The 72089-nt window shown below is 43.6% G+C and overlaps 2 protein-coding genes across 2 annotated transcripts in view; both read right to left on the reverse strand.

Moving 5' to 3' along the window:
- The window catches only part of TCAF2 (TRPM8 channel associated factor 2), a 12800-nt gene extending 11599 nt beyond the window's left edge, over positions 1-1201 (reverse strand). Inside the window, exon 1 of the mRNA XM_052638947.1 lies at positions 579-1201. Within this exon, the coding sequence (XP_052494907.1) occupies positions 579-1201 (623 nt within the window). The remainder of the gene's footprint in view (positions 1-578) is intronic.
- Positions 1202-24073: 22872 nt separating this feature from the next.
- TCAF1 (TRPM8 channel associated factor 1) lies at positions 24074-60310 on the reverse strand. The gene is given in 10 exon segments (XM_052638468.1): positions 24074-27190; positions 29585-29835; positions 31598-31935; positions 33423-33662; positions 33974-34187; positions 35421-35518; positions 35788-36782; positions 47399-48032; positions 59997-60169; positions 60171-60310. Coding segments are annotated over 10 exon segments (3066 nt in total). The 5' UTR covers positions 60284-60310; the 3' UTR covers positions 24074-27180.
- Between the last annotated feature and the right edge of the window lie 11779 nt (positions 60311-72089).

The raw sequence follows: 72089 nt of genomic DNA on the forward strand, positions 1-72089 counted from the left end.
GACCTCCTCTAATCTTTCCTTTCCTAGCCCTGTACAGCTCCCTAAGGGCAACACCCGTCCTTAAAAGTATTTGATCACGGGAATCTCGACTCCTGTCTTCTCTCCTCACTCCAGTTCAGCCCACCAGCCAAGCCTGGAGGCAGGAAGGAGCCAAGGTACTTGTCTCTCTCGAGGTGTGTCTCCGGCCATCGCTGTGTCTTCTCTTGGGCTCCAGTTCCCATCAGACATCCCTCCACCAGGACTCCCGGCTCTCCTGCTGAACAGGCCTAGCATAGCTCCAGCCTCTACCACTGAGACACCCACGAAGCCCCCACCCCGCCTAACCCAGGCATCAGACAGACTGATGAGTAAGACAAGCTCTTCTAACAGATTAATTGTTGCTCTGGCCACAGACGGCAGGAAAAGTGAGAACTCAACCCTTCCTGGGCCTTAGTGCATTACTGTTGTCTTTTCCTTTCTATGTGGAGGTTCTGAGAAGCAGTAGAAAATCATGTGTATTAAAGTGGAAGCTCACTGATGAGGAGGATCAGATTTATTGTGGACACGCATCAGACTCCCGGTAGGGAAACACCACTCACCTGACCTGGAGAGGGATCTTGGGCACCTTCTTGGGGACCTTGAAGCAGCCTTTGTCCCCATAGGTGTCAGTGAAGTACACTCCGGCCACACAGGTCACCTGGTTCCCTGGGAACTTGGACAGCACCTTGTCACTACCGTGCTGACTGGCCCAGTACCAGGCCTGGCCCCCAATGAGCAAGCCCCCACCACGTTTCACAAACTGGATCAGCTCCGCAGTCACGGTGTCATCGTAGGCACTGAGGCAGTAAACCTCCAGGGGTTCTGCTGGTTCTGGGTGAACCTGTGCCTCCGCCCCGGAGCCCTCCAGGATGTGTGCTAGTGATGCCAGGGATGGGTGCACACCAACAGGCGCCCCAGGAGAGGGAGAGAGCCAGCGCACCGCATTGAGAAGAAACGGGGCCAGGCCGGCATCCAGCAGATAGCCCTCGTGGGACACCACCACCAGACGGCCTCGGCCATAGAAGGAGGCCGCAATGAGGACCTGGCCTTTGTCGTTCACCATCACTGGGAAGGCGGCCTCTCCAATAAGAAGGAGTTCACTGGGAACAGGGTCTTCGGGTACCTCCCAGCTTATCACTCCATCCATGAGGGCCTCAAAGGCAGCCGCAGGAGTTGTCGCCATGGTTCAATGAGCTGCAGGAGGTGAAAGCAAAGACTCAGCTTGGTCAGAACAAAGGAAGAAATGTGCGGGGCAAAAAAAAAGAAAAAGGAAGAAAACTAAATGCATTCAGGGACTGCCTTGGTATTCCAGTGGTTAAGAATCTGCCTTGCAATCCAAGGGACACAGGTTTGATCCCTGGTCCGGGAACTAAGATCCCACATGCAGCAGGGCCATAAGCCACCCTTGAGCCCCAACAGTGAGCTGGTAGAGAGGATCCCACAAGCCACTGCTAAGATCTTATGCAGCCATAAATAAATCCATAAATAATGCATTCAGATGAAAACCACTTGTTATGTACCTCGAGTGGTGGAAGGCCCAGGGGTTCAGCAAGGAACACAGCAGACAAGGTCCCTGCTTTCACGAATCTAATATTTGAAAAGGGGAAGGACAATAATTAGGTAGACAAGCAGATAAAATGCAGCCATTAATAATCGTTAGATGAAAATAAAACACAGTGGTGTGATATCCAGCAACCAGAAAATTACTTTAGATGGGGTTATAGTAAAGGCCCACATGACAGAGTGACATTGAAGCTAAGACCTGAGATTTAAGTTGAGACCTGAAATGCTGTAAGCGAGCACTTTTTTTTTAACTTTTTATTTTACATTGTATTGTGGTAGAGTCGGTTAACAGGGTCCTGCTAAGTTGCAGGTAAACAGTGATGGTAATGCAACTCAAGCATACAAATACATGTATCCATTCTCTCCCAAACTCCCCACCCCTCCAGGCTGCCACACAACACTGAGCAGAGTTCTCTGTGTCATACAGTAGTTGTTTATCCATTTTAAATATGCAGTGTGGACACATCCATTCAGAACTTCCGAATTATCCCTTCCCCGCAGCCTTCCCTCTGGGAGCTTTTGAACAGAGAGAAGCCCCATGGGGGCTGCAGGAGCAGAACCTGAGTGGTGTGAGGGTGCGGCTGGATTCCACAGGAGCAAGAAGATCAAAGTGACAGTTAACCTGAGATGACTTGGGACATTATTTCTCTGGACAAAAAGGTCAGTTGACCTTGCAGAAACAAAAGTTGTTCTGGTAGCTCTGACTAAATGATTGGGAAACACCTCCCAGTTTACTGGGTCTGCCCTCACTAGGGAGTTCCCCACCCCTACTTTGGGGAACATTCTGAGGTTTACCAGGACTTTGAAAATTTGGTGTGCCTAAAACTGAGTTCATTTTTCCCTTCAGAGCAGCTCCTCCTGGATAAACTATTTATACGCCGGTCTTTCCATTTGTATAAAGAGAATAGTACACACATCCTTTGGAGGATAGTTTTGGAAGGTGAAGAGAATGCAGATAAAAATGTCCAGTGTCAGGTATGCAAGGAGAACAGAAATCATGAGTGTCTGTCCCTTTGCTGTGCTTTCTGGCCTCTCCAAGAGACAAGAGCCAAGTAGCAGGTGTGCTGTGTGCCCCAGACCTCATCTAGCAACAGCCCTGGAGGACTCTCCTGGGCACTGGGAGACCTTCTCACCTGGGCAAGGGTCCAGGGGCAGCCCTGAAGTGGCAGTGAGCTGATATGGGGCAAGCTTCCCCTGGGGTAGAGCCATCCTAGGTGCACTCTGGAGCCCCTCAGGGGTTACCACAGGAATCGGGCTCCAGCTGCCCACAGCAGTAAACAGCTCAGCGAGAGGTCCCTCCTTACTGGACCAGGGTCCTTCCCGGTTTCCTCCTCTCCACGTCCTCACTGTGCAGTTCTGGGCTCACTTCCCAAGTAAACTACCTGTGCTCAGGTCCTTCTATCAGGCTTGGCTTTGGGGAACCACCGAAACTGACAAACACCAAGCCCTTCCCTTCCAAGGCATCTTCTCCCTCCTGTTTCCATACACTGTCAGCCACCTCCATTTTGCCCTTGTTTTTCCCACTTATCAAATACCACTCCCTTCAATATACATTCCTATCCAGAGGAGACCAAGCTGGTTTCTGTCCTTAAGATGCATTCTGTAGTCTCATCTACAATCTTCCTCAAGCCTACTCACAGCTCGTCCTCATCAGTTTCATCCACTTCCCCAGGTAAACCTGAGTGCCTTCCCCTGGATTTTAAGCCTGCAGAATCTGGGCTTTCCACAGTTTTCTAGACTTATTTTCCTTTCACTTCCTCCACCAATTCTCTAGAAGGCTTGGCTCCTTAAGTATGCCCGGTATTCCTCTTAAAACTCCAGCTCCTTTCTTTCTTTCTGTTTTTTAACGATCCTTCCCATCTGAGGGGCTTCTCTGTTGGCTCAGATTGTAACGATCCTGCCTGCAATGTGGGAGACCTGGGTTGGAGCCCTGATCCAGGGATCCCCTTGGAGAAGGGAATGGCAACTCACTCCAGTATTCTTGCCTGGGAAATCCCATGGACAGAGAAGCCTGGTGGGCTACAGTCCATGGGGCTGCAAAAAGTCGGACACACTAAACAACAACAACCCATCTATCGCCTTATTCTGAATACTGCCGGCAGGAAAGTGAATTCACAAAAAACTACCAGTCCCCAGCTGGAGTAGGAAGCCAGAGGGTGAATGATTTCAGTCTGTGGGTTTGGGATGGAAAAGCGCAGCGAGAGATCAGGAAGTCTGAGGTCAAGCCTCTGACAAAACAAGTGAGCTCTTTCATGAATCCAAGCCTCCCTAGTTTTACAGGAAAAGCAACAAAAACAAAACAAAACAAGACACAGGAGATGAGAAAAAAGACGTTCTCAGAACTCTGACTACAACTGTCACTGCGTTCGCGTGCATGCACACGCACCCACAAACACACCCCCATACAACCACACATCTTCTGTCAAATTCTTGACCCAGAAATGCGAAGAGGCAGGAGGAAAGCGTTTCGAGACAAACGAAAATAGGGAAAGGAAGGGCGAGAGGAAACCAGAACGTGAACCTAAGGAGACCAGAGACACCGCGACTGCCCACCGCCTGGAACGTTCTCCGGCCTGCATCTGGCACCTGGCGGCGCACCGGTCTCCCCAGGTCCTCGTTCCCCGCCGGAAGCCACCCACCCCACGCAACTGACGCGCTTGGACCCGCGAACTCACGTACGGCGGGGCGGGTGCGGGGAGCGGACCAGGGCGCAGGCACGGCTCAGGAGGCGCTTCCTGCGCGCAGAGACTTGTAGCCCCGGGGAGGGGGGTGGGCCGGGGAGGGGCGGGTCCCTCCCGGAGCCTCCGCCCCGCGGCCCCGCCCCGCCCGCCGCTCCCGGGCAGGTGCTCTGGGGATGGGCAGCCCTGACCATGGACACGCCTGGGGGTCAGAACCCCCGCTTCCCCAGACCCTACGAGGGATCCTGCTGTGTACGAGGGAGCTGCTGTCACGTTTGATGAGGAAAGCACCCTCCAAGTCTCCAATAAGCCAGATTCGGGGCGGGCAAGCCAACAACACCGTGACCCACGACCCGGGGTCGGCTTTGGCCCCGCGTGGATCGGGGCCCCTTCCCCTCCAGTCCCCGGTGCGGCGCCCGAGAACCGAGGCTTCCGCGTCGTCCCCAGCGGGTTGCTCCTCCGTTGAGGGCCTGTCCCCTGGTGGTCAGTCTCCGGCCGTGCACCGCGGGCCGGGAGGGATTCGCGGGGGTCCATGGAGCTCCATCAGAACCGTCTGGGGCTGTAGACAGGAATGTTGCCCAGAGATGTGCTTGCTGGCAAGGAAACGTGCCTGTTAACACCACCAGACACGTCCACTCCAGCTGGAGTGATAGAGGGGTTGCGGCTTGAATTTCTACCCAAGAGGAGTGGGAAGGTCAAAATCAAGGTTAAAGAGGCCCAGATTTGCTGGGAATCTGATTTTGCAGTTTTGCGCAGTCGATACACTATTTTTACTTTTAAGGATTTTTTGTTGTTTGTTTGTTTTGTTTTGTTTGTAGAAGGAGAGAGTGACGGTAGGGGTGGGGCAACGCGGGCGCAGTTGAGGGTGATTATAAAGACGTGGACTTTAGATCCCTATCTTATAACCTGTCTCTCTTTCGGGGCTAACATTGGTTATACATGTAAATCATTGCTCTGTTTATGGAGTTACCGGATGCGTCTATTTCTCTTAAAGGATCATGACTGTCTGTTTACAAAAATTACTTAAAAGCATCCATTAATGTCATATCCTCATTGAATTTTCACATGTACTCGACACTTCACTCATATTCTCTTTTGTCTCAGATCTCGAATCATTGTAAAACAGGTGGTACCTCCTCCAGTATCTTCCTATCCAGTTCCATTTTTTGTATTTTCATTTTCAAAATTTATCTCTAACTTCTTCTTTGGTAAAGATACACTTGGGTAAACTCCATTTCTTAAAATTTTTTGTTTGTTTGTTTTCTTTTAGGGTATAGCCTATTAACAGACAATGTTGTGATAGCTTAAGGTGCACAGGCAAGGGACTCAGCCATTAGGTATGCATGTATCCATTCTCCCCCAAACTCCCCTCCCATCCAGGCTGCCACATAACATTGAGCAGAGTTCCATGTGCTATACAGTAGGCCCTTGTTGGTTATCCATTTTAAACATAGCAGTGTGTACGTGCCCATCCCAAACTCCCTATCCCCCCACCATCCTTCCCCCATCCTTCCCCTCCCCTGCAACGGTAAGTTTGTTCTCTAAGTGTGTGAGTCTCTTTCTGTCTTATAAGCAAGTTCATTTGTATCATTCATTTTAGAGTCAATAAAAAAGAGATGTCATAAGATACTTCTCCTTCTCTGTCTTACTTCACTCATGACACTCTCTAGGTCCATTCATGTTGTCGCAAATGGCATTATTTCATTCTTTTTAATGGCTGAGTAATATTCCATGGTGTATGTGTACCACATCTGCTGTAGCCATTCCTCTTAAACTCCATTTCTTGCCTCTCTGTATAGAACATGCCATTTCTTCACTGCAGGTCACCCTCTCCTTTGCCAAAAGTGAAAGTGAAGTCGCTCAGTCATGTTCGACTCTTCGCGACCCTGTGGACTGTAGCGCATCAGGCTCCTCTGTCCATGGGATTCTCCAGGGAAGAATACTGGAGTGGGTTGCCATTTCCTTCTCCAGGGGATCTTCCCGACCCAGGGATCAAACCCAGGTCTCCCGCATTGCAGGCAGAAGCTTTAACCTCTGAGGAGGTTCAAACTTCAAAATCCAGCTTCTGATTCTACCATTTCGTTTCTTTCCCAAGGTCACTGGTGGACCCCTTTCCAAATCTCATCTCCACCCTGCCTCCTGGCCTTCAGTACACATCGGGTAAGTAAGTGCTGACTAACTTCATTTTCACTCTTTGTTCTTTAACATCGAGGGAGGAAACAGACAGAACAGGCTCCATCTTGAAAGCAGGACTCCATTTTGGGCCGGACTGTGGACTTTGAGCTATATGCCCAGTATCTATGGAAATGACATACAAACTGGAAAAACAGGCCCCCTGGATGGAAGAGCCCCAGGGCTCATACCTAGACTCTCTGTTGCCTAAAATAATACCCTAATTATCTGTGTAACTGAATAGAATCATAAATTCTATTATGCTTATTGGGGTATGACCACAGGCCTATTGATAAGTGTCCACTGTTAACTACCTAGGCTTAAGGCATATGAATCACGGGTTAACTTTGATTCTATCTTTCTTTTCCTTTGCTCAGACTAGTTTCAGGGAATTTGGGGAGGTGGGTTTGGACACGTACACTTAGGGTATATGAGGTTTTCAGAAAAACTGGTCGGGGACCTTGGCTAAGAAGAGACTCTGCCTTGGGCCCTCCGGTGTAATAAACTGCACTCCACTATCTGCACTGTCCCTCTGAGTGAGTTTGCTTCCCGGAACGCGTGGCTGCAACATTTGGTGCATTGGCCAGGAAACTCCTCACTTTAAGGAGACAAGTCCCATTTGGGACTACTCCGAGGCCTTGCGACTTGAATATTCTAGAGGGGGGAGGTACCTCGGCCTTCTGGAAGGATTCTGCTTCTCAATGCCTGGACCTTTCGTGTTAGCAGGTAGTGGATGGCAGCAGGGGAACTGAGCACTCAGGTGAGGAGGAACTCACCCAGCAGGGTGGAAGAAGGGGCCTGATCACCCCCCTGGGAGGGACTAAAAGGGGCACGGACCCACAGGAGCCTGGAATAGGCAGATGGCAGTGATCGCTTGGTACACAGGTTGATGAGTGTGTTAAGGCTTAGGAAGGAAATTTGTGAATGTCATTTAGGAGGTGGTGTCCACGCTGTCTTGGGGAAAATTATTACCAAGCAATCGCCAGTGGCTTGTTAGAAGAAACTTGGTCTTTGTGTGCTTGTATTCTGCCCTCCCCGAGGAGGTGTCCCATCTGCTGTGAAATTCTTGACCCTCTCGGAATTGTCAGGCTAGAAGGAGGGGAATACATTAATGAGTTAGAATTGGCTTTTCCGGAGACGGCCTGGGACGTGGGATATTTAACCCATTTGTCTTTTCATCCACACCTGATCAAGCCCACCAAGCCAGATCAGACTTTAAAAGTTAAGGGAGAAACAGTCTTGGACCATGTGGTGTTCTGGTTTGACCATGCCAACCAGCAGGTGAAGACACACTGATCCCCCTTCTCCCTCTGGGATCTAGCAGGTAAGGCTCTTCTCACCCCATTTAGGAAGGAAACGGAATGGCAATATAAGTGTTTCATTGAGGGGGAATATCAGAAGTACATAGGGTACCGAGAACTTCATAGACAGAACAAGAAGGAAAAGTAGAAGAAGGTCCGAGAAGGTAAGCAAGATGGAGGGAAATGAATCTAAGGAAACTGTATTGGAGTGCCTGATTAAAAATTTAAAGAAGGGATTTAGAGGAGACTATGGGGTAAAGATGACACCTAACTGCCTCCACATATTCTATGAGGTTGAATGACCCCCTATGGGAGTAGGATGGCCACCAGAGAACACCATGAACTTAAAAATAGTGGAAATAGTCTATACAGTAGTCACAGGAGAGTCAGGACACCCAGATCAATATCCATATATTGACTTGCGGCTAGGGTTAACTCAAGACCCTCCTACTTGGACAAGGTTCTGTATCCAGAAGGGAAAGGGGAAAATATTAATGGCACAAAAGTTGACTGATGATAAAAAAGAAATTCTACAGGATTTGGACGGGGATGACCTGCCCCCTCCCCCATACTGGATGATGACATGCCCGCTTCCCAGTGAGTGCACCACCAGGACCAGAGGCCACCTTAATGCCCGATCCAGGGCCAGGTGAAGTTCCTGCAGCAGCTGCTGCTCGTCCACCAGCTCTCGCGGAGATCGTAGAGCCACAGTTGCAGCAGGCTCTGATCCCAGCGATGGAGACCTCTGGCCAGCGCCCCCAGGATTCCACCCCAGCTGGATCTCCTAGATTGTATCCACCTCTCCCTGTGAGTACTGATGGGAAGGGGGAGGAAAACACAGGAATTAGAGGCTGCGCTCCACCAAGGAACAGGGGGAAAGAACCCCACTACAGGTGCCCCTCAGAGAGCTACAACAGCCTCCGGTTCAGGACGCATGAGGGCACTACCATCAGCCCCCTGTAGCCTATTATTACCAGCCATTTTCCTGTACAGATATATTAAACTGGCAGAGACACACTCCACTGTACTCGGGGGAGCCACAAGCCATGATTAGCCTAATGGAGACTATTTTTCAAGCCCACCACCCTACATGGGATGACATAATCCAACTACTAGTCTCCCTTTTCAGCACTGAGGAAAGATACAGGCTCCTAACAGAGGCCAGAAAATGGTTAAGAGAAATGGCACTTGAGGGTACTGCACACCCGCAGCCGTGGGCAGAACCAGCCACCCCTGATGAGAGGCCCGGTGGGGACTGTAACACAGAGGAAGGAAGGGGCCACCTGGAGAGGTATCAGGTGGCTATTTTACAAGGCCTCAAGAGCGGGGCCTGAAAACCTATGAGTGTGGCAAAACCCTCTGAAGTGATTCAAAGGGAAAGTGAATCACCCTCTGAGTTCTACAAAAGACTGTAAGACCGATAGACTTTATAGATCCAGAGGCTGCTGGGTTTCAGATGGTGATAAATGCAGCCTTTGTGTCTCTAACCTACCCCGAAAATGTCAGATGGGGGGACACCAAGGGATTCATGAATTTTTATACATCCCTAAATGCCCAGTACCTTTGTTGGGAAGAGACTTGTTGTCTAAATTGGGGCCACAATGACCTTTCCTCCCCACAAAAGACCCACTCTTCATGTGGACTCAACCACCTATTTACTCTTCCTCTTAGGAACCCCTCAAGATGAATGGAGGTTGCACAATCTCCTGGAATGGAAACTGGATGGGCTAAACAGTCGAGAGAGAGAGTTGACTCAACAATTCCCTGAGGTCTGGGCGGAAGAAAACCCCCCTAGGCTTGCAAAGCAAGTCCCACTGGTAATAGACCTCAATCCCGGTACAATGACATCCGCACCCACCTTGGGCCTGCCAGACCTTGCTAAGCCATTTACTCTCCACATGACTGAAAAGGACAAGGTGGCTATGGGAGTGTTGTCCCAGACTATGGGGACACGGGACAGACGCGTGGCTTATCTCTTGAAACTGCCAGATAGTGTTGCCACTGGGTGGCCGGGACGCTTATGGACAGTTGCTGTGGTTGCCTTACTGGTCCGGAAGGCAACCAAGCTGACTCTGGGCCAAGATTTGATCGTAAAAGTCCTGCATGAGGTCAACACTCTCCTCTGAGGTTCAGTTCAGTGGCTCAGTTGTGTCTGACTCTTAGCGACCACATGAATCCCAACACGCCAGGCCTCCCTGTCCATCACCAACTCCTGGAGTTCACTCAGACTCACGTCCATCGAGTCTGTGATGCCATCCAGCCATCTCATCCTCTGTCATCCCCTTCTCCTCCTGCCCCCAATCCCTCCCAGCATCAAAGTCTTTTCCAATGAGTCAACTCTTCGCATGAGGTGGCCAAAGTACTGGAGTTTCAGCTTTAGCGTCATTCCTTCCAAAGAAATCCCAGGGCTGATCTTCAGAATGGACTGGTTGGGTCTTCTTGCAGTCCAAGGGACTCTCAAGAGTCTTCTCCAACACCACACTTCTAACGCATCAGTTCTTCGGCGATCAGCCTTCTTCACAGTCCAACTCTCACATCCATACATGACCACAGGAAAAACCATAGCCTTGACTAGACGGACCTTAGTCGGCAAAGTAATGTCTCTGCTTTTGAATGTGCTATCTAGGTTGGTCATAACTTTTCTTTCAAGGAGTAAGCGTCTTTTAATTTCATGGCTGCAGTCACCATCTGCAGTGATTTTGGAGCCCAGAAAAATAAAGTCTGACACTGTTTCCACTGTTTCCCCATCTATTTCCCATGGAGTGATGGGACCGGATGCCATGATCTTCGTTTTCTGAATGTTGAGCTTTAAGCCAACTTTTTCACTCTCCTCTTTCACTTTCATCAAGAGGCTTTTTAGTTCCTCTTCACTTTGTGCCATAAGGGTGGTGTCATCTGCATATCTGAGGTTATTGATATTTCTCCCGGCAATCTTGATTCCAGCTTGTGTTTCTTCCGGTTCAGCATTTCTCATGTTGTACTCTGCATAGAAGTTAAATAAGCAGGGTGACAATATACAGCCTTGACGTCCTCCTTTTCCTATTTGGAACCAGTCTGTTGTTCCATGTCCAGTTCTAACTGTTGCTTCCTGACCTGCATACAGATTTCTCAAGAGGCAGGTCAGGTGGTCTGGTATTCCCATCTCTCTCAGAATTCTCCACAGTTTCTTGTGATCTACACAGTCAAAGGCTTTGGCATAGTCAATAAAGCAGAAATAGATGTTTTTCTGGAACTCTCTTGCTTTTTGCATGATCCAGCGGATGTTGGCAATTTGATCTCTGGTTCCTCTGCCTTTTCTAAAACCAGCTGGAACATCTGGAAGTTCACGGTTCACGTATTGCTGAAGCCTGGCTTGGAGAATTTTGAGCATTACTTTACTAGCATGTGAGATGAGTGCAATTGTGCGGTAGTTTGAGCATTCTTTGGCATTGCCTTTCTTTGGGATTGGAATGAAAACGGACCTTTTCCAGTCCTGTGGCCACTGCGGAGTTTTCCAAACTTGCTGGCATATTGAGTGCAGCACTTTCATAGTATCATCTTTCAGGATTTGAAATAGCTCAACTGGAATTCCATCACCTCCACTAGCTTTGTTCGTAGCGACGCTTTCCAAGGCCCACTTGACTTCACATTCCAGAATGTCTGGCTCTAGGTGAGTGATCATGATTATCTGGGTTGTGAAGATCTTTTTTGTACAGTTCTTTTGTGTATTCTTGCCACCTCCTGTGAGGGGACCCCCATAAATGACTGTCAATATCCTGGAATACTCAATACCAGGAATTGTTATGTGAGAATCCCCATGTTACTACTGAGCCTTGTCAGGCCCTGAATTCAGCCATGCTCCTTCCTGTGGGAGAAGGTGGGCCCTCACACGATTGCAAGGAAATCCTAGAAGAAGTTTTTGCCAGCAGACCTGACTTGAGAGACCAGCCAATCCCAGACCCAGAGTGGGGCCTGTACACAAAGGCACCAGCCTGGCGAAACAAGGACAACGACTGTCGGGATGCGCAGTCGTCACGGAAGAAGCCATCGCTGAGGCCAGCTCTCTGCCCTCACACTGATCTGCTCAACGGGCCGAACTATGTGCTCTCATCCGGGCCCTCCAGCTCTCAAAAGGCAAGAAGACAAACATTTACACAGACTCCAGGTATGCTTTTGCTACTTTACATGTACACTGGGCTTTATATAAAGAGCGAGGTCTTCTGACAGCCAACAGAAAGGATATTAGAAACAAAGAAGAAATCTCCACTCTATTAGATGCTGTATGGGAACCTGAAAAGGTAGCAGTAATGCATTTTTGGGGTCACCAATAGGAAGACACCCCACAAACAGGGGGAAACCAACTAGCAGATAAAGCCTCAAAACAAGTGGCTAAGAAATGTGGGCCTGCTGGTGGGGGATCTATCAGAACCTGTGTACTCTCAAAAATGCCTGAGTTAACTTTAACTCTCCCACAGTATACCCTGGCCCAAGACCAGCTGGCTGAAGCAGAAAGGGCCACCAAAAATGAAAAAGGGCAATGCTGCCCCGGGACATGAACAAAAACCTCCAGGAATACAGTTAAAAGGCAGTCTAAGTGGACTTTAAACCTGCTGACACTCATGGTATGTACCTTCTCAGGATGGGTGGAGGCCTTCCCCACCCCAACTGAAGAGCAAATGAAGTGGCTCGCTGTCTGCTTCGAGAAATAATCCCCAGCTTGGGTTTCCAACCAGTACAGGATCAGACAATGGCCCTGCCTCTGTACCCGACTTAATTCAACCGGTGTGTAAAGCTCTAAATATCAAGTGGAAATTACATACGGCATATAGGCCTCAGAGTTCTGGGATGGTGGAATGAACCAACTGGACACTTAAAAGAGACCCTCTCCAAGTGGATCATAGAGACTGACTGCTCCCGGGTGGACCTGCTTCCAAAGGCTCTGCTCAGACTCAGGATGACCCCACGGTCACATGGCTATTCTCCATACAAAGTTGTGTATGGGAGGCCCCCTCCCATTGTAAAACAGGTGTCAACAAATTTGCCTCAGGTAAGGGAAGATGAGATTTCACAGCAGATGGAACAACTGGGTAAGGTAATAAGTCAGGTAACGAAGTTTGTACAAGAAAGGATGCCGTTCCCCCTTGGGGAACAGATTCATGAATTTGTGCCCGGGGATCAGGTGTGGTCAAGGGCTGGAAACACGACTCCTTGGCCCCACATTGGAAGGGTCCATATACTGTTGTTCTAACCAGCCCTACTGCAGTTAAAGTTGCAGGTGTCACTCTGTGAATCCACCACATGTGGCTGAAGATAGCATACCACGCAGACCCAGAGGACACCGAGTGGACTACACAAAAGGACCCCACTGATCCCCATGAAACCAAGATCATCTTAAAGAAGAAACAGAAATGAAGGTCTACAAGCAACTGCTGCTACAAGGACTTGCTGGTATCATCTTGAGACTGACCATAGCGTCAGCACAAGGAGGGACCTGTGCTATAATTAAAGTTGAATGTTGTGTATATATTCCTGATTTATCTGGCAATGGTAAATAGACGACGTGAAAGGTCAGGTAAAAGTTATGTCTGATGATAATCTTCCTTTTTGGACTTCAGTGCTATCTTGGGTGAAAGGTGATTGGTGGAAAACTATATTTACCATTATTATAGTTGCCTTGATAGTTCTACTTTGTGGACCCTTTATTTTACAATGTATTATGAACTTTGTAACTCAGAGGTTGATGTCGTTCTCCCAAATTGGCGGTCAGAGAGTCAGGGTGCAATATATCCCTGTGAATGATGTTCATACTGTGAGTTAAGAGCATCAAGAGGCGGGGAATGAAGGAGGAAACAGAACAGGCTCTATCTTGAAAGCAGGACTCCATCTTGGGCTGGACTGTGGACTTTGAGCTATATGCCCAGTATCTATGGAAATGACATACCAACTGGAAAAACAGACCCCCTGGATGGAAGAGCCCCGGGGCTCATACCTAGACTCTCTGCTGCCTAAAAGAAAACCCTAATTATCTGTGTAACTGAATAGAATCCTAAGTTCTATTATGCTTATTGGGGTATGACCACAGGCCTATTGATAAGGGTCCACTGTTAACTACCTAGGCTTAAGGCATATGAATCACAGGTTAACTTTGATTCTATCTTTCTTTTTCTTTGTTCAGACTAGTTTCAGGGAATCTGGGGAGATGGGTTTGGGCACGAACACTTAGGGTATATAAGGTTTTCAGAAAAACTGGTCGGGGTCCTTGGCTAAGAGGAGACTCTGCCTTGGGCCCGCCAGTGTAATCAACTGCCCTCCACTATCTGCATTGTCCTTCTGAGTGAGTTTGTTTCCCAGAATGCATGGCTACAACAACATAATGCTGTATTATTTGTCTATTTCCCTTTGGATCTCTACCAAAATATACTTTCAGAATTCTAAAGCAGTTTAAAAAAAAAAATTCTTTGAGAGTGGGGGCAAGCAGGAATGAAGGGCTGATACTTTAGTATGTTGTGAAATCCTTCTCGTTTTGGGTGGGATTGTGTCTCCCCAAAATTCCATGTTGAAATCTCAAGTCTCTGTACCTCAGAGTGTAACCATATTTGGAGGGAAGGTCTTTAAAGAGGTGACTGAATTAAAATGAGGCCAGTGAGGTGGATCCCTAATCCAGTATGACCGGTGTCCCTGTGAGAAGAGGATGAGACATTGGGAATGCTCTCACAGGGAGGACAAACCATGTGAGATCAGGGCGAGAAAGTGAGGGCCCTAAGCTGTAGATAGAGTCCTCAGGGAAACCGAACCCTGCCAGGACCTTGATCTTGGACTTCTACTCTCCAGAACCACGAGAAGTAAATTCCTGTTCTTTAAGCAAAAGGCAACTCAGAATTACCTAATCAGTAAGTTCTAACTGTCAGTAAGTTAGTGGTTAAATTAGTCTATATCTTACAATGTATTGACTAAGAAAAGATGTACACCTTGAGAGTTTTCACTTGAGTTTTTATTTGGAGCAATATGAGAACTGCAGCCCGGGAGACAGCATCTCAGATAGCTCTGAGAAACTGTTCCAAAGTAGAGGGGAAGGACAGAGTATATGTGATTCTGGCAAAGGGCAAGTACATGCAGTCAAGCACATATTTTTTGTAGAGAGCTTCTGCTGGTCTCGTGAAGCTTCTGCTAGTCACGAGAAACAAGCATCATCACAAAGGATTTTAGTGCTTTTCTAGAGATGAGGAGATACAAGAGTTGGGCTCATAAAATCAGCTCCTGAAAATATCTCACTATCTAAAGACTTGTCCTGCCGGTTTTCCAGGAGCACAGAATGCCTCATTTCTGCTCTCCACCCTGAACTCCTTCAGGGGGTGTTGAAAATCAGCAGCTATAGCAGCACATGATTTAATCCTTGAAGAGGTAGATGGCAAGAGCTGATGGCAAGTGCCAATCTGTAAATGACAAGCAGAACCCTTTCCTACTGTTAAAAGAAATAGACTAAATCTGCAAGTACTAGTATGAAAATGTTGAAAAGCTTAATGTTTAAAATGTTTCGGTTATGGGACTTGTCTGGCAATCCAGTGGTTCAGACTCCACTTTCCAATGTGGTGAGTGGGAGTTCCACCCCCTTAGGTCTTGGGGAACTAAGACCTCTCATGACTCACAGTCTAAAAACCCAAAACATATGACAGAAGTAACAAATTCAATAAAAGACTTTAAAAATGGTCCTGATAAAAGAATCTTAAAAAATAAAATGTGTTGGTTAGTGTGTGTAGTATTATCTTGTTAATGTTATTAGAAAAAAGCTTTTATATAGATACGCAGCTGTTGCTGCTGAGGGGTGTGAGTGTGTGTGTGTGTGTGTGTGTGTGTGAAGAACTTGATAACCATGATTATCTCTAGGCTGTTTGGGAATGGAGAATATTTTTTATCTACTGTAGTTCTTTTTTTAAATATAGTTTTTATTTTTCTTTCGGTTTTATTGATATATAACTGATGTACAGTGCTATGTAAGTTTAGGGTGTGCAACATAATGATTTGATTTATATACGTCATGAAATGATTATCACAGTAAATTTAGTGAACATCCATCATCTCATAAAAATGCAAAATTAAAGAAATAGAAAACTTTTTTTTCTGTATGATAACAGGATTTACTCTCTGAACAACCTTGATACATAAGGTATAGCATGTTTATCATCTTCATCATACTGTACATTATATCTTATTTGTGTTATAACTGGGAGTTTGTGCCTTGTGACTGCCTTCATCCAATTTGCCCTCTTCCCATACCTGGCCTCTGGTAACCACAAATCTGATCTCTTTCTCTATGAGTTTGTTTGCTTTTGAAGTATAAGTGATCTACAACATCATGGTAGTTTTTATATAACATAGTGATTTAAGAAGAGTTACAGTATTTAGTGGGGAAACTTGCCACCTGGCTTCCCAGGTGGTGCTAGCAGTAAAGAACCCACCTGCCAATGCAGGAGACATAAGAGACGTGGGTTTGATCCCTGGGTCAGGAAGAGCATCTGGGGGAGGGCATGGTAACCCACTCCAGTACTCTTGCATGGAGAATTCCATGGACAGAGGAGCTGGGTGGGATACAGTCCACAGGGTTGCAAAGAGTTGGACACGACTGAAGCCACTTATCACGTACACATGCCTACATTTAAAATAACCACCGTGGGTGATGACCCAGAGAGATGTTATGGGGAGGGAGGTGGGAGGGGGGTTCATGTTTGGGAATGCATGTACACCCGTGGTGGATTCATGTCAATGTATGGCAAAACCAATACAGTATTGTAAAGTAAAATAAAGTAAAAATAAAAATTTTTAAAAACACACACACACACACAAAAATCACCGTGATAAATCTAGTTGTCATCTGTTACTGTACAAAGATATTAAATATTTGTCTTTCTTGTCTAATTTAGTTTGGTTAGTTTAATACCCTCTAGGTCCATCCATGTTGTTGAAAATGACAAGATTTCATTCCATTTTGTGGCTGAGTAAGGGAATGGCAACCCACTCCAATATTCTTGCCTGGAGAATTTCATGGACAGAAGAGCCTTGCGGGCTACAGTCCAAGGGTCACAAAGAGTTGGGCACTACTGAGTGCCCACTCCTTCCACTGAAAATGAGTGATTGAACTGAGTTGCAAAACTCAATGCAATCTCCTTCCATAGAAAATGACTCATTTTCTTATCTTAGTTCGATCATCACTTCCCTAGAAAAGACTTTCCTAATCTCCAGGCTATACTAAATCCTACTCCTGGTACGCCTACACTAAATATGTGTGCTTCTTAGATCTTACCCAGGCAGTAATTTTACATTCATTTGTATAATCATTTGATTAACATTATTCTTTCTCATCGGCTTGTATAATCTGAGTGTAAAGTCTGTCTTTTTTGGCCCACTATTGAGTCTGTTTCATTTCTGGCATGTAGTATTTTAATGAACACATAAGTGTATGTTGAGTAAACATGTATATAGTGAATGTTCAAGAAATATCTGTTGAATTAGTGAGTAAATAAGTCTTTTGTCACTAGTAGAAACCTGTCTGGCAGAGAACCAAATGCAATCAGGTTTCAGAAAGAAAGAACATGCAGAAGCCTATACAAGGAAGACGATCAGATAAGACAGATGGGAATTCTGAACACTTCAGAGTGGAAACCAGATGTAAAGGCAGGGTTAGTTGAGCTCTTGATCTCATACCAGGATACAACTGAGCTTTGGGAAGCAAAGTGGCAAAAGGATACTGAGGGTGGTCAGGCAAGTTTCATGTCAGTGCTGAGTTCAAGGTCTCTTTTGTGAGTTTGTTCTCTTAAGTTTTAACTAGTTTCTACTTACAGCAGCCTCAGTCTTTATGGTGAAGTACTATATTTACTAATATTTTCACCATATTGTTCTCTGGAACTCTGCATTCAGAGGCTTATATCTTTCCTTTTCTCTTTGGCTTTTCGCTTCTCTTCTTTTCACAGCTATTTGTAAGGCTTCCCCAGACAGCCATTTTGCTTTTTTCCATTTCTTTTCCATGGGGATGGTCTTGATCTCTGTCTCCTGTACAATGTCACGAACCTCATTCCATAGTTCATCAGGCATTCTATCTACCAGATCTATGCCCTTAAATCTATTTCTCACTTCCACTGTATAATCATAAGGGATTTGATTTAGGTCATACCTGAATGGTCTAGCGAATTTCTCTGTTTTCTTCAATTTCAGTCTGAATTTGGTAATAAGGAGTTCATGATCTGAGCCACAGTCAGCTCCCGGTCTTGTTTTGTTGACTGTATAGAGCTTCTCCATCTTTTGCTGCAGAGAATATAATCAATCTGATTTCGGTGTTGACCATCTGGTGATGTCCATGTGTAGAGTCTTCTCTTGTGTTGTTGGAAGAGGGTGTTTGCTATGACCAGTGCATTTTCTTGGCAAAACTCTGTTAGTCTTTGCCCTGCTTCATTCTGTATTCCAAGGCCAAATTTGCCTGTTCCTCCAGGTGTTTCTTGACTTCCTACTTTTGCATTCCAGTCCCCTACAATGAAAAGGACATCTTTTTTGGATGTTAGTTCTAAAAGGTCTTGTAGGTCTTCATAGAACCGTTCAACTTCAGCTTCTTCAGTGTTACTGGTTGGGGCATAGACTTGGATTACTGTGATATTGAATGGTTTGCCTTGGAAACAAACAGAGATCATTCTGTCATTTTTGAGATTGCCTCCAAGTACTGCATTTCAGACTCTTCTGTTGACCATGATGGCTACTCCATTTCTTCTGAGGGATTCCTGCCCGCAGTAATAGATATAATGGTCATCTGAGTTAAATTCACCCATTCCAGTCCATTTTAGTTCACTGATTCCTAGAATGTTGACGTTCACTCTTGCCATCTCCTGTTTGACCACTTCCAATAGCAAGAAGAGATAAGAAAGACTTCTGCAGCAATGAATGCAAAGAAATAGAGGAAAAGAACAGAATGGGAAAGACTAGAGATCTCTTCAAGAAAATTAGAGATACCAAGGGAACATTTCATGCAAAGATGGTCTCGATAAAGGACAGAAATGGTATGGACCTAACAGAAACAGAAGATATTAAGAAGAGATGGCAAGAATACACAGAAGAACTGTACAAAAAGGATCTTCACAACCAAGATAATCATGATGGTGTGATCACTAATCTAGAGCCAGACATCCTGGAATGTGAAGTCAAGTGGGCTTTAGAAGGCATCACTATGAACAAAGCTAGTGGAGGTGATGGAATTCCAGTAGAGCTATTTCAAATCCTGGAAGATGATGCTGTGAAAGTATCATATTGATGCTGCATTCAATATGCCAGCAAATTTGGAAAACTCAGCAGTGGCCACAGGACTGGAAAAGGTCAGTTTTCATTCCAATTCCAAAGAAAGGCAATGCCAAAGAATGCTCAAACTACTGCACAATTGCACTCATCTCACATGGTAGTAAAGTAATGTTCAAAATTCTCCAAGCCAGGCTTCAGCAATATGTGAACTGTGAACTTCCTGATATTCAAGCTGGTTTTAGAAAAGGCAGAGGAACCAGAGATCAAATTGCCAACATCCGCTGGATCATGCAAAAAGCAAGAGAGTTCCAGAAAAACATCTATTTCTGCTTTATTGACTATACCAAAGCCTTTGAGTGTGTGGATCACAATAAAATGTCGAAAATTCTAAAGGAGATGGGAATACCAGACCACCTAACTTGCCTCTTGAGAAATCTGTATGCAGGTTAGGAAGCAACAGTTAGAATTGGACATGGAACAATAGACTGGTTCCAAATAGGAAAAGGAGTACGTCAAGGCTGTATATTGTCACCCTGCTTAACTTATATGCAGAGTACATCATGAGAAATGCTGGACTGGAAGAAACACAAGCTGGAATCAAGATTGCCAGGAGAAATATCAATAACCTCAGATATGCAGATGACACCACCCTTATGGGAGAAAGTGAAGAGGAACTCAAAAGCCTCTTGATGAAAGTGAAAGAGGAGAGTGAAAAAGTTGGCCTAAAGCTCAACATTCAGAAAACGAAGATCATGGCATCCACTCCCATTACTTCATGGGAAATAGATGGGGAAACAGTGGAAACAGTGTCAGACTTTATTTTGGGGGGCTCCAAAATCACTGCAGATGGTAACTGCAGCCATGAAATTAAAAGACGCTTACTCCTTGGGAGAAAAGTTATGACCAACCTAGATAGCATATTCAAAAGCAGAGACATTACTTTGCCGACTAAGGTCCGTCTAGTCAAGGCTATGGTTTTTCCTGTGGTCATGTATGGATGTGAGAGTTGGACTGTGAAGAAGGCTGATCGCCGAAGAATTGATGCATTTGAAGTGTGGTGTTGGAGAAGACTCTTGAGAGTCCCTTGGACTGCAAGGAGATCCAACCAGTCCATTCTGAAGGGGATCAACCCTGGGATTTCTTTGGAAGGAATGACGCTCAAGCTGAAACTCCAGTACTTTGGCCACTTCATGTGAAGAGTTGACTCATTGGAAAAGACTCTGATGGTGGGAGGGATTGGGGGCAGGAGGAGAAGGGGATGACCGAGGATGAGATGGCTGGATGGCATCACGGACTCGATGGACGTGAGTCTGAGTGAACTCCAGGAGTTGGTGATGGACAGGGAGGCCTGGCGTGCTGCGATTCATGGGGTCTCAAAGAGTTGGACACGACTGAGTGACTGAACTGAACTGATCTAATAGAATAAAGGGTTTCAAACAAAGGTGGTTTTCCAGGGTCAGAGAGCAGAAGCAGGCCCACCATCTACCATTTGGGAGCAAGGTTGCCTGAAGAATGGAAACGAAGTGACACAAGGAAGAACAAAGGGGCCATTTAAAAACCTGGGAAATGAAAGATGGTGACCAGCATGGGTCCAACTAAGTCATGTGAAGGTGAGGACCCTCAGGCCTTTCCTCCCACCCAGAACACAGAAAGTCAGCATATTCTCACTGGGCACATATTCTGTGACACGCTCTAGAAGACGGAGAGGATACAGTGGTCAGTAATTCTAGGGAGGTGAGAAGACAGGAAACTACTGTATCACATGGATTTATCTAGGTGCTGAACTGGCTGCAAATTAAGTGCAAGGGAACAGAAAGGAAGAAGCAATTACTTCTAATCAGGGTATTAGAAAAGAACTTACAGAGGTAACACTAAAACTTAGCTTTGGAAAAATGTGCATTACAATGTGAAGCTGTCATAATCCACAGCATGAAGGTGTGAATGTGGAAAGCTTAGTCTGAGAAAGAGAAAATGTTCATGGTGAGGGAAGCTTGTTAACAAGACATATCCATAGTGGTAGCTCTACAGAGCTGGGTCAGGTTTTAAGCAATTTTGGCTGGTATGATAATGAGTTTGGATTGTAGTTTCCAGTTTCTAGGAAAAGGTTTTTAAGAAATGTCATGTAGGTTTCCTCCTCAACATCTATCTCCTACTTCACCTCTCTTGACCTTTCTAACCCAATTCCAATTTTATTCAGATAATCCACCTCTTCCCTATGAGATTCAGGGGGATAAGAAGCTAGTTCCAGTTCCAAGGTTAGATATGAATTAACTCAAGCCAAGCATGCTAATACATACCCTTTGCACTGCAATGACTGGCTGTGTGTTATAAATAATATAATACTTCATTGTCTAGCATATACAATAATTGTACACAAAACAGCATTGTCATTGTTACTAGTGGCACGTCAGTCCATTTCTGTCAAAGAGAGGAAAAAAGTCTCTGCAGTAATTCCAGTTTCCCACATGTGCTTTCCAACTACGGGCTAGCATTAATAGTCACTGGCCTCCTGCTTCGATTATTTTTGGTTATGAGTTAAATTTAACATGGTCCCATGTATTCTTTCCCTAAAGGGCCTCAAGGATTTGGGAAGGATTAGGCACACTCTAATTTAGGAAGAACGATGGATGGATCCACCTATGTGCATTTACTGGCATGAGTCACTGGGGAGGTTAATTAAGTCAATGAAATGATCCAGAACAGGTGTCTCTGGCTGTTTTAAGAACAAGTGCTTTGATGGCCATGAAAACGCACAGCTCAGCTCTCCAACTGCAGGGAGCGGGTATGCAGTTGACAGACGGCCCCAGCTGATGTGTTCTAGAATCCTCGGCGCCAAGGTCACACTGCCCAGGAGCTTCTACTGGCCAGTGACTAATTATGGTGGGGATACTAAGGAGGGGGGCTTCCCAGGTGGCTCAGGGGTGAAAAATCTGCCTGATACAATTTAGCAATTGAGCGTGCACACTGAGACATGGTGGGTATTTGGTGGTTGACTTTTGCTCAAGGACGCTCCAGAGGCCTTGACAAAGCTTTCTGAGACTTGCACTGCAATGTAAGCCATTCCTTCTTTTACTCTCTCCTTCACTGGTTACAATGACATCACAGCCAGATGGCCCTTCCAGTCTCCTCTGGCTCCCTCCCTATTTCCTCTCACAAGCATTTCCATGAATAAACCTTAATAAACCTCCTGTATACCTGACCTTAACTGGCTTCTGCCTCTTGGAGGACCCAGGTTAATAGAAGTGGTTGTATCTCCTAACATTAAAATGCTCGTTTATTTATTAAAATTGTGTTGTATTCTGAGTAAAGGGCAAAGTCATCAGCTTGAGAGTATTTAAGAAAGACTCATCCACTACATTTTTCTTTCTGTAGTAAATGTATAACTTCTATTCGAATTATGGGGCTTCCCTGGTGGCTCAAAGGTAAAGAATCTGCCTGCTAATGCAGGAGACTCACGTTTGATCCCTGGGTTGAGAAGATCTCCTGGAGGAGGAAATGGCTACCCATTCCAGTGTTTGGAAAATCCCATGGACAGAGGAGCCTGGTGGGCTACAGTCCACAGGGTTGCAAAGAGTTGGGACACAACTGAAGGGACAGCACACACTCAGGGCAGTATTTGATTACTTTCTGGCCTGTTAAGTATGTACATTAGGGAGGTTGTGACCTTGAGTGGGGACATTGGTTTAGTGACTAAGTAAATCAGAGAGTGATATTATGAAGAGGAAATATGAATAAGGATTTCCAATACATGCAGCTGCTGAAGACTGGCAGTAAGGTCAGTACTCATTAGAGTGCTCCAGTTGGCCTTGGAAGGTAGACGGTAGAAGAAAGTTAACAATGAAGAAGGAAGAGCTACCAAGAGACTAGGCATAGCAGTAGACATGAAACTTGGGAGCCCAAAGGTGTCCACTGGATGTTCGACTGTTTCTCTCAGCTGCAGGGATCCAGTAGTCGTGTATGGATGTTAAGAGTTGGACTATAAAGAAAGCTGAATACCAAAGAATTGATGCTTTTGAACTGTGGTGTTGGAGAAGACTCTTGAGAGTCACTTGGACTGCAAGGAGATCCAACCAGTCCATCCTAAAGGAGATCAGTCCTGAATATTCATTCGAAAGACCGATGCTGATGCTAAAAACTAATACTTTTTGGCCACCTGATGCGAAGAGCTGACTCATTTGAAAAGACCTTGATGCTGGGAAAGATCGAAGGCAGGAGGAGAAGGGGACGAAAGAAGATGAGATGGTTGGATGGCATCACTGACTCAATGGAACTGAGTTTCAGTAAGCTCTGGGAGTTGGTGATGGACAGGGAAGCCTGGCATACCGTAGTCCATGGGATTGCAAAGAGTCGGACATGACTGAGCAACTGAACTGAACTGAACAGAGAAAAAACAGCTGAAAATCAATTGTAATGTTGAGCCAACAAGGCAAAGAACATGCCAAGGAGACTGACAGATGAATAGAAATCTTCTGATATCATCTGGTCTCATATACAACTAAAACTTATCAAAACCATCAAACAATAGTTCAGGAAAGCTTACATCAGGGTCTTGAAATGCTCCTAGATGAAGAGACAAACATCATGTACCTTCTTGAGAAAGAACACTTGTTGGCAACTTTCATGAACACCCTGTTGAACATTCATTCACATAATAGGTACTAAGGAAATAGCAATCCACTCCAGTACTCTTGCCTGGAAAATCCCATGGACAGAGGAGCCTGGTAGGCTACCGTCCATGGGGTTGCAAAGAGTTGGACACGACTGAGCGACTTCGCTTTCTTTCTTTCTTTCGCTTTCTAATCAGCAGACACATGGTGAGTCAGGGACAGGCTTTGTTTTCTGTAGAACTCCTGTAGAAGCAAGGGAAGGGGAAGCGTGTCTGAATAGTTGGAGGGTATTTAGTGTGGTTAGAACTAGAGAGTGATGGGCAGATGTGATGAGCCTGGACATGTTGGATGGATCCAGTTACTTGAGGGCCTTAAAAGCCGTTTTAAGGGTTTTGATTGGATTGTATCTTAGTCAATATGTAGCCATGGAAGGATTTTTATTTGAGTTTATTAAAAACTTCTCAGAGTAATACATGCACAAGGTAAAAAATTAAATAGTACAGAAGGACTTAAAATGATAAACACAGTTTCCCACTCCACCCTTTTAATACTAGTCCCATACCCTAGAGGTGATGCATTTAACAATTTCTATTTTTAGATATTCTGTTAACTAACTTCCTAACATTAAATAATATGTTTGAACAATAACTTCTTGACTTGATTAACTTTAGACAATCTTTAATAATTCCCGATTACAAAAGATAAGGATTTAACTTACACTATTCCCACTTTTCATCTGCCTATCCTTTCACAATTTTTTGATAGATGTCACTTTTAATGCTTCTATTGGTTTAATTTATAATTTTGAACAGTAACTAATCCTTTAGTCCTTGTCCCATTAACTGCAGACTTTCCACCCCCATTTTGAATAGACAAGTAATTCTACACTTCTCTCCACCACTCTTCCCTCAATGAATTCTCAAACTCTTTCTGCTTTCTTTTTCCCTTTATAAGATAGGTTACTTTCAGTTTCATTTCTGGATAAAAGATTAGGCCTCTCATGTTTTGTTTATAGGCTGATCAGAGCACTGAATACCAATAAATAGTATCTACATTATTTTGACTTTGTAAATACTGTTTACTGAGAGTTGGTGGCTCAGCGGTAAAGAATCCGCCTGCCAATGCAGGAGACCTGGCTTTGATCCCAGAATTGGGAAGATCCCCTGGAGAAGGAAATGGAAACCCACTCCAATATTCTTGCCTGGGAAATCCCATGGACAGAGGAGCTTGGCGGGCTACAGTCCATGGGGTCACAAAGAGTTGGACATGACTTATCAACTAAACAACAACAATGTAGAAGCTAGGATATTTTCTTCCAAACACATCCAATGTCATGATTCCTATGTCACTTGAAATGAAATATACCTACCGCCAATGACAAATCCAGTCTCTTCTTACAGTCCATGAGTAATTTTTATCATTATCTCATAATTGGACTTGAATTTAACATGTTTTTGTTTTGTTTCCTTTGTGTTTGTTAAAGAATGCATCTCCTCCATTTCGCAAACATTCCAACTTCTCAAGGATAATGTCTATGGCACAGAATCAGAGAGTCTGAGACCATGTACTCTCATCTGAAGTGGGTCTCTCGGATGATGGTCACTCTGGAGTGAGTCTTCCTGTTGGACGACGGTCACTCTGGAGTGAGTCTTCCTGTTGGATAGTGGTCACTCTAGAGTGAGTCTTCCTATTCGATGATGGTCACTCTGGAGTGAGTCTTCCTGTTGGACGACGGTCACTCTGGAGTGAGTCTTCCTGTTGGATAGTGGTCACTCTAGAGTGAGTCTTCCTATTCGATGATGGTCACTCTGGAGTGAGTCTTCCTGTTGGACGACGGTCACTCTGGAGTGAGTCTTCCTATTGGATAGTGGTCACTCTAGAGTGAGTCTTCCTGTTTGATAGTGGTCACTCTGGAGTGAGTCTTCCTGTTGGACGACGGTCACTCTGGAGTGAGTCTTCCTGTTGGACGACGGTCACTCTGGAGTGAGTCTTCCTGTTGGATAGTGGTCACTCTAGAGTGAGTCTTCCTGTTGCACGACGGTCACTCTGGAGTGAGTCTTCCTGTTGGATGATGGTCACTCTAGAATGAGTCTTCCCTTTGGATAATGGTCACTCTGGAGTGAGACATCCTGGGTGAGGTTCACTGTCTTCTGGTTTCCATTTCTTCCTCCTTCCTGATTTTCATCTTCATTTTGCTGCAGAACTTCCTTAGCAGGTGAGAGAGAACTTCCTTTCCAAGTGCAAAGAAGGTAGATGTTCTGAAAACTTGCATGTCAGAAAATTTCCTTCGTTTGGCTTGCTATGGAATTTTGGGTACAGAGATTTTCCATATGTGAAGACATTCCTCTATTGGCCTATATCATTGTGTTGCTGGTGAAAAATCTCCCAATCTATTTCTCATCCCTTTTTAGTTGAGCTAATCATGATGACCTAACTTTATCTTTTCTCTTGGCACTTCCAATACCTTTGCTCCATCCTTAATATTCCGAAATTTCACAAGATTGTGTCTAGATGTAGGTTGTATGGGGGTGTTCTCAATTTGGAGACTTAGTTATTTCTGTTCAATTGTTTTTTTCTTCACAACATTTTCTATGTTCTCTCTTCTAGACACTCCTAATAGTTAGATACTGACTGTCTATGTCTTTTCTTCTCCCTCTCTTTATATTTCTTATTTCCTTTTGCTCCACATCTGAGAAGATTCCCTCAATTTTATCTTAGAGCCTGTCTACTGAATATTTTTGGCAGCCTTATTTCAGTTTGAGGGTTCTTATTTTCAAGGTTTTTCCTTTGTAGCATCCTGTTTTTAACCTTACAGATGCACCTCACATCTCTCCAAAGATACAGATATCTTAAGTCATTTTTCCCATGTTAACTCTGTTTCCCCCAGAATTTGTTATATTTTTCAAATCTCCTGAATCCATGCTGCTTTCCTGGTCCCTTCCCCAACCACTCCCCCTAGGGCTCAATATCTGGGAATTCCTAGCCGACCATTTCACTGAAGAATCAATATGACAGTGTTTTATAGAGTTGCTTGGGCTCCCTCGGCAGTTGTGTGGTCTGTCTGCTTCTGCAGGATGTCTTACTGTGATTGAAAGCATTTGGTTACTTGAGTAGGGATCGTGGCTGTCAGCAGAAAATTAGCTAATAGGCTAGGGGCTCATTTATTTCCATAAAAGAGAAATTTACTTTGGAGCACCGACTCCTACCTCTCCTCAAGCAGTTCTTTTGTTTCCTTTACACAAACACCACCAACAGAACCACCACAATGGCAACAGACTTGAAACCAACGGTAGGTTGCCTGTGTTCTGTGCACAGAGGTTGGGGTAGAATGGGGGGGGGGGGGGCAGTCAATTTCACAACTGACATAATTCTTGAGTAAATAGACTTTTCAGGTACCCAAGTCTCTTTGGGGCTATGTGTCCAGATCAGCTTATATTCTGCCTGCAAGGAGCTGTACTCTTTCATTATTGTGTCTTCCACTTTCTCTCTTCCAGGAATGTGTTGAGACCTTCTTCACTTACAGCCAAATTCCTTCAGTTTTCTCTGCTGAGATGAGTCAATTCTCTTTTATGTTTCTTGACTTCAGTTTCAGTGGGGCCTGGGGAAGGAGGGAAGTAAACTTACATGTTCAGTTCATCATCTTAAATTCAAAATCCCGCCGGAAGCTTTTAGACAGGGCAGTGACATGGACAACTTGACATTTGTAAAAAGGTCCCCGGGGCTATACTGCTGTGAATGGATTAAAGAGGGTAAGAATCAATATAAAAATAATTCTAAATGACTGAGGATCTAATTTTCTTTCTGAGAACATGGTCTGGGACACTTGGGAGTCAAGATGCTTTACCACAATAGCCAGTCACTGAAAATCCAGTAAGCTAGCAGAGCACTTTCATGGTGCCCTAGAGAGGACTGAAACCCGACGATCGATCCCAGAACCCTGATGACCGGGCTGATACTGAAGGGATCGTCCCAGCACTGTCCACTGGGAAGCAAGTACACGCAGCCAAAGTGCTGGCAAGCAAGGACATAAAGGTCCTTCTATTTGCTGCTTCATTTCCTCATTTCCTCATTTATTTGCTTGTTCAAAGCACTGTAGTTACTAACACTCATCCTGTAATCAGAACGCCTGGGTTCAAATCTCAAATCTATCACTGACTCGCAATTAAGGCTTAGGCAATTTACTCAATCTCCATAAAGTTCAGTTCACACATTTGTAAAATGGGAGCTGTAAGTTTCCATTCCATAAGATTATTGTGAGGATTAAATGAAACAACCTGTACTTGGCACATATACAACAGCCCATTAATTGATAGCAATTATTTTATGTGCTGAATGAATATTCAGCATCCATGTTTAAAGAACCTATGTGATAGATATTTGAGAAGGGAAAATAATTCTAGTACTGAGAAATGACACAACAAAAGAATCCAAAGAAAAATACCATCTATGTCAAATCCTGTTTCTATGCTTCCACCCAATTCCTAATAAAGCAAATAAAACTGTCTTAAAGCAACTAAATCAAAAGATGTAAGAAGGAAAACTGCCTGGATGCACACAACTTTTATCTTGAAGCCCCAACTCTAGCTGAAACTACAAAGAATTTGGAGGTTCTCAGTAAGATTGGAAGAAAAGTTAAGAAAATCTCTGAATGCACTATAATTAAATAAAATCTGGGTCAGCCACATCCAGTTATCTTATTCCAGAGTAAAGATTTCTATTTGCGCACAGACTTTGTCTGCCAAACAGTGATAGGAATCTGTGTCACTACGGAAACACAAACACCACCTCACAGCCGGCTGCTCCTTGTTTGCTAAGCACAAACATCCTCATGGTCTCGTTCTGGCTTTTCAAGTGATTTCCATGCTTAATCAAAGAAAAGATTGTTCTGGAGAGATGAAATTGAAGGAGACCGAACCCCAAGCAGCTTTGAAAAACCCCACCGTGAATACAGAGGCCTGCCTTTAGAGCACAGGGCAGTGTACCAGAATCCTTTCAGAGTCTGCGTGGCAGGTACAGTGGGACAGGATCAATTCATTGCATCTGTAAAAATGCCATCGCAAAGTGTAGCCCTGGTCTAAACTGATGGGAGTTAATTCGATACGAACAGTGGCCGCGTGCATTTTTCTCAGCGCCTACTGACTGCCAGGTACTGTCACTTTTAAAGGTACTAATTTAATCCTCACAACAGTCCTATGAAATAGATCCCACTTTGTAGAAGAGGAAATTGAGTCACAGAGATGTTGAGGAGCTTGCCCAAAGTCATATAAGTAACTGATGAAAGACCCAGGACTTGGGTGCAGGGGGTCAACTGTGAGAGACGATGACCTTAACTCCTGGGCTGTGGGCAGAGAAGGTGGACCAGCACGAAAGAAAACCACCCCTTAGAGAGCATGCCCGGTGTCCACACTCCTCCTCAGAGTTACCAGTCTAGGTCTTCCCTGCAACCCCGTGAGGCAGGGATATTTACCCTCACCCTACACACAACGAAACGGGAGTTAAGAGATAAAACGACTTTCCCAAGAGCTAACCCTGATTATATGGGCTCAAAGCTTTTGGAAAACTACCCAAGACACAAAATACATGAGTTCTCAGGGAGCTGTCTGAATATCATGGTCAATTAGTGCTTCCATTGAGTTCTATGGTTAGGTTTGGGGGAAAATGATAAAAAAATTCAAGTCCCAGGGAGTCCTCAGGGTGACAGTGATCCATAGGAACAGAGGCCAAAGCTCTCAGCCCTGGCCCAGCACAGGGTCAGGAGGGACTCTGATAGCCGAGAGCAGAGGAATGAGCTCATAAATGGAAGGCCATGCTCCTGAGGATTTCTGATTCCACTTTATGTTCTTAACCCACCCCCAGAGATGCTACTAGGATCCAGGGGCAATGAGCTGAGAGGGCAAGGCTAGAACTAAGAGACAGAGGTTGAGGAGTGAATCCCCATCTCTGCCTACCTCCCCAAACCTCTCTACCTGCCACCTCGCTGGGCACTCCTTACATCTGTGTGAGGAGGTACAATTTCATTATATTTTCCTTCCATTCAGGCAGATAGGCCAGGCTGGTTGCCACTTCCTTCTGGATCGGCCAGGCCCAGGCCTCAAAGAACGGAGCCAGATTCTTCTGCACTTGGTGGGAGAACATTTTCACCCACAGATTCATCTTGTCGACGTTGTCTGTGGGCAAGTTGGTCTGGTTCCTGTACTCGGTGAAGAGACGGATGAACGGCTCCCACCCAAAGGCCTCCTGGAGCTGGAAAGACAAGGAGCAAGCAGGTTGAGACATCTGATCGGCAAAAGACCCACCAAACACTGAATGAATGAATGCCTTTAACCTCTTAACCCTCAGCTTCATACCTAGCACTGACCCTCTCCTCTTTCACCTGCTCTCCTTGTGAGCTACTTTCACATGCTGCTGATGAGAAGGGTCTCTGAGCCAGCACAGGGCTCAACACAAAACAGACGCTCAATGAATGACGGTCCAGTGGTCAAAACTGCACTGATTAATATCAGGATTTACTACCAACATCATCATTCCTCTGTCTCACTAGACTATGAAAGTAGTAATAGGATATTACATGAAGATTTGAAATTGGCTGAAGTGCAAAAATCCATTGTCTCTCACAGTTGTAAAGTTAAACCCCACAACCTGGGAACTGCCACCGCGACCCCAATATAATCTGCACTAACAGGAGGTCTCTATCAATTTGCAAGGTGACCAAAATGGTCTTTAGGAAAAACAGTGAGTCCAGGAGAAGCAAAGGACAAAATATAGTCTGTGTGTGTCCTGTGCTCAGTTGTGTCCAACTCTCTGTGACCCCGTGGACTGTCGCCCGCCAGGCTCCTCTGTCCAGGGGATTTGCCAGACAAGAATACTTGGAGGGAGTTTCCATTTCCTTCTCCAGGGGATCTTCCCGATTCAAGGAGCAAACCCACATCTCCTGTGTCTCCTGCACTGCAGGCGGATTCTTTACCTGCTGAGCCATCTATAGTTTAGGTCTCTAGAGTTAAGAGTAAGGCAGAATTTTAGGAAAAGACTGCCATCTTGGTGCCATTGGAACCACCCGCAGCAGGTAGGGAGCTCAGAGGGACATTAGGAGTTCCAAGCTCAACTCGACATCACCGAGGAGGAAGTTCTGTCCCAACACAGGGTTATAGCAGTCTCTTGGCAGCCTCCCTGTCGTTTTCGTGGTGGAGAGAATCAACAGTGAGAACTCGAGCAGGTGGAGGGACCAGAAGAGGGTGCGGTTGGCCTGACGCTGAGTTCCAGGATCCAAGGTGATAAAACCCTCCATAGTGAGCTGGGACTGGATCCAAGGGCTGGGGGGGCTGGAACTGGGTGCTGGGTGATAACTGAAAGGCAGGGGCCACCCCCACGTCCAGTCCAGTGAGGAATCATGGCTTGCTTATAACATGGCAACTGAGGCACAGACGAGTTATAATGAGAAGACAGTTACCTAGGGGAAAAACCACAGCTCCTATCCCACACGTTGGGCATGTGTATGTGTGCCCACGGAAGTGCGGCTAGCTTCACGGAGCTATCCAGAGAGCAGCTTGGTTGCAGTCTCAGGTATGCCTGGGTTTAGAGCCATGACAGTGGCTATATTTGTAGAATCACCTTTGCCTCTACCGTTTTTAACCTTTCTTACCGCTTTCTGTTATTGTTCAGTTGCTTACTTGTGTCCGACTTTTTGCGACCCCCTGGACTGCAGCACGCCAGGCTTCCCTGTCCTTCACTATCTCCCAGAGCTTTCTATCTACTCTCATAAATCTCTTCGATATCCCAGGGTGGATGGTGGGGCTGCTGCAATTACGTCCGCTTTCAGGTGGTGCAAAGGGATGTTCTGAGGGTATCATCCACTAGGACCTTCACCCCTGGACTTTGTCAGAGCCTCCCGCAGCCTGGGGGTGAGGGGCAGATTAGTGAGAGGTGACCCCCGGGCACCATGATACTGTCTGACCAGGGTCCCCCTGAGTGGGGCTCCCACCACACCCCACCGACGCTGGCCCAGTACCTGTAAGTACGTCTCCAGGGCCGTCCAGGCATTCCAGTTTTTCACATTGGGACCCTTGCCCAGGTAAATTCGGACTCTCTTCTCCCGAACCGGGGGCCACAGAGCAATGTTGGCTCGTCCTCGAGGGATGCCCAGGACCGTCTCATGCACGTAGACACACCACAGGTTGCAGGTGGCCTCGGTGGTGTGCGGGGGGAACTCCCACTCTTGCCGCTGCTGGTTGCGGCCCAGCTCGTGCACGGGGCCCCAGAGACCCTTGGTTCTGATGAGTTTCTCATTGATGAGCTCCTGCACCGACTCCAGGTGGCACATGATGGGGTAGCCTGCGTGCATCCAGCCTGGGAAGGGCAGGAAGGGGAGGAGAGGGTCAGGGCGTTCCCCACCCACCAATTCTTCTCTGTACTGTGTCTCCCCAAACACCCAGAATGCTCAGAAAGGCAAACCCAGACCCTTCTGGGCTTCTTTCCTCATCTTCTCATTCTGTAAGAATGCTTTCGTCCTCACTCTGACTAGCTATAGGTACTGAGGCAGATTTGGGATCACTGTTCACATTACTATTCAATTTTTTTCTGTTTCTCTGAGAGTTCTCTGTCCACGTGGACCTGTCATTATCCTCTTTTCCTCAAAATTAAGCACTAGTGGTTCCCCTTTTCATTATTTACATATGGAGCTGTCCACGCTGGCACTTCTTTACAGTGATCATCTCAGTATGCCACGGACACTAGGGTCCAGACGGGATTTCCGTGGTTCTTTAAGTTTCACACGCTCTTCACTTTTCAGGCCTCCTGACCCACTGGCAAATAGCCCTTTTTCAGTGCTTTCTCCCAACCCCTGTGACCCAGGAAGAGGCCCTCTGCTCTCTCTCTCCACTCCCTAAAGTCCCCTGACGAATGCCTGTGAAAGCCCAGCCCTTACTGTCTACGCCATTTCCCCTGCTGGATAGCACCTCCTGCCATGCTGACTAAAACTGTTACACATTGTAACACACTGTGTACACACAGTTGCTTGTCCTTCAGTCACTCAGTCATGACCCACTCTCTGCGACCCCACGGGCTGCAGCATGCCAGGCTTCCCTGTCCTTCACCATCTCCCGGAGTTTGCTCAGACTCATGTCCATATGGTTCTAGGGCCTGCTTTTTATGTGTCGCATAACGCTTCCCCGGTGGCTCAGACAGTAAAGAATCCGCCTGCAATGCTGGAGACCTGGGTTCGATCCCTGGGTTGGGAAGATCCCCTGGAGAAGGGAAAGGTTACCCACTCCAGTATTCTTGCCTGGAAAATCCCATGGACAGAGGAGCCTGGTAGGCTACAGCCCATGGGGTCACAAAGAGTTGCATACAACCGGGCGACTTTTACTAACTAATCTCATCATATTTTCCTATGCCATCACAATATCTCTTTAAATGTCTTCCTAGTGTCCATCGAAAGCACACTGCTTAACCATCCTGTAACTGTTGGACACTCAGGTGGTTTCTGATGTTTTGCTGGGGGAGACAGCCAAGTCTCCTTTTTAATGTATTTTTGGCCTTTCTATTTAAATGGCAAGGATTACATCGCATATGCTAAGTCACTTCTGTCATGTTCTTACTCTTTGCGACCCCATGGACAGTAGCCCACCAGGCTCTTCTGTCCATGGAATTTTCCAGGTAAGAATATTGGAGCAGATTGCCTTTTCCTCCTCCAGGGGAATCTTCCCAACCCAGGGATCAAACTCGCGTCTCTTGCGTCTCCTGCATTGGCGGGCTGGTTCTTTCCCACTAGTGCCACCTGATAAAGCAAGGCCCTGAGTGGGCAGCATGCACAGAGGTTTGCCCCGGGCACCCACCAACTGAGATCTGCACGTCGGCAACGATCCTCTGAGGCAGACGCAGCGGGAAGGGCTCGGCCCCCAGCCGGGCCACGGCCTGCATCACCTCGTCCCAGAGGCGAAGCAGCGGCTCGGGGTTCTCCAGCGTGCGGAGGTTCGCGGTCGGCACCGTCAGGATGATGTTGTCTGTGGCCAGCTCTCCCCAGGGACCTGGGTTCTCCTGGATCTGCCGCTTCCACTCCTCCTGGGTTGTCTCCCCTGGAAGACAGGCCACAGGGCTTGAAACTCTCTTTCCCAAGTCCCTCCCATTAACGTATACCACCTGAATCCCCCCAGGAGGAGAACACCAAGGCTGTTAATAACCGTATACCCCTCTAACCTTCTACAAACGTCCCAGGGATGTGATGTGGTTTGGTCTTTATCTCCTTGGCCTCAAATCTAAGGAAGCAGACCTCCCTTCCCTCTGCCAGTCCAAACCTCTCTCTCTTCCTACACCAGGCAGCCCCAGAGGGCCTCCTCACCCCCAGCTCTCCCTGCGCCTTGGGGTTCGCTCCAAGGTGTCCACTCACCTAGCTTGTAGTAGGGAGCATGCACAGCTCCCTTAACCGTGACGGGCACGGTGCCCAGCTTGCTGCTCTGAGGCACGATGATGTACAGGAGGCCCCCCCACAGGCAGGTGATGGACTTGGTGGGCTTGTCCAGGCAGCAGCGGTTAATCACCAGGGGGCCTCGGAACAGCTTGCTGGCCCTGGTCAGGTCATCGGTGTGGCAGCCAATCTGTATCTGCAGCAGAGAGATCCGCGAGGAGTGTGACCCTGGGCACATGTGGCCGGAAGGGGAAAGTGCCCGGACAGGGGGACAGAAAGGGTCATGGGTCCAGGAACCCCAGGTAAGTCCAAGCATCCCACTATTTGTAAGCCCTGTGTTCAAAACCGATGAAATTGTACCAACCCTCAAGGTTGTTTGGAACAGACTCTGTAAATCTACTCGCAAGGGGTCAAACAGCTATATGAAGGGTCTTGCTAAGACGCAGACTGGAGAGGCACCAGGTGTGACGCAGATGCTAATTCCGGGGAGAGCCACTCCCAGACAGAGTCCCTTGGTGTCTCTAACAGAAAATCCTAGGCTGCCTGTTTCCTGGCGGCGAATCTGGCTTTGGGAATGGGCAGAGGGCATCCTGCCTTCTGACCAGAGAGAAGGCCCAGGAGGAAGCAGTGTGACCGGCTGATGTAGTGAAGGATTGATTCAGCTCTTCCTGTTCTCCAAGGCCCCTGTTCCTGGGCCAGTGGAGTGACCCCTGTCCTCAGGCATCCTGGAACTGTTTTCCAGGGTTTATGCTAAACAAGTTCCAGGATACATACAGGCACAAAATAGACGCTAACCATCACAATGAGCCCCAAGGGGGACAGAGCAGGATGGTATCTGAATTTTGCAAATAGGGTATGTGTGTGTGTGTGTGTGTGAGAAAGTGACAGAAAGTGTGTGACGTCACAGGGAAGAAGCCTGAGTGTGTAGCACCTCACGCTTCCGTGGGAGATGTACACGGGATGAAATGTGAACTGAGATTTACTGGATGCCACTGTATTCTAGGGCACCATCCATCTGGTATCTTTCTTCTCCCCACCTATGACATTTAAGCTAAAAGCACAACATTTGAGCCAGAAGTTGGTCAGGGTTGAGCCCTGGGGCTCTGAAATGTATCAAATCCATACATTTAAATCAATCAGTTAGATGTTCTGCCCCTTAGCTGTTTCATCCTAAGCAGCTAAAGGGGCAGAAGTACATGCCCCGTATTGCCAACTGGAGAGGAAAATGCAAACCATTCATCTTTCCTGGAAAATTCCAAGGACAGAAGTGCCTGGTGGGCTACAGTCCAGGGGGTCGCAAAGAGTCGGACAGGACTGAGCGACTTAACAACATTGCCCATAGGGTGTGTAGGAGGATTGAATCAGATGCCGGCTATGAAAGCAGAGCACCTGGCTTCTGTGTTAGGTGGGGAGATGGGGCACGCCTTACCTTCAGGTCAGCAGAGGCGGCGGATTCAGGCAGGGAGACCTCAATAATTTGCCTTCCGGGTATGTAGAGCCCGGTACTCATCCAGCAGTACCTGGTGCCTGCCAAGAGTCAGGGAAGAGCAGGCGTTATCCTACCGGACACAATTCCATCTGCAGCCAGCTCTCAGAGTCCCTCCAGGAGCTCTGCCTCCCTGCCGCCCTGGCTCTCATCTTCCAAGCATTCCCTAAAACCCCAACCTCGTCCTCATTGAGATTTGCAAGGCAGAGGTTGGAGATGGCCCCGGAGGCGACCAGACCTCAGCTGAGCTGCGGATGTCATCCCCCCACATTCCCACCCGCTGGGCTCCTATCCACCCCTTCTTCCTCACCCGGGTTGTTGCAGTTGACCTCCACGGTGATGGGAGATTCCAAGGGGCGCAGATAGGGGCTGCTGTACATGTCTTCAATTTCGGGGACTAACAGAGAGAGGTCGCTTCCCGAGTGAGCCAGCCCCGTGGCCAGGGAGAGCATGGCACCCCGGCAGCAGTCGTTGATGACGGGGTTTTCACGGGTCGCCACCGGGAGCCGATAGCGACTCAGCAGCTTCCTTAGGAGCCGGTGCACCGACATGTAGGCGGGGATCTCCTCGGCAGGGATTTGCAGAAAAGCTGCGCCGTCCGGACCCAGCTTGGCCAACCAGCCCTTCTCCACGTTCCCTCTCTTCCTGCCCATGATAACCTGGAACTCAGCCAGGGTGGAGCGGAAGTGGTAGGTCCTTATCCCCGCCTTGGGAGTACGAAAGGGCCCCGGGTTGAGGCTTTGGCTGGTGATGCTAATACCAAAGGGGTTGAGAAGGAGGTTTCCTGGGAACCGCGCCAAAGGGGACACGCCTGGGTTCTTGAAGGCCCACCACCAGGCCTGGGCTCCGACAAACAGGCCCCCGCCCTCGGCTACAAACTCCTGCAGCTCCTTGACTCCTGCATCACTCACGGGCTCAAAGCAATAGACACTGGCGTCGCTGGTCAGATTGGGCTCAATGCTGGTGTCTACGCCCCCCACGGCGAGCAGCCCACTCAGAGTCCTCAGTTCCGTCTGCACCACGATCTTGCCTCTGCGGCCCGCGTCCAGCCAGCGGACGGCGTTGAGCAAGAACGGGCCCAGTTTACCCACGGTGAATAGGACCTTGTGGCCGGTCACGACCACCCGGCCCCGGCCATAGCGGGCAGCCGCTATGACACAGCCGTGGTAGGAATCTAGCCCCAGGGGAAAGGCTAAAGCCCCATGCACCAGCAGCTGGGATGGGAAACAGTCCGAATTGGTGATGTCCAGCTCGGAAATCCCATGCAGGAGCTCATCTCTGTCCTCGGAGAGATCATCCTCACAACTGCAAAAGACACATGTGTTCTTTGTTACAAAGCGCTCAGCACAACACCCGGTATGTAGCAAGCGGCAGACTTACGAATATCACCTTTAGCTCTTACGAGAGAACTAGGACAGACCTGAGCTCACTGGGTGTGTAGATTTGTTGGAGGGAAGACAAAGGACCTCAACATTGATCCTGCTCTGTCATTCTCTGTGTATTAACCCTCCAAAGGAAATCTTGAAAGAAGTCCTGCTGGGTTTACTCAATACTGTATCTTAAATAGTCTGGATTTAAGTGTTCAGCCTTTTAAGCACTATATAAAGAACTGAAGGAGAAATCATGGTTTCATTCTGCTAAGGGGGCTTGTTTATAATTTCACGCCACTAACTTTCTGCAAATAAAGCGAACAGAGAGCTGAGTGAGTTAGTGGCTCGAGTGAAGAACCACTATTATCCCAAAAGGTGGGGCAGGGAGCTGAGTGGCCTCAACTCTTGAGACCCTCCTGTTACTTGAACCCAAGAGGACGGACTGTCTACACCCAGAATTCCATACATTCATTTCTGGCCCAATAGGCGTGATACAGATCCATGCTGTAAGGCTTTTCTCATCACCAACTGTTTCCGTTTCTGTGTGTGTGCATGCTCAGCTGTGTTTGACTCTTTGCAACCCTTTGGATGGAGCCCACTAGGCTCCTCTGTCCATGGGATTCTCCAGGCAAGAATACTGGAGTGGGTTGCCGTTTCCTCCTCCAGAGGATGTTTCTGACCCCGGGACTGAACCCGCATCTCCTGCATTGCAGGCAGATTCTTTACCTGCTGAGGCACTGGGGAAGCCTCAACTGTTTCTATCTAAGGGTAACAAACTCCTATAAAGCTTTAGGACACCTATAACCCCAAAATGGGGATTTAGCCCCAGATAGTGGGATTATGAAGGGAATGAGGTAGAGTGATCTCTCTCTATAAGCTTGAGATCCCAGAGCTGGTTAAGCCCCTCTCACTGATCATGTGACTGTATGGTCGGAGGCAGCTATAAGGAAACACTGGAAAAGGGGAGTCAGGTAATGGTATGCTTGTAGTATTTGCGTTGTGCTCTCTGTGGTTGGCAGAGCTGTAATTAACTGATGGGGAAACTACAGTCCTCTTAGCAGTCCTCTTTCCTGAAGATAAAGGCATCACCCTACAAGATGGCTCCCCAGCTCCTTGAAGCACTAGCATTAAAACCACTCATCCAGCTGTTTTTGCTCTGAGTCCAAAATCACCAGACAACCTTGTGATTACAATATTGCTTCTAGTGATCATTTGCCTAAAGAAAGAAGTCATTCTTTCTTTATAGAGCAGCCAGGGTGGTCTATTTTTTGTGACATTTATATTTCTCCAGCAACATCTTAGTATATCTTTAATTTGCTGATTTTATTATATATAAATAATAATATCATTATTGTAATAAATACTTGCATTGTATATATTTGCATATATAATCTATAATATACAAATGTATCATTATATTATATTGTATATAATATTGTCTATTAATAAATATAATTATTATTGTATATAATTAGTAATAATTTGTGCTTAGTCACTCAGTTGGGTCTGACTCTTTGTGACTCCATACACTGTAGCCCGGCAGGGTCCTCTGTCCATGGGGATTCTCCAGGCACGAATACTGGAGTGGGTTGCCATGCCCTCCTCCAGGGGATCTTCCCAGCCTGGGGATTGAGCCCAGGTCTTCCACATTGTGGGAGGATTCTTTATCATCTAAGCCACCAGGGAAACCCAATTAATATTAATATATATGTTAATAATATATATAATAAAATCAGCAAATTAAACATATACAAAGATTATACATACAAAATTAAGTAAAAAATGTTTTAGTTCTTATAATGAGTTCTGCTCATAAATTTCAAGCAATTAACTGGCTTATAAGTGTAGTCAGTAAAAAGGTGATCTGCACTGGCATTAAGGTTTATACACTCGCCTGTTACAACAAAATGAGAAACACTGAATGTGCCAAGTTCAGACCCAGACACTGTGTCAATAGCAGGGCTTCATCAGCAGGACCCTAGGTGAGGTCCTGCTCACCGATGAGGCTGGGACATCGTCAGAGTTTTGTCTGTTATTTCCAACAGCCACGACTTATGTGCAGGGGATGATAAATGATTGTCTCATTAAAAAAACCTTAAGTGGATTTTGACCTTTCCCGTCCCTCTCTGTTCTGAAATGAAACAAAAGTTACATAAAAAAGAATCAAACCATGATAGTACTAGATTTCAAGAAGGGTGCAGTCAGCAAACTGGGACAGGAGGAATTAACAGGAAAGATAAACCACATGAAATCAGACTGATCAGAAACCTAAGAGAAAAGAAGAATCTGGAACTGTACATAAGTGAAAGAGAAGATCAAGAAAACAAATACAACAGGGGTTATCATCTGTCCTGAGAAAATGTACTTCACTAACCAAGAATGACCAATCTAGAAATTCAGTGCCATTTAACACTTAAACAGAAATCAAAAATATTTGATGAAAATTAATAGCATGAAATATAAGCACCAAACTAAACAAAGGGAAAACCAACTCCCTCCAAAATAAGTGATAACTGGAGAAGGTCCTAAATAAATATTGTATATCATTGGAGAGTTTTGAGATACATTATCTCTCTGCAGGGAAAAAAAAAAGAGGCTGCTATAAAAAGTTAATAATCAGAATAAAAATATAACTGCCAAACAGACAATCCTATTTAATACAAGGGCAGAAAAATAAGTATTGATGTAGCTGAAGACTATGAATAAACCAACAGGCAGGTTGAGTGAAGTGATTCATTAATAGAAAATGAAGGATAGATAAGAAGACTAATGGCTAGCAAGAAGTTCTAAAAGCAAAAACCAAAGAAGAAATAAACATTTAATTTGATGAAAATTTCTTTGTGCTGAAAAAAAGACCTGAGTTTTTAGAATTTAATGACATTACTGACTCGATGGACATGAGTTTGAGAAGGCTATGGGAGCTGGTGATGGACAGGGAAGCCTGGCGTGCTGCAGTCCATGGGGTCGCAAAGAGTTGGACATGACTGAGCGACTGAACTGAACTGATTATATGAATGCAAATCAGTATAAATGAAATAGAGAAGGTCTGCTCAATTCATAGCAAGTTTATGAGCTTCAAAGTACAAAGAAAAGCAAAAACCAAATTATCTACAAAGAAAAAAGTGAAATCAGTGCCCTAAAAGTAGTATTTCAGTGCAATGAAAATATTCTGTATGACACATAGCTGCAGCAACACTCTTCACCACATAGGGAATACTGAAAGTGTCAGAAGGATTACTGAAATTCACCACGCACTAAAGTTTTTCAGAGAAGTTACTTGAGGTTATGCTGTGGGTCTAGAAAAACAAAAATGAATACAATATAGGAAGAGCTTGTCTACACGAAGCAGCGGTGGGCAAAAAGTGCCAATGTATCGTATAACTAATGCTGAAAAACTGCTGATAAAGCTCCTGTGGTATTTGATGTGACTGGCAAGAAATCATTCTAAATGAATAGGAGCCACAATAGTAAAAACAAAGTGAACAAAGAAACAAAGCTAAGGCAAAACCAGATTACAACCAGAAAACCAGATGATTTCAAAACAGCTTGGGTAGTAAGCAGTGAGCACAGAAAAATGTCAGGAGGGGAGAGATGGAATTCTTGTTTTGAGTGAAAAGGTAGATTATAAAAACAAGTTAATTCTCAACTCAGAAAAATGTACATTTGTTAAAAAATTAAAGGCAACATGGTAAACATGGGTATTAATGTATAATAAAAAATGGCATTTTATATTACTGGGAAAAGATGAACTGGACCTATACATCACCCAAATACATAGAAACATTTTCGAATGTATCAGAGATATAAATTTTACAAATGAAACCACACACGCACTGAAAGAAATTAAGAGTGGAATCTTTCATTTTCCTTGTTGATCATTGTTTAGTCGCGTCCAGCTCTTAGTGACCCCATGGACTGCAGCATGCCGGGTTTCCCTGTTCTTCTACTATCTAGGTGTGACGAGAGCATTCTAATTATGACCTCGAGTCAGAGGTGATTACAGAAGATTGACAACTATTATAGTGTTTTGATCACTTTAGCTTTCCAGTAAATCTGGAAATTATGTTAGTTACTTTCATTTGCATTGAAGTTTAGAGCCAGTTTGAACTTTGGTTGGGACTGCACTGAATCTATAGATAATTTGGGGAAAAACTGACATCTTAAAAATACTGAGGGTCCTGATCCATCAACATGGTGTATTTCACTATTTCTTTAGGTTTTATTTAATTTCTCCCAGTGATGTTTTGTGGTTTTCAGCATACATGTTGTGTGACACATTTTGTTAAATTTATTTGCTAGTATTTCATGATTTGGGACCCTGTCTTAACAGGATATTGTATTTTTAATTTCAATGGCCAATTACTACTATATAAAAATATAATTTATTTTTGTATATTGACTTTGTATACTGAAACCTTGCTAAACTCAATTATTACAGTGGCTTTTTTTTTTTCGCAGAGTTTTAAGAATATTTTACATAGAAAACCATGTTTTCTGCAAGCAAACATAGGTGTGCTTCTTAAATTTAATCTCTATGCCTTTTTACTTGCCTTACTGCACTGGCTAGAAACTTAAGTACAATGTTATATAAATATATCCTTCCTGGCCTTGTTCTCAATCTCAGGGTATTTCACCAGAAAGTATGCTCTTGGCTCTCGGCTTTTCAAAGAGGACTCATCATACTGAGCAGTTTCCCTTTATTTCTGCTTTGTGGAAATTTTATCATGATTTGATATTGAATTTTGTCAGTTCTTTTTTCTGTCTGTGTGCAACTATTGAATTATATGATGTTTCTCATTTATTTTGCATTAAGAAAATAATTAAACTGTGAATTAATTTGATATATGAATGTTAAACCAGCCAAGCATTCCTAGAATAAGCCTTATTTGTCATGATGTATTATCCTTTTTACATTTGTAATCTATTTACTATATTTTATTAAGAATTTTTGCATCTATGTTCATGAGGGACATTGTTCTGAGTTTTCTAGTCTTGCAATGTCTTTCTTTGGCTTCAGTATCAGAGAAATACTGGTTTAATAAGTCAAATTACAAAAACTTTCCTCTCCTCTTATTTCTGAAAGAGTTCATATAGAGTTAGTATCAAAAAAGACACAGTGCAAACTGTAAGCAGTGATTATCTCTGGGCAGAAGAAGAATCAATAGAAGGCAGAGCGGGGGGACGAAGTTCTTTCACTTTTTACTTTGCATCCTTTGGGACTATTTCCCTTTTTCCCAGTAAGCATTTATTTTGAAATTGCAGAAGGGAAAATGTTTATAAAAAGGAAAAGAAAACTGAATTGTGATTTAGCAATTTCTTTTCCAAAGTGGCACATCTTCCTGCTTGAATTCACTCTCTAAAAACTTCCAGTTTTGTGAGAACCAGTTAATACAATTTTATTATAAATGGCTAGGAATGTAGTAAGAAGTGCAGGGTTTGGTAGGTATGTATGTTCACCCCACCGCACTGGGTCATGACCCTGACTTAATGTTGGCAGTTAGCATTCTATCTATCCTAGCAATGACTTCCAAGGACTTGTGGATCCTTGTTACAAACAAATTTATTAATATCTGTTCAGATATTTTCTCTGTCTGCAATGCAGGAGACCTGAGTTCAGTTGTTTTCAGAACTACTTGGGGAGTCATATTCATGTTGATTATCTTCAGTAATTTGGCAGGTTACTTATTTCACGTAGATAGTCAGTTTTCAAAATTCTGAAATCTTCTTAATCTGGAATTCAAAAGACTGTTTTATACATAATATTCCTGGACTATCTTTCAAAATGAAATGGAGATTATCTGTATATGGCATCAATTTCTAATGTCTGCCAATTCAGGTTTCACAGGAGTGTTTTCAAGCCATGGAATTTGGAGCATGTGGACATTTCAAAGCATGACTGTTGTTCCACATTCTTTTCTCTGCATCTCTGATGATTGTGAATATACACAGATCACTGAAGACTGAAAACCGTTCTCAATGGAGTAATAGCTGAAATGAGGACAAGGACCTTCTATTATACTCAAGTACTTCCCATTTAAAGGGAGAAAGAGAGTGGAAAGCACACGCAAGGTCACGGTGTGTAGTTGCTAGCTGCAACCTCAGGTTTCTGAGTTCTACTGAACCTAGATATCACAGCCCTCTTCCTACAACAGGTACTTGTTTTTTGTATTTCCTCCAAGCCTGGTTATTGGAGATGTTTCTGCACTTTTGATTCTCAGATCTTTGGAAATCATTTTCTTAAAATAAGAAATAATGCCTGAGATTACAGCATATACTCAACAAAAATGCTGGCCTAAATGAATGGATGAATGAACAAACACAGAATAAGAACTCTAACAGAAGCCCGAGATTTGTGTTAAAATGGGACAAGGGCCTTCTTATCCAAAAAATAGAGCAAACTATTGTGGTTGAGTCTCCTGGAACCTCCCTTAGACTGATTATCTAATGATATGTTTAATCAGCATCAAGTCTCTTTATTGGTAAAGCCAATTCCGTGTCTAGTCCTTGCTTGGTTAAATGCATAAAGAGGATAAAACATGGCAGCTGGTCCTGCTGCTGCTGCCTCAGTTTGATGGAGGAAATAGGAAAAGTATCAGTTAAAATATCAATAGCTTATACAACTGGGCAGAACACACGACTTGGGGCAAAGCAGCATAACGATGGATGCCAGGTATATCTCAATGGTTGGAAACGATATTCATGACCTCATATGCTTATATACCATAGCATGAAGACTGATGTCAAAACAATTAAAGTGTTTTAGGTACTTTGAACATGTTTCTTAATTCACTGAATTCTTACAACCACCCTTAAAGGTAGCCATTATTAATCCTACTTTAAAGATGAGGCTTACCTGTTGCTCAAGGTTTTAGAGCAAGCAACAGACATTATGTAGGAACTTATTAACCTCACATATGCAGATGACACCACCCTTATGGCAGAAAGTGAAGAAGAACTAAAGAGCCTCTTGATGAAAGTGAAAGAGGAGGTTGAAAAAGTTGGCTTAAAGCTCAACATTCAGAAAAGTAAGATCATGGCATCTGGTCCCATCACGTCATGGCAAATAGATGGGGAAACAGTGGAAACAGTGGCTGATTTTATTTTGGGGGGCTCCAAAATCACTGCAGATGGTGACTGCAGCCATGAAATTAAAAGATGCTTAGTCCTTGAAAGGAAAGTTATGACCAACCTAGACAGCATATTAAAAAGCAGAGATATTCCTTTGCCAACAAAGGTCCGTCTAGTCAAGGCTATGGTTTTTCCAGTGGTCATGTATGGATGTGAGAGTTGGACTATAAAGAAAGCTAAGCACCAATGAATTGATGCTTTTGAACTGTGGTGTTGGAGAAGACTCTTGAGAGTCCCTTGGACTGCGAGGAGATCCAACCAGTTCATCCTAAAGGAGATCAGTCCTGGGTGTTCATTGGAAGGACTGATGTTGAAGCTGAAACTCCAATACTTTGGCCACCTGATGCGAAGAGCTGACTCATTTGAAAAGACCCTGATGCTGGGAGGGATTGGGGGCAGGAGAAGGGGACGACAGAGCATGAGATGGCTGGATGGCATCACTGGCTCGATCGACGTGAGTTTGGGTGAACTCCGGGAGTTGGTGATGGACAGAGAAGCCTGGCGTGCCATGGTTCACAGGGTCGCGAAGAGTCGCATACGACTGAGTGACTGAACTGAACTGAACTGAAGGCTGGCCTCCACTAAAATGGTGCTTTTCCCAGTAGATATGAAATCTCTTACTAGAATCCTGAGTCTTGAAATGAGGCTGTGTTTATGACAGTGGATCCAGTATTTGTTCGAGTGAATGCGTAATAGAAAGAAGGTGGCTCTGCACACAAAGAACAACAGCCACTGCCTTCAGAACTGGAGGCACAGTGGAGGCCAGTGAGGATAAGCGGAAGGAAGAGTAGACATTGTTCAGCGAACAGAGTCCCGGTGGTGTGGTCATACAGGCAACATGGTGGCTTCAGTCCAGTGTAGTCGCTCAGTAGTGTCCGACTCTTTGCAACCCCACGGACTGCAGCATGCCAGGCTTCCCTGTCCATCACCAACTCCTGGAACCTGTTCAAACTCATGTCCATCGAGTTGGTGATGCCATCCCACCATCTGATCCTCTGTCGTCCCTTTCTCCTCCTGCTAGTACCCCACAAGAAGACCGTGGTGCTTTCCAGGCCGGAAGTAAGGGCAGTGACTCTGAGGCTTGGGTCCTGACATCTGTGGGTGTTTTCACCAGGCTAAAAGTGGGTCATCTAGTTTTGTCACTTCTAGTTTTATTTTTATGATCATAAAAGTAGTAATTTCTTCTTTTGAAAATTTGATTCATTTTGATAAGACCTGTGGGCAGTTTACTCTTAGAAAGTTTATCTCAAGATCTTATTTAGAATGTAATTTAGTAAGAAATGTGCAAGTAATAAAGTCAAAGCTATCTTAATTCACACTTGCATGTTCAAATGTGGGTTTAGAAATAAATAACAAGACATTTGGGCAGAGTAACTAAATCCTCAGGGACTTTCAATGTGAACTTGATGGCCAGTGATGGAAATAACCTCCATTACTGAATTCTAATAGATGCATGATGGTGTCTAGTGTTGTCTGATACTTCTAAAATGAACTGACGATATGTAATACAGTATTACATAATTACAAGATGACTGAAGAAAGATCCAAACCTTCAATAGAAACCAAATGATTAAATAAATGAGGTATATATTGGCATTCACATAAATGCCAATTTTAAAGATTAAACAGAATGTAATAATATATAATTATTTTTTATATTTTTAAAGATTACATAAAATGTAATCTTTCTATTTTATAATTTTAATAATTACACAGAATGAAAAATGTGGATGAGCGGAATAAAACAGCATGTATATTAAGATGACAAGGGTGTAAAATTATGAATGAATGTGCAGAGATGAAAAGAGTTACATTGTGGGTTTATGATTTAATAATTTTACAATGAAAATTAGAAAGTAAGGGATCCAGCAATATTGAAAAAGTAGTTTAAAAGAGTATGCCATGAAGAATAATCATAGTTCAAAAATACAGCTGGCCTTTGAATGACACAGGTTTGAAATGTGCGGGTCCACTTCTACACACACACACACACACGATTTAACCAAAAAGGAAACAATTTCAGATTCAGAGAGACACAGGCATAACCAAAGAAAAAACAAGTATGATTTTGATAGAGAAAAACATCTTTTAAGGAAACTAACTCAACTAAAGGGGATTATGTTGTTAATGGAATTAGGCTCAGGTTTTACCTTGCTGTTCCTTAGAATGGAGATCTTTGTAAGCAGACGTTTGATCAACCTGATCAATCTCGGTGTCTCTGCAATAACTCTTTTCTCACTGCACATGTGAGTATGGAGCTGTGGGGTGTTCCAGGAGTGTCATGCCAAGGAGAGGCCCCAGTTCTTCCCCAAGTCTCTGTACTAACCCTGGTGTGCCCTCCTCACCCAGTCCGACCTCACCTCGCTCTGCAACCATCAGAAATACCTATGCTTTTTGCTCCAAGGATGTTGAGAGTTTTCATGTACAATATAAGGCATGGCCTGGTATGATTTTTCTACTGCTAGGACTACTCCAGCTTCTCATCTCTTTCTTCATCCATGCAATCATCCATCTAATACGTGTTTACTAAGCACCTACTAACCATGTTCAACACTGTATAAGGTGCTGGAGGACAGTGTGAATGGAACAGGGGTGACGCCCTCAAAGAACTTTCCATGAATCCATCACCTGCCTCCTTCATTCTCCATCATCATGTCTTTTGCTCCCAGAGATAAAATCATCTCTAAGATGAAAGATTAGCACATACGACTTGTGCCACCTTTCTGGTATCTCAGCTTTTGAATTCTCTAGCTCTTACTTCCATCCTAATCCCATCTGGCTGGATATTTCAAAACCTTTCCAAAAGCTCTCTAGACTTTGTTTGTTTTCCTTTTCCTTACATTTCATTTGCAAGCAAATGACCTATGACCTTGACCTATGACCTTCCTGGATCAGTCATGCCAACCCTGAGATTCAGCAATATATACATTTTACTAGGTTTTCCCTGTAGCTCAAATGGTAAAGAATCTGCCTGCAACGCAGGGGGCCTAGGTTCGATCCCTGGGTCAGGAAGATCCTCTGGAGAAGGGAATGGCAATCCACTCCAGTACTCTTGCCTGGAGAAGCCCATGGACAGAGGAGCCTGGCGGGCTACAGTCTGTGGGATTGCAGCACGTCGGACACGACTGAGCGACTAACACTACACTACACTATACATTTTCCTAAGCGAGATGCTGGGGGACACAATGGTTACTAAGAAGTTTCTCCATCCAAGAGCTAAGTAATCTGGTCTGAAAAGGTAGCAGCAACAAGGGACGCTGCCGTTCCTGTGTCTCAGGGTATTTTAACACTCCGGTTGATTTATGATGAATCTATGTTCGAATGCCAAATTCTCTTCTGTTAGCCTTGGAGTAGCTTGAAGATAGGAACCATCTGTCTGCTTTTTAATCTGGGACCAATGTCCCACTGGGCTAATGCACTCACCTCACCAAGACTGGGATCTTGGGCATCTTCTTAGAGACTTTAAAGAAGCTTGTGTCCCCTTTGTTGTCGGTGAAGTACACACCGGCCACGCTGGTCACGAGGTTCCCCGGGAACGTGAACAGAACCCTTTCATCATCGCCCTGGTTGGCCCAATCCCAGGCTTGGCCTCCAATGAGCAAGCCTCCTCCACATTTCACGAACTTGACCAACTTCTCAGTCATGGTTTCATTGTAGGCATCAATGCAGTAAACTCCCAGGGAGTCTTTCACTTCCGGCTCAACCTTCGCCTCCACTCCAGAGCCCTCCAGGATTTTGGCCAGAGGTGCAAGGGAGGGGTGCACACCCACAGGAGCCCCGGGGGAAGAGCAAAGCCAACCCACTGCGTTGAGGAGAAAGGGAGTGAGCTGGGCCTCCACCAAGTAGTCCTCGTGGGACACCACCACCAGGCGGCCTCGGCCATAGGAGGAGGCCGCGATGAGGACCTGGCCCATGTCGTTCACCATCACCGGGAAGGAGGCTTCTCCGATAAGAAGCAGTTCGCACGGGATGGCATCTTCGGGGACATCCCAGCTTGTCACTCCATTCATAAGGGCCTCGAAGGCAGCAGATGGAGTCGCCATGGCTGGACCGGCTTCTGCAGAGAGGAAAGCAAGACAGCATGGTGAAGAATCGGTAAACAAATAAATGAGCCAAGCAGTTCACTCTTCTCTAGCTGGGGCAGCTTTTCCCACTGAGCAGATGAGACCGACGCTGTGAACAGACTCAAGCACTCACCAGGGCTGTCGGTGTCTCCAGCCCAGGGGACCCTGTTGTGCCCTGTCCGTTAACATTCTCACTGTCAAACTAAACGAGCTCCACGCATTTCCGTCACAGAAGAAAACCAACAGAAGTAAAGAACAAAGGCAGAACTGTGTCTCCAAAGACACACGTTCAAGTACTAATTCCCAGTACCTGTATGACCTTATTTGGAAATAGAGTCTTTGCAGATATAACCACGTTACGGTGTGGTCATCCTGGGTTGGAGTGGGTTCTAATTTAATGACTGGGCTTCCCTGCTGTCTCAGCAGGCAAAGAATCCACATGCAATGCAGGAGACACAGGAGATGCTGGTTCAGTCCCTGAGTCATGAAGACCCCCTGGAGAAGGAAACGGCGACCCACTCTAGTATTCTTGCCTGAAAAATCCCATGGACAGAGGAGCCTGGTGGGCTACAGTCCAAAGGATCGCAAAGAGTCAGACACGCCTGAGTGACAAGCACACAATTTAATGCCTGGAGAGCCTTTAAAAGAAGAGGAAATTGGGACTCAGGTACCCAGGGGAGAGATACACAGGCTATGAGCACATGTAGGCAGGTATCAGGGTCTCTGCGATGTCTCTATGAGCCAAGGAATGCCAAAGACTGCTGGTGGACACCAGAGGTAGGCGAGACACATGAAACAGACTCTCCTTCAGAACTTCCAGAAAGAACCAAACGTGTCAACACTTGGATTTCAAACATCTAAGCCTCTAGAACTGCCACAGAATACATTTCTGTTGTTTTAAGCTACTCAGTTTGTGGCAATTTATTGCAGCAACCACAGGAAAGCAACACACTGGTGCAGCGTGCTGTCCCCCACCCCCGCTCCACCCCACTCGGCGCTCACACCGATCATATTACTCTCAGCGTGGGCCCAGAAAGCCAAAAGCAGAAAGTGATATGAATTTATAGCAGATTATTACTTGCACCCAGACACAGCAGCAAAAGGTGTGTATGTCGATGGATGTGCAATCACAAACACCCTCTGCTTCTTCACCTTGAGCCCCCTGCTTAAGGTCACTCTGCAGTCTGACCTCCTCTGTGCCCTTTACTGAAGCACTTCCCTCATGGACAGATGTGTTTAACAGTCAGGACAATCAGGCCTCACCATCCCCACTGACCACTCAGTGGCGCTGGACAGCGCTGCTCCCTGGTGCCCGAGGCTCTTACCACCTCTAACCTTATGGCCAGCCTCACTGTCTGCAACCCTCCAGCCGCTTCCTTCCTGGCCTCCCCTTCCCTCTTCTGAAAATGCAGAGATTCCTTAGGTGTTCATCTTTGGCCCTTACCTCTTTTTCCTTGTCTCACTCAAGGTATTATGGCAAAGCAATCATTAATACACGCTTAGGCTCTGGAGTTAGGCTGTCTGGGTTTGAATCTCAGCTCTGCTGTTTACTAACTGAGATCAGGCAACACTTCTCAGACTTGGTTTCCTCATTCATTAAGTAGGAAAAACAGCATCTACCACACAGGATTGTTTTGAAGATGAAAGGAACAGCATTGGTTAAGTGCCCTTCCATTATTTATTATAAATACATATATATATATATAGCCCAAAATTACTTGATCTAGAGTACATTATATATATATATATATATACAGATATATGTGTATATATATCTTTGCTTAAAATTACTAGATTAAGAGTAATTTTATACACACACACACACACACACACACACACACACACACACACTGTGTGGGCTACAGTCCATGGGGTTGCAAAACAGTCAGACGTAACTTAGCGACTAAATAACTACTATATATATATATATATATATATAAATAAATATATAAAATGCATATAAATGCATGCGTGTGTGCTTAGTCACCCAGACTCTCTGCAACCCCATGGACTGTAGTTCCCCCAGCTTCTCTGTCCATGAGATTCTCCAGGCAAAAATACTGGAGTGGGTTGCCATTCCCTTCTCCAGGGGATCTTCCCAGCCCAGTGATAGAACCCGCGTCTCCTGCATTGCAGGTGGATTCTTTACAGTCTGAGCCACCAGGGAAGCCCACATGAGTATCAATTATTTATTATACATATATATGTGTATGTGTATATATATATATCTATCTTTGCTTAAAATTACTTGATTAAGAGTAAACAAAGTATGTGTATAATAGGAAATTCTTGTAAAGTGAAAAAAAATCTAATCTAATGTTAGATTTTTACCAACACTGGATTAAGTGTTTATCGACTCTGATTTTTACAGGTTTCATATTTTAGAGCCAATACTAACACTAATGATTATATTTAGTTAAGTATTTCGATGGGTTCTTGACAAAGTCCTCGGCATAGCCCTTGTCTGGGCCTTCCCCAAGCCACGGATGCAAAGGCCCTGGTCCTGACGTAACTAATAAACGCCAAGCCCCCTACTGAAAGCACATTCTGCCATTTGTAACTGTCGCTAAAACTACAAAGTCTTCACTTTTCCCCCTCCAGATTAGCTCCTCTTGGGTAAATTCCATAAGCTTGAGGTCCCTAGTTGTTAAGGAGCAATCTGCACCCTACAGAGAAGATGCAATCAGCAGACAAGTGGTTAATAAGGGCTTGTCCTGCCCCTGCTCCTCCTGGGGTCCACAAACAGCCGGGACAGCAAACCACAAGGAGTCACAGCTGTGTCTCCTCTCCCTCCTGCTCCACACCCCGCTGGCCACAGTGCTGTCCGCCATGGTTTCCAACACACACTGCCGCTAACCTAGTTTAGGTCCTCAGTAATTCATTCCTGGACAAAAAGCATCTGGCTTCTATGTCATCAGTATCTGTTCTCACCTTTATTCTTCTACAGTCACAGATTGTATTATTTCCCAGAAAGGAAGACCCAGAGCTTCATCTTTGCCCACAGGGGAAAATCTGAGCTTCCTCCTGGGGTTTAAGGCCTTCAGGGCTGGTTGCTCCTCACTTTCCAGAGTGTCTCCAGCAGCTTCCGGGATACCTGGCCTTCCTGGGCCTGCCCTGATTTAACTTGAGATTCTCTTTCCATTCTCTTTCTTCCTGTTCCCGCTCCCACATCTTTCAAGCCACCAAAATCCTCCCCTTCTAAGAGAAGCTGGTCTCAGAAGAGGAAACTTAAATAGCCAATTAATCAATGGAAATATGCTCAATCTCACAGGAAATTGAAATAACATATATGTTTCCCATAAGCTTATATGAAAAGAAGTGGGGTAGGGGGCAAAGAAGAAAGAGGAAGAGGAGAAGAAGATGATGAAGATAATTGACACCCCAATGTCCCAGAGGCTTTGGAAACACTAGCACTGTCTGTGAAATGCCCAAGAATCTGAAAGCAATCTGCCAGGGGTAACTCAGTTTCAAAGGTGTGCCCATCCTCAGAACAGCAAACCTACTAACCTTTCTTACAAAAATCACAGCAGCAATATTAGACATACGTACAAGGTTGCTCACCACTACACAAAACTACAAATGTAGATAGATACATGACAACCTAGACGTGGGGATAGACAGATGACAAGGAAGGTTTCCCAGGACCAGTTTTTGACTCCGAGGGTGCAGGATCGCTGATCCAACTTCCCTGTATCCCCCAGACAGGCCACGGTACCCACCGTGAGACCCTGGGGTGTAGCCCCCCACCCACCACTCATACACACTCGGTAACAGTGGCCATACTGTCGGTAGTGCCGATACTCCAAACTCGCCTAGAGCAGGGGACTCATAATTTTCTCTCTCTAGGTGTACTCTGAGCTGGTTCATGGGAGAAGAAATATCTGCGGAGAAGTGACAGAAGGGATGGACAGGTGGCCTGGAGGTTTGAAAAGTAGGGAACAAGGGAGAAGAGGGTTGATATCCTGCTGAGTTGGTTCCTGGGCTAGAGGGGTGGTGGCCTGAGCGGAGTGGGGTTTGGGTAGAAACACCGGAGCACCCCCTCTCCGTCAGTTTTCCCCTTTCCTGCACTGTGAGTGAGGATACCGTGTCCGCCCTGATCTGATAGCAACGCTGTGAATGTGGCAAGACAAGTTTTGAGAGGGAGGAATGTTCGAGTAAAGCATGATAATAGGTATTACAAAGCTATTACAAAGAACAGAGTTGAATCTAGTTCTCATACCTAGAAGAATGTCCTAGATACATCTGAAGTGAAAATTTCAAATCACTGCAATATGTAGGACACAAACCCACTTTTATATGGATAGAGATACTAATAATATTAGTAATAGTAACTTTAGGAGTAGTAACGATATAGTGCTTACCCGGCTCCAAGCATCATTATAAATGCTTTATACACATTATTTAATTCTGGGAATAAACCACTGAGGTATGTGCTATCACTATTCCAATTTTAAAAATAGCCAAAATCAAACAACAAAAATAGAAAACTTGATGGCCAGAGGATTTGTTACTTGGTTAAGTCACATACGTGGTAAGAGATCGATTAACCATTCAAACCCAGGAAGTCTAGTATTGCAGTCCATGTTCTTAAGTACCAGAAACACATAAGTCTGTCACTAGGAATTTTATTGTTGTCGCAGAGTTGCTCAGTCATGTCCAACTCTTTCAGACCCCATAGACTGCAGACAACCAGGCTTCCCTGTCCTTCACTGTATTCTGAGTTGCTCAAACATATGTCCATCAAGTCAGTGATGCCATCCAACCATCTCATCCTCTGTCATCCCCTTTGCCTCCTGCCCTCAATCTCTCCCAGCATTGGTGTCTTTTCCACTGACTCGGATCTTCACATCACGTGGCCAAAGTATTGGAGCTTAAGCCTATACATCAGTCTTTCCAGTGAATATACAGGGTTGATTTTCATTGAGATTGACCGGTTTGATCTCCTTGCTGACCAAGGGACTGTCAAGAGTCTTCTCCAGCACCACAGTTCGAAAGCATCACTTCTTTGGTGCTCAGCCTACTTTATGGTACAACTCTCACAGCCATACATGACAACTGGAAAAACCATACCTTTGAGTATTAGTTCAGTTCAGTCGCTCAGTCGTGTCCGACTATCTGTGACCCATGATCGCAGCACACCAGGCCTCCCCGTCCATCACCAACTCCCAGAGTTCACTCAAACTCATGTCCATCGAGTCAGTGATGCCATCTAACCATCTTATCCTCTGTCATCCCCTCCTCCTCCTGCCCTCAATCCCTCCCAGCATTAGGGTCTTTTCAAATGAGTCAACTCTTCGCATGAGGTGGCCAAAGTATTGGAGTTTCAGCTTTAGCATCAGTCCTTCCAATGAACACCCAGGACTGATCTCCTTTAGAATGGACTGGTTGGATCTCCTTGCAGTCCAAGGGACTCTCAAAAGTCTTCTCCAACACCACAGTTTGAAAGCATCAATTCTTCAGTGTTCAGCTTTCTTCACTGTCCAACTCTCTCATCCACACATGACCACTGGAAAAACCACAGGCTTGACTAGACAGACATTTGTTGGCAAAGTAATGTCTCTGCTTTTGAATACGCTATCTAGATTGGTCATAACTTTCCTTCCAAGGACTAAGCGTCTTTTAATTTCACGGCTGCAATCACCATCTGCAGTGATTTTGAAGCCCCCAAATATAAAATCTGACACTGTTTCCACTGTTTCCCCATCTATTTCCCACGAAGTGATGGGACCTGATGCCATGATCTTCGTTTTCTGAATGTTGAGCTTTAAGCCAACTTTTTCACTCTCTTCTTTCACTTTCATCAAGAGGCTCTTTAGTTCTTCTTCACTTTCTGCCATAAGGGTGGTGTCATCTGCATATCTGAGGTTATTGATATTTCTCCCAGAAATCTTGATTCCAGCTTGTGCTTCTTCCAGCCCAGTGTTTCTCATGATGTACTCTGCATAGAAGTTAAATAAGCAGGGTGACAATATACAGCCTTGAGGTACTCCTTTTCCCATTTGGAACTAGTCTGTTGTTCCAAGTCCAGTGCCAACTGTTGCTTCCTGACCTGCATATAGGTTTTTCAGGAGGCAGGTCAGGTGGTCTGGTATTCCCATCTCTCTCAGAATTTTCCACAGTTTATTGTGATCCACACAGTCAAAGGCTTTGGCATAGTCAATAAAGCAGAAATAGATGTTTTTCTGGAACTCTCTAGCTTTTTCGATGATCCAGTGGATGCTGCAATTTGTTCTCTGGGTCCTCTGCCTTTTCTAAAACCAGCTTGAACATCAGGAAGTTCATGGTTCACATATTGCTGAAGCCTGGCTTGGAGAATTTTGAGCATTACTTTACTAGTATGTGAGATGAGTGCAATTGTGAGGTAGTTTGAGCAGTCTTTGGCATTGCCTTTCTTTGGGATTGGAATGAAAACTGATCTTTTTTCCAGTCCTGTGGTCACTGCTGAGTTTTCCAAATTTGCTGGTATACTGAGTGCAGCTCTTTCACAGCATCATCTTTCAGGATTTGAAATAGCTCAACTGGAATTCCATCACCTCCACTAGCTTTGTTCATAGTGATGCTTTCTAAGGCCCACTTGACTTCACATTCCAGGATGTCTGGCTCTAGGTGAGTGATAACACCATCATGATTATCTTGGTTGTGAAGATCTTTTTTGTACAGTTCTTTTGTGTACTCTTGCCACCTCTTCTTAATATCTTCTGCTTCTGTTACGTCCATACCATTTCTGTCCTTTATCGAGCCCATCTTTGCATGAAATGTTCCCTTGGTATCTCTAATTTTCTTGAAGAGATCTCTAGTCTTTCCCATTCTGTTCTTTTCCTCTAATTCTTTGTACTGATCACTGAGGAAGGCTTTCTTATCTCTCCTTGCTATTTGGAATTCTGCATTCAGATGCTTATATCTTTCCTTTTCTCCTTTGCTTTTCACTTCTCTTCTTTTCACAGCTATTTGTAAGGCCTCCTCAGACACTCATTTTGCTTTTTTGCATTTCTTTTTCTTGGAGATGGTCTTGATCCCTGTCTCCTGTACAATGTCACGAACCTCCGGCCATAGTTCATCAGGCACTCTATCAGATCTAGTCCCTTAAATCTATTTCTCACTTCCACTGTATAATCATAAGGGATTTGATTTAGGTCTTACCTGAATGGTCTAGTGGTTTTCCCTACTTTCTTCAATTTGAGTCTGAATTTGACAATAAGGAGTTCATGATCTGAGCCACAGTCAGCTCCTAGTCTTGTTTTTGCTGACTCTATAGAACTTCTCCATCTCTGGCTGCAAAGAATATAATCAATCTGATTTTAGTGTTGACCATCTGGTGATGTCCATGTGTAGAGCCTTCTCTTGTGTTGTTGGAAGATGTTTGCTATGACCAGTGTGTTCTCTTGGCAAAACTCTATTAGCCTTTGCCCTGATTCATTCTGTACTCCAAGGCCAAATTTACCTGTTACCCCATGTGTTTCTTGACTTCCTACTTTTGCATTCCAGTCCCCTATAATGAAAAGGACATCTTTTTTGGGTGTTAGTTCTAAATGGTCTTGTAGGTCTTCATAGAATCGTTCAACTTCAGCTTCTTCAGTGTTACTGGTTGGGGCATAGGCTTGGATTACTGTGATACTGAATGGTTTGCCTTGGAAATGAACAGAGATCATTCTGTTGTTTTTGAGACTGCATTCAAGTACTGCATTTTGGACTCTTTTGTTAACCATGATGGCTAATTATTTCTTCTAAGGGATTCCTGCCCACAGTAGTAGATATAATGGTCATCTGAGTTAAATTCACCCATTCCAGTCCATTTTAGTTCACTGATTCCTAGAATGTTGACATTCACTCCTGCCATCTCCTGTTTGACCACTTCCAATTTGCCTTGATTCATGGACCTGACATTCCAGGTTCCTATGCAATATTGCTCTTTACAGCATTGGACCTTGCTTCTATCACCAGCCACATCCACAACTGTGTAATGTTTTTGCTTTGGCTCCATCCCTTCATTCTTTCTGGAGTTATTTCTGCACTGATCTCCAGTAGCATATTGGGCACCTACCGACCTGGGGAGTTCCTCTTTCAGTATCCTATCATTTTGCCTTTTCATACTGTTCATGGTGTTCTCAAGGCAGGAATACTGAAGTGGTTTGCCATTCTCTTCTCCAGTGGACCACATTCTGTAAGACCTCTCCACCATGACCCGTCTGACTTGGGTGGCCCCACAGGGCATGGCTTAGTTTCACTGAGTTAAACAAGGCTGTGGTCCGTGTGATCAGATTGGCTAGTTTTCTTTGATTATGGTTTTAGTGTGTCTGCCATCTGATGCACTCTTGCAACACCTACGGTCTTACTCGGGTTTCTCATCCTGAAAATCTATGGATACGGTCCTGAAAATCTATGGAGGCCACATTTCCACAAGCTAACACTGACTGCATAGGAAAGGAAGAGGTGAACAGTATTCTTTCTCCTTATACAAGCCTGTTGTTGTTCAGTAACTAAGTCACGCCTGACTCTTTGCAACCCCATGGACTGCAGCACACCAGGCTCCTCTGTCCTGCACTATTTCCTGGAGTGTTTTTTTTTGTTAAATGAATTTATCTATTTTAATTGGAGGATAATTACAACATTGTGGTGGTTTTTGCTATACATCAAAATGAATCAGCCATGGGTGCACATGTGTCTCCCCGTCCTGAACCCCCCTCCCACATCCCTCCCTGCCCCATCCCTCTCAGTTATCCTAGAGCACTGGCTTTGTATCTCCTGGAGTTTGCAGACTCCTGTCCATTGAGTCAGTGATGCCATCCAACCATTTCTTCCTCTGCTGCCCCCTTCTTTTCCCTTCAATCTTTCCCAGCTTTAGGGTCTTTTCCAGTGAGTCAGTTCTTTGCATCAGGTGGCCAAAGTATTGGAGCTTCAGCATCAGTCCTTCCAATGAATACTGATTTCCTTTAGAAATGACTGGTTTGATCTCCCTGCTGTCCAAGGGACTCTCAAGAGTCTTCTCCAGCACCTCAATTTGAAAGCATCAATTCTTTACCATTCAGCCTTCTTTATGGTCCAACTCTCACATCCATACATGATTACTGGGAAAACAACAGCTTTGACTATATGGATCTTTGTCAACAAAGTGATGTCTCTGCTTTTTTTAATATGCTTTCCAGGTTTTCTTCTGAGGAGCAAGCATCTACTTCCTTTGAATTGTTGTATGTATTACTATAATAATTAAAAATAGCATGTGCATACACACTAAGTCACTTCAGTTGTGTCCAATTCTTTGCAACCCTATGGACCACAGCCCACCAGGCTTCTCTGACTATGGGATTCACAGGTAAGAATACTGGAGTGGGTTGCCATGTCCTCCCCCAGGGGATCTTCAAACCCAGGGATCAAACCCAAGTCTCATTATGTTTCCTACATTGGCAGGCGGGTTCTTTACCACTAGTGCCACCTGCAAAGCCCCAAAATAGCACAGATAATACAAATTCAACCAAGTAAACCCCTTAAACAACTGAATATATAAATGATTAGATTCATCAACTGATATTATTTCACTCATTCTAAAACGTCTTTCTTCATCTCCTGACAAGTTATGCATTTGTCCACCAATAAATCTGATTTCCTCCTCTGTGGAGGTTTCTTGAACTTTGCAGCTGATTCTATCCCTGCTTTAACCAGCTAACAGTGACCCCAACAATTGATTTTTAAACCAAATACTTCTTTCTTGTGTTTGAATTCCTGTTTGCCGTCCTAGCTTGATGTCCACAGATGGACACAGCCTGGGGGAATCCTTATGTCTCCCCTTAAGTTCTTCATCTTTGGTTCTCCTTATGGATCCTGCTTTCTCTGCTTTCTCCAGGCCCACTAGCTAATGAAACCCAAGGTACTTCTAAAGCAGAAGGCATCTCGGGCACAATTTGTAACTTAGGGGATAGAGCTTTATAAGTCCCTTGCCTCTACCACAAAGAAGCCCCATGGTACGTGCACAGGGTCTCCTTTTAAGAGCTGTATCTGTAAGAGAGAGAAGGTGGAGGGCTAGCTTTGGATACTGTACCACACCTACATTATAGCTTGATTTCAAATCCCCAAAGTAGAGTAGGTGTCTGAGGTCAGGGGACATGTTTTATATATTTGGATTCCACCCCCAGGAATGAACAGGTACTCCATGGATGAATGACTGAATGATGGATGTGGGTATTAAAGGTAAACTTGGGATCACTTCTACAGCATATAGCTACTCTGGCCTTGAAAAATGATTTATATCACAGACACCAACTCTACAGGTCCTGGTCAATTTTTACCATCAACCTCTTGTTTCTTTTTCTTTATATGTCTAATATCTTTTCCAGTGTCCACCATCTTCTGCTAATAGTAGCCATAATCAGGGTGGGTTCAACACCTTTCATATTCTGTTTTAGATATTACCAGTTCAATCTATTGATTTGATTTTCACTTAAAATGGTTTAATCCATACATTTAAAAGAATATGTAATGCACATAGAGGGCTTCCCAGATGGTATTAGTGGTAAAGAATCTGCCTGCCAGTGCAGGAGATGCAGGAGACGTGGGTTGATCCTCGGGTCAGGAAGATCCCCTGGAGAAGGGAATGGCAATCCACTCCAGTATTCTTGCCTGAAAACCCCATGGACAGAGAAGCCTGGTGGGCTATCGTTAGAAGGGTCACAAAGAGTCTGACACCACTGAACACACATACATGGAAGAATACGGATATTAAAATAATCATAGAACAATACACAAAATTAAACTTCCATATACCAATCACCTAGCTTAAAAGACAGACCATTACTAATACCTTTCAAGGCACTCTTGTGGCCTTCCAGAATCAATTCCTTCCACATCTCCATAAATGTAGGCATTCCAGACTTTGCTTTTTCTGTTCTTCCAGTTCAACCTTAATGCACTCTTTTCTTAATCCCCAGGTTCCCTCCGGGGGCTCTCTCTTTCATTCATATTTGCTCACTTTTATCACTCGGTAATTCCCAGGAAAATCGAGTAATGGAAGAGTATGGGCCCAGGAATGAGACCTGAGTTTTTTTGTTTTTAAATCTACCTGCCTCTTCTTACTGCTGATCGGCCTGCTTTCCAGGGTGTCTATCACATGGACAGTGTGGGAGAGGTCAGTCCTTAGCTCTGCGGCGGCTGTCAGCACTAAAGTTCTGGTGTGGGATCCCTCTCCCACCTTCCCCTTCCAGGCTCTAGGTCGGCCGGATTTTCTTCCCCAGGCCCGGAGCCAGTCAGCAAAGAGCATGTCGGTGACGTCAGAGGAGTGGAGAGGGGGTTGAGATGGGGGGAGCAGGAGGCGGAGGGGTGAGGGGAGGGGAGACCACGGAAAGCTCGGGTGTATTGGCATGGAATTCTCCAGGCCTGCTGGCAGGGAGCTTAGGGTAGGTTGGAGGGACACAGATCATCCGCCCCTGTTAGACACACACACACTCCCCCCAACCAGTCTCCGGAGAGGGGGGGAAGGGGCAATGTGAGTGGGCGAGGGATCTCAGACCCAGAGACGGTGTTTGCAAAGATCAAAGGGCAGGAGGACAGAAGTGATGTTCCATCCCCAGCTGCCAGTGTGTTCCTGAGCAAGCCCTCCCTGCCACCACCCAGGGGCTATGGCAGGCTCGCCGATAAAGCTGCGGATAAGAGCCTGTTTGTTTCTCTAAGGCCAGGCCTGCGCGGAACTCGACCACACAAAGCAATTAAACAAACATCAGATGTCAGAACCCGGAGACGAGAAGCAATGCGGCAGGAGGGACGCAGAGCCGGAGAGCCGAGAACAATCACTCACAGGAAGGAGGACGCAACAGCGAGGGGGTCCGCCCCTCTTTTTAGGCACCCGCAACCTTGTCCCTCGCCGAGCCCGCGCCCCTCGGCCTCCGGCGCCTGCCTCCCCCTACCCGATCTCAGCGCACGGCCACCCGCCCCTGGTCCGGCCTGCGGGACGTTAGGAGAGGGCCACTCACCAGGTCGCCCCTGCAGCTTCCACGGAGGCAGCTGGAGCAAGCAGGGATGCGTGCACAGAGGGGCCCTTGGTTCTGCGGGGAAGCGACGTCCTCGCAAACAGCTCTGGGCGAGCGAGCTGGGCGGAGCCGGAGGGGGAGGAGGGGAGGGGCTCCCGACCAGTCTCCTCCCCGCCCCCCCCACCGCTTCCTCCTGGGCGGGGCCGCGAGCCCGAGGGGCGACGCTTGGCAGGGGACAGCACTTCTTTGTGTCGCCGGCCCAGTGGGCTTCGCATTGCAGTGGCCCCCATCCGGTCAGTGGGGGTGGCCGTTTTAATAAAGACATATACTTCTCTATTCATTAGTAAAGGAAAAGGCTGAACAAACCATAGGATACAGTCTACAGAATATTATTCAATTCTTATGAAGAGTTTAGATCTCCAATTCGTAGGAGGAAAGTACTGGACATATTGCCTAGGGAAAAATGAAAGTGGTAGAAATTGTTGAATAGGCTCTCGTTTTTGTAATAAAAAGCAGTCTCGTATATTTGTATTATGGTGCGTGAAAGGACAGATTCATCTCTCCCTGCTAATATTGTTTAATCTGAGGAATATCGAAGGGCAACTTTTACTTACTTCTGCATCATATGCCCGGTTATGTGTTACTTTTGTAAATTAAAAATAAGAATATATTACATGTCAAGCTACCAAAATTGGCTGAAATTTATTGTGTACCTTTCAAGTCCTCTCTTTTTCTTGAAGTCTTTTCTGATGACCAGCTGACAGTTGCTTGTCCCTTCTCAGAACTGCCAGTTCCTACTCTGTGTGGTGAATTCCCCGAGCTTAGGTGTTACTATACAATGGTTAGGAACTCAGACTGTCACCAGCTGATCTGGAATCCATCTTAGTGCTATAGTTTACCGGCTAGGTGACTTTGCACAAGTTACTTAATTCTCTGTGCCTCAGTGTCATGACCTAAAAAATGGGGATGATAAAATTGGTACCTATGTCACAGTCCAAGGCTTAAATCTGTGAGTGAATACCTACACAGTTCTTAGATCAATGTCTGGCAAACAGTAAGACTATGAATGCTTATTAAATAACATAAATACTCTAGTCATCCTAACATTTGATAGCATACAATGTTTCAGGAAAATGCATACCTTTTAACCTTGAGTAAGATTTTGGTCCAAATCCAAGCCATTTTTTCTCTCCCCATCTCCCTTCAACCCCCTTTTCCTAAATTGAATTGTATGAACAATATTCAATAGGATCATGTGTGTTAGGTGAGCTCACTGGCAGGACTTACATAGAGGTAACACCAGAAATAGAAATCAAGGGATCCCAAATTCAGGATCTTGCTCAGTGGAGGGGTGATGGCAAGGAAGTCTTTTACCTTCTCCAGGGGCCAGGGTTCTCAGCTAAACAGGGAGGGTGGCTGACTTGTTTGCTAAGACCCTTTTGTGTCTGAAACACCAAGATTACTAGCACCAAGATAAAACCCCAAAACACCGAGTTTCATGAAAAATTTAAAATTCAAAACAAGAATGCATATATTACTTACATACAAATAAATAATAGAAGGACAAAACTATACATGGGAGGGATAGTTGTGTCTAACTTACCTCTGAGGATGGCGGTGTGCGAGTTGGTGGGAAAAAGGCGTTAAACCTCATATTGTTTCTTAAAAAGAGATACACAGAGGGAGCGAGGGATTGACGCTGAAACGGAAAGAGGGAGCTGAAGGAAAGGTGATCTTATAAATCTGTTGTGTTGCTTTCTGTGCTTGTCTGTTGTTTTGAAAGAGTCTATTATGAAAAATGTTTGGAAAGGGCAAGAATGCATTAGACTCTTGATGGCTACCTTTCTGGACGAGAAATACGGCACTAAAGAAATAAGAGCCAGAGTAGTAGGAGGAAAAAAAAAAAAAAAGCCAGAAACAGACATGGAGAAACCTCAGGGAGTCCTCTTTGAAAGATGTCTGGCTTTTTAGGCCCAAGTGGTCCCAGGCCGAAAACCCAATCGCTTTCTCAGCCCCGCTGGACTTACTGTCCCCACGCCCCCGGCCGCTTCCCTCTCCCAGCCCAGCCCAGCCGCAGGGACCTCCGTCTGTGTTCCGTGGCCAGAAACCTTATCTGTACAAGACTCACCCGTTGTCCAGCAATATCCACACCCACTACTTCAGAGGGGGAAGGGGCTCCTCTGCAGAGGTGTGACACGGAGAGGGGGCACAGTCCAGGATCTGATAAATGGGGGAGACGGTGGTGGAACCTGCGGGTGAAGGTGGGCCGCGGTGGGAATGGGGGAAGGAGAAGGAGGCCGTCCCGGTAGCTGATTGGCGGGCGCAACGGTGGGGGCGGAGCCGGCCGACTTCCCTCCCCAACAAACCGCAGAGGCCCCGCTTTGTGTTAGTTTCTGCGCGAAGATGACCCCGCATATCCGGGATGGAGACCCTTGCCCCAGCCCTGGCAGGGAGGCAGGGCAATATGGCAAAAAAGAAATCCATGAGACTGTTTACCAGCCAGCGAGTTGGTTAATAAAAAATGACAGATCTTTATATAAAATAATAAAGCTGTTTCAGTGAAACATTAATGATCCTACTTTTGTATGTTTCTATTTTTCTAACAGGAAAAATAAGGATATATTTGGCTACCTTAGGAAGTGGGAAGGGTTGACAGTTATTTTTTTTTCTCTAAAAATTTTGTATTTTTTAAACGTTAAAAAATACTTTGAAGTTAAAATATAAGACTGTTTAGTAAAACCACTCAACGTATATATCCAGCAGAAATGCATACATATGTCACCAAAAGACATGTACTAGAATGTTCAAAGTAGTACCATACCATCCTGGAAGCTACCCAAAACCTACCCTCCCTGCTTTCTCACCCTTACTGCCACCCTGTCACTATCTTCTATTATAAGAGTCTTAAATATGTTTTCAGAGCAACAAATATTGAGAATTTATCATCAAAGGTCTGCTTTAAAAGAAATTCTAAAGGATATACCTCAAGAAGTGATAAAATAATCTTAGGTAAATAATCTGAGATATAAGACAAAATGGTGAGACACTTTCAGTTCTATCATTGAGAAAATGCCTTGTTTGGAACAACCCTTCCATTAAAAACAGCAATAACAGTTGGGTAAAATATAGGAAACAAGGGAAGACTTTGAAGAGCAAACAATATAAACAGAACTTGAGACGCTACAATCCTGACGCAAGGAAAACACAGGATATGAACTGTACATTCGCTATGGCTTTTTCTTTTAGAGCATTTTCCAGTTCACAATGCAGGATAATTGAGGACAAGCAGGAAGTGTCAGTCTTACTGGTTCAAGATTACCAAATTAACTGGGACTCAAAGAGTGAAATTTCAGACAAGAAGAAACCTCAGAGAAGTGAATCTAAAAATCTATGTACAAATTTCCCTAAGTCGCTGACTGATTTCTAAGCTCTGCATGCACAGAGACCCAATAAACTTGCAGAAAATAGTGGCTAAAATGCCAATCAACTGAGCCGTCATTTCAGTAGTTCTTGTCTTATGGTAATATGGAGGTCAAGCCCCATCAAAGGTAAGTGATTCTTACCAACACTCTCTGCTTTCAGTTGCGACATGAGAAAAACCATGGCATATAAATAAGAACAATGCATAAGTAAGGTCTATGCTCTTGGGTAGAAGAAAAATCTGCAATGGATCAGTTCTAAGAAAGCATAAAGCTAACCTTTGATACTATCAAAGTAATCTTCTGTTACTTTATCTGTCTCCCACCTCAAAAAAAAGAATCCTCTTTGGAAAAAAATAACATCAACTAGAACTTCCTGATTTTTCATTCATGATGTCTGTGTCTAATCAAAAATTTAGAAGGAGCCTAAAAATAAGGATGAATTATGAACAACTCAAGAGAAACAACAAAACATAGAAACAGACTTACAAGTGGTTTAGACATTTGAGTTCCTAGACAGGAACTGACTTTAAAAGAACTGTGATTAATGGAATGTATTCAAAAACAAGAGAAACAGGCTGAAGAATTCCAGTATAGAATTAAAACTGATAAAATGTTAAAATAGAAATTGTAGAAATAAAAATAATCATTGAAATCAGGAATTCATAGTTAGCTGTAATAGCATATTAAATACACGCGACCAAAGAATTGGTGAACTCCAACAGGAATCAGTAGAAACTATTCAGAAATAACACACAGAGGAAAGAAAGGATGCTGCATAAGGAGATGAAGATATATAGAAAGAATATAATAAGAATTATGACACAAAGTAAAAGGGGATGACGTGTAATTATGCTCCCAGAAGAAAAGGACAAAGAATGAAACAGAAGCAATATACTGATAATTAGTGACAGAAAATTCCCCAAAGGGCTGAAAAACATCAAAACTCGGATTGAAAAAACCCTCCTCATTCCATAAGCAGAATAAATAAAGAGAAAACTTCACCTAGGCAGATTATAATCAAATGCTAAAAACCAATCTTAGAGAGGAAATCTGTAAGTTAGTGAGAAATAAAGGATGATTTCCATTTAGAGGAACAATAATGCATATGGCTTTTCAAATGAAATGATAGAAACCCAGAACACAGTGGTATTGCTTTAAAAAAAGAAAAAGAAGGTAATCTGCCAACCTAAAACTTCATGTATAGCAAAAATAACCCTCAAAAAGTGAAGGCAGAATAAAGACACTTTTAGATAAACAAAAGCTGAGAGAATTTGCTAGCAATACAATATAAAAAGCAGTTGTTCAAGATTAAGAAAAATGACCCCAGATGGAAGTACATAACAGTAGGAAGGAATCAAGAATCCTGGAAAGAGTAAATACATAGGCAAATGTAAGTCAATATTGACTATTTAAATAAACAAAAGCATTTTATGGGATATAAAAGCATAAAAATATGCAATAACAATAGCACAGTGGCAAGATAAACTGGAATTTGTTACATTGAGCCTACACATGCCCTGATACCAAAGTCAGACAAGACTACAAGAAAGGAATATTACAGGCCAACATCCTTGATGAATATAGATGCAAAAATCCTCAATAAAACATTACCATAGTGAATCCAACAGTACATTAAAAAAAAATCATACACCATCATCAGTTAGGATCTAGCACAGGTATGCAAGGATGTTTCAATATCTGGAAATCAACTTCATTTCAACTAACAAAATGAAGTATAAAATCATCTCAGCAGATGCAGAAAGAGCATTTGACTTTGTCACCCAGGCGGAGGGCGACAAACCTCCTTGACAAAAATGTGAACAAACTGGATATAGAAGGAATATACATCAACATAATAAAGGCCATATGTAACAAGCCTACAGTTATCATACTCAAGAGTAAAAGATTGAAAGTTTCTCCTCCAGGATCAGGGACAAGATAAGGGGTCCCTCTGTCATTTTTTTCCCCAATATAGTACTCGAAGTTCTAGCCAGAGAAACAAGGTAAGAAAAACATACGCCATCCAAAATGGAAAGAAGTTAAGTTATTTTTGTCTATAGATATATCTGTTTGCAGATGACTAAATTCATTTATTAAGCTTTTCTATATATAAATTTGCAATCAGAGACAATTCAGATTATTAATTCTTCCAATCCATAAACAGAATATCTTTTTATCTGTGTCTTCAATTGCTTTCATCAGCATTTTATAGTTTTCAGTGTACAAATCTTTTACCTTCTTGGTTAAATTGTTGTTATTGGGTGTGTGCTCAATCATGTCTGACTCTGTGAGATCCCATGGACTGTAGCCCACCAGGCTCCTCTATCCATGGAATTTTCCAAGCAAGAGTACTGAAGTGGGTTGTCATTTCCTACTCCAAGGGATCTTCCCTACCCAGGGATCGAACTGTGTCTCCTGTATCTCCTGCATTGGCAGGCAGATTCTTTACCACTGAGCCACCTACTTGCCTTTGGTTGAAGTGGCTCCCAAATATTTACTGATTTGATGCTATTATAAATGGGATTCTTTTTAAAATTTCCCTTTCAGGAAATTGCTAAATCGCTGTTAGTGCAGAGAAACACAACCGATTTTTGTACGTTGATTTTGTATCCTGTAACCATACAGTCAACTGACCTTCAACAAATGTGCAAAGCACACACGGTGTGGAAAAGATACTTTCTTCAACAAATGGCATTGGAATAATTGGATATTCACATGCAGAAAAACAAAGTTGAATGCTTCCCACATACCAAATACAAAAAGCAACTCAAAATGCATTACAGACTCAAACACAAGATTCCAAACTGTTAAGTTACTAGAAGAAAACAAAGGAAAAAACTTAACACTGGGCTGCACAATAAATTTTTGGATATGACCCCAAAAGCACAGGCAATAAAAGCAAAAGTAAACACGTGGGACTATGTCAAACTAAAAAGTGTCTGTACAGGGTAGGAAGCGACAGAGTAGAGGGACAACCAACAGAATAGGAGAAAATATTTACAAGCCATATATCCAATAAGGAGTTAATGATATCCAGAATACATACGGAATTGAAACAGTTCAATGCCAGGAAAACAAGCTGTTCAATGAAAAATAAACAAAGGACCTGAATAGACATTTCTCAAAAGAAGATATACAAATGGCCAACAGAAATATGGAAAAGCACTCAAATCCACTAATCATCATGGAGGTATACATCTAAACCACAAGATATCACTTCACACCTGTTATAAGCATTACTGTCAAAAAGACAAGAGATGACAAGGGTTGGTGTGAGTGAGGAGGAAGGGGAGACCTCGTGCACTGTTGATGTGAATGTAATCGGTTCAGTAATCGTGGAAAACAGCATAGAGACTTGTCAAAAAATTAAAAATAGAACTACCATCTTATCTAACAACCCTAGTTCTGGGTGTATATTCAAAGGAAAATAAAACCAGTATCAGGAAATAATATCCACACTGCCACATTCATTGCAGCTTTATTTACAGTAGCCAAGATATGGAAACAACTTTATTCATTAATCCATCTGAAAAGTGTCTATCAAATGGATTAATGGGTAGAGAAACTGTGGTATATATAGACAATGGAATTAATTTAGCTATTTAAAAAAAGAAATCTTGCCATCTGTGACAACATGGATGAACTCAAAGCATTTTGTTAAATTTTGAAATAATGCAGACACAGAAAGACAAATACTGCACCAACTTCATTTATATGTGGAATATAAAACAGTTGAACTTACAGGAGCAGAGAGTAGCATGGTGATTACTAGGAGCTGAGGAGAGGTTGGAAATGAGGAAATATTGATTAAAGATTGCAAAATTTCAGATTTTCAGGTTGAGTAAGTTCTGGAGATCAAATGTATAGCTGAATGACTATTAGTTAACAATATTGTATTACATACTTGAAATCTGCTAAGATAGTAGATCTTAATTGTTCTCACCAAAAGAAAATGGTAAACTATACAAGGTGGTCAATATGTTAATTAGCTTGATTGTTGCAATCATTTCACAATGTATACTCATATCTAAACACCACACTGTACACCTTAATATGTGTACATGTATGTGTGTGTGCTAATTTGCTTCAGTTGTGTCTGACTCTGCGACCGCATGGACTGTAACCCCCCAGACTTCTCTGTCCATGGGATTTTCCAGGCTAGAATACTGGAGTGGGTTGCAGTGCCCTCCTCCAGGAGATCTTCCTAACCCACGAATCAAACCCATGTCTCCTGCATTGGCAGGCAGTTTCTTTACCACTAGTGTCACCTGGGAAGCCCTCCCAAAACCTTAATATATGTAAGTTTTATTTGTCAACTATACTTCAATAAATGTTATAAGTATGCTATACAGTTAGAGTTACTACTAAAATATTTGACCTAAAACTTCACAACATGTAACTTAAAAATAAGAGGAGTAAAATAGTGGGAAATAAAGGAGAACAAAAGAAAGAATGGAAAGAAATGAAAGAGATAAACCAGAAAAAATTAAAAGAAAATAATAGGATGGCAAAAATAAATCTAATTCTATTACTAATTACAATATAATTGGATTAAATTATTCAATGTTAAATTATAAATTGTCAAATATTTTAAAAACTTAGGCTTAAAAAAATATATACATATGTTTATGATATATATACTTTTTAATGTATTGGTATCTCATTATGGGTTTTTTTTTATTTTTACTTATTTGTTTAAATTTTACTTTACATTTGACTATAGTTGGTGTACAATGGCATGTTAGTTTCAGGTATACAGCAAAGTGATTCAGTTATATATATACATATATCTATTATTTTTCAAATTCTTTTCCCATTTTGGTTATTACAAAATATTGAGTAAAGTTTCCTGTACTATACAGTAGATCCTTGTTGGTTATCTATTTTAAATATAGTAGTGGGTATATGTCAATCCCAAACTCCCAATTTATCTCTCCTCTCTACATTTCCCCTTTGGTAACTATGTTGCTTTCTAAGTCTGTGAGTCTCTTTCTGTTTTGTAAATAAGTTCATTTGAATCATTTTTTTAGATTCCACATATAAATGATATCATATGATATTAGTATTTCTGTCTGACTTACTTCACTTAGTCCGATAATCTCCAGATCTTCATGTTGCTGCCAATGGCATTGTTTCATTCTTTTTAATGGCTGAGTGATATTCTATTACACATGTGTATTACGTCTTTATACATTCATCTGTTAATGGACAGTTAAGTTGCTTCTATTCCTTGATTGCAAAAAGCACTGCAGTGAACACAGGGGTGCCTATATGCTCTCAAACCATGGTTTTCTCTGGATATATGCCCAGGAGTGTGACTGCTGGATCATATGGTAGCTCTATTTTTAGCTTTTTTAAGGAACCACCATACTGCTCTCCATAGTGGCTATATCAATTTACATTCCCACCAACAGCATAGAAGGGTTCCATTTTCTCCACACCTTCTCCATCATTTATTGTTTGTGGACTTTTTGATTATGGCCATTCTGACTGGTGTTAGGTGCTATCTCATTGTATCTTTGATTTGCATTTCTCCAATAATTAGTGATGTCAAGCTTCTTTTCATGTGCCTGTTGGTCATCTGTATGTCTTCTTTGGAGAAACATCTATTTAGATATTCTGTCCATTTTTTGAATAGATTGTTTTTTTATATTAAGCTGAACGAGCTGTTTGTATGTTTTGGAAAGTAATCCCTTGTCGGTAGCATGTTTTGCAAATATTTTCTCCCATTCTGTGGGTTTGTTTTTCATTCTATTTATGGTTTCCTATGCTGTGCAAGAACTTTTGATAAACAGATCTACAATGAGAAATTTTAAAATCCACCATAGCAGTGAAAGATTTTAACATGTCTATTTTCATAATTGATAATTCAGGCAGATAAAAAATTGGTGAAGGTATGGCACATATGGATTGCATAATTAACACACTTGTTTTAAAGGAATATGTAGGACATTATATAATTAGAGACCACACATTATTTTCAAGCAAATAAAACTGACAATTTGCTAGGTTACAAAGCTAACTTCAATAGTACAAAGGAATTGATATAATAATTCTCTGAATTAATTATAAATTAGCTAGACAACATTTACTAGAAGATGATAAAATATTCTTTATGAAGAGATTGTAAACTAAAATACACATTTTAAAAAATTCGTGGTTCAAACAAGAAGCCATAATGGAAATGATAAATATTTAAAGCATGATAGCAAAATATTCATATCAAATCTTGTGAGATATAGCGAAACAGCAGTGACACAAATTTATAGCCTGAAGAGCTTATGTAAGAACAACAGCACAAAATTAATGAGCTAAGCATACACCTTAGAAGCTCAGAAAAGACATAACAGAGAATTCAAAGAAAGCAGGAAGAAGTAATAAAATAAATAATAATTAAGAGAACAGACAGGGTTTTTTTTTTGGTATGTGTATGCGAAGAGATGTGTGTGTATGTGAACAAAGTATTCCAAGTTCTGGCAAAATTAATCAAACCAAAAAGAGAAAGGAAATATATAAACATTAGCAATGAAAAGCAGTCTTAAAAATATAAAATATTTAAATAGATAATGAGAGAAAATGTGAACAAATCTGTTGCATTAATTTTGGTTAAATATTTTGGAAAACACAATTCATGAAAGCTGACTCCATAAGAAAACCTAAATAGTCCTATAACCCTTCAAGTAATCGGACAAACAAGTTTAATGACCTCTGACAAACTAAATTCCAAACCCTGAGTGTTTTGCTGGTGATTTGAAGCAATATTTGACCAGATAATTCCAATCTTGCACAAATTCTCCCAGAAAACAGCAACAGTGAGAATACTACTCATCTTATTTTATGAAAAGATATTGACAACAGGTAAAGTTAGTACTATAAAGAATATTTACAGGCTAATCTCAATTTCCACATATAGATGCAAATATCTAATGTTTATCATTATTTCTATATATAAAAGTTATCACATATTTATCATAGTTTATTCCAGGAATGTAAAGTTGATTTAATATTAAAAATTGAATACTGAACCTCACCAAAATAACATACTTAAAGAAAAAGTCATATGAGAAAATCAATAGCCATAGTAGAAGCATTCAACAAAACATTTACTCACAATAAAAGTGCTTGCCAAAAGAAGAACAGAACTTTCTTATCATTGGACAAAGCATTTACAAAATAACCATCCTGAATGCAATATTTAAAGCTGATAGAGTGACATCTTTTACTTTATTATCTTAAGGATAAAACAAGATGCCCCTCCCTACTTTTATTTACCATTACACTGAAAGTCCTAGCCAATGTAATAGGACAGGAAAAAGAAGCTGAAAGTGTAAGATTAGAAAAGGAAAACCAAACTGTCATTATTTTCAGAAGATATGACTGCTTTTGTAGCAAATGTGATGCTATAGGTAAATTTAGAATTATTAATGCAGGTTATCATGTTTGATACATAAACAATACATAAAAGGCAATTGGATTTCTATACACCAGAAACAATGGGCTACAAAATCTAATCTTTATAAAACAAAATATTTATAATAGCAGTGAGAATATAATGTACTTAGAAATAAAGTTAACAGAAGCGAGCAAAAGGAAACAATGAAAAATATGAAAAAACACACAAGATACTAAAAAAAACTAGTGATAAGCTAAATAAATGGCATTATATACCAAATTCATAGATGGAAACTTCACCTTGAAGAGGCCATTTCTCCCCAAATTGATACATAGAATTAATGCAATATCAGTAAAAATTCCAACTCCTTGCTTGTTTGTTTCCTGTTTTGAAGAACATGACAAGTTTGTTTAAATATTTATATGGAAGGTCAAAGCTGCAATAATTGATTTTTTAAAAATCCCTTGAACCAGAAGAAAGATGTAGGAGAATATTTCCTACCAGATTTAAAGATTTATTATACAACTACTATAGTTAAAAGCAATTTTGTATTGGTAGAGTTAGACAAATAGATAAAGAGAGAAGGCAGTTTGAAAGAAACTCATGCGTATATGAAAAACATGATTCATATAGATCACTGGTGCTGGGACAGTTGATTGTTCATATGGAGTAAATAGTATAACAAGAAACTTCCAGGTGGATTACGACATTACCAAATTCAAAACTTTAAAAGTTTTTAGAGAAAAATAAAGTAAAATTGAAATTAAAATTCAAACTTAATTCTCTGGCAGAGATAGAAAGACATACAAAGAAAGAAAAGCTAAGCACCAAGTAAAAGCAGATACTTGCAACATGTACAGTTAACTAGGTATTGATTAACATCCAGATTGTATAAAGAAAGCATTCCAATAAGACAATAAGAAAGACAAACACCTTATATGAAAATGAATAAAAGGCAGAACTCTGGGAAGCAGAACTTCCCAGAGAGAAAGCTCATCATTATATGAAAATATGGTCAGTTTCATTAGTTATCAGAGAAATGCTAATTAAAATAAAAATAGAATGCTATTTCATGCCTATTAAACTGGCTAAAAATGAAATTTGATAATGCCAAATTGTGACAAGTATGTGTAAACAGAGAAACTCTCGTCTGTTGCTGGGGAGTGCAAGTTTTGGAAACAGTTTATCAGTCACCTAATAAAGTTGAATATAAAGAAATCTTATAACCCAGTAATATAACCTAGGTGTACACCCTAGGGAACAAGAGTGAACCAGAAGGCA

Source organism: Budorcas taxicolor, chromosome 4 (genome assembly GCF_023091745.1).
Source record: "Budorcas taxicolor isolate Tak-1 chromosome 4, Takin1.1, whole genome shotgun sequence".
NCBI lineage: Eukaryota > Metazoa > Chordata > Mammalia > Artiodactyla > Bovidae > Budorcas > Budorcas taxicolor.